General features: G+C 32.4%; 1 protein-coding gene across 1 annotated transcript; it reads right to left on the bottom strand.

Annotated features, from left to right (window-relative positions):
* Positions 1-22,722: 22,722 nt before the first annotated feature.
* Positions 22,723-71,567, bottom strand: LOC129228367 (TRAF3-interacting protein 1-like). Its single transcript, XM_054863045.1, has 14 exons — positions 71,433-71,567; positions 71,292-71,360; positions 67,849-67,897; positions 54,041-54,153; positions 53,481-53,579; positions 52,039-52,398; positions 47,331-47,412; positions 44,180-44,276; positions 36,928-37,026; positions 35,631-35,754; positions 34,482-34,521; positions 31,371-31,453; positions 31,033-31,256; positions 22,723-22,966 (listed from the first exon to the last, which is right to left on the bottom strand). Exons 1-14 carry the CDS (start codon positions 71,565-71,567, stop codon positions 22,807-22,809), a joined length of 1,734 nt encoding a protein of 577 aa, XP_054719020.1. The 3' UTR covers positions 22,723-22,806.
* Between the last annotated feature and the right edge of the window lie 522 nt (positions 71,568-72,089).

Raw genomic sequence — 72,089 nt, 5'->3', positions numbered from 1 at the left:
AAATTTTAATTTTATCTTCTTTCCATTGTTGAAACTCATTGTTGGAAGCGTGAAACATTAAGTTTTAAATTGGTTTTTTAAACAGCTCTTTCTACTTGAAAAATGCATTTTAGCATATAGTTGGAAAGCTCGTACAAAATACTATAAACCACGTTCTACCCGGTTTACCGTTCGAAAATGCCAATCCTCTAAAATGGCTAGAAAACGCGCTAAAAGCAAGTAAAAGTTAGTGAACATTCATTTTTATTTGCTTTTTCACGCGACATAGCGTGAAGAAATTGCTGGATAATATTGTAGTGTTGCCAATTCTCGCTTGAGCATAAAGAAATGAAGTACTTGCATTTGTTTTTATTATTGAGGCTTTTTGGGTAACTACGAGCATTTAAAATATTTTCATTTTGATTATGTTTTCGCAATTTCAATATTTAAATAAATCATTTTACGGAGTGAGGGATGACTTTCAGTTCCAGCTCCCAATAATACCTGCATTTGCTATCACCACAAACAGATCTCAAGGTGAAACTTTTGATAAAATTGGCGTATTATTACGACGGCCAGTGCTTTCGCGTAGACAATGGAGTTGTTTCCTTCAGTCAAAAGTAGTACTTTTTGTCACTGAAATTGATAGAATAAACCAAAAAAAAAAAAAAAAAAAAGGACCCGGAAAATACTTTTATTTTCCCAACATTTATTTTTTTAATTAGTTTTTTAAAATGTCCGATTTTTCAAACAAGGCGTGGTCTTGATGACGTCACAAATGATGCTCTTTGGCACATCTTTCTACCAGGTTTCCACGTTATAATAATCAAGAAGCGAATTAAAATTGCGCTGTACGCTTGCTATCAACCATATCGTTGCCAATACATATGAGTAAAGATACGAATTAAATATTTTGCTCTGTGAATGGCAACACTGAATGGCATTTCATCATTTGTGATGTCATCGGCAGAAGCGTAAATAATGAAAGCACACCGATTTAAGTAATTTTTTAAAAATATTAAACATAAACAAATTATTTAAAAAATGGTTAGATCCTATGTTTTTAATCATGCTCTTTCAGAAAAAAAAACTACTATTAAAATTTTGGAAACGACTCCATTGTGAAATAGGCGAACTTTATCCATTTTGGCACCAATGCCAGGGCGAGAAATATTTTTCTTTTGCATTCTTAAAAAAGGAGTACAGAAATGTCTATTTGAAAGGAATTGACTACGAATGAAGTCCTTCTTTAAGGTGAGGTTCATTAAATTGTAACCGTTCGTGACAAGGCGGGGGAAATAAATGAAAAGAGAAACGTACAATGGGGGTAATGAGACATCAAGCTTTTTTTTTTATCAGAACGTCTATGAAAAACAGTATGAAATGTGGCAAAGGGAAGATGGTTTATGGTAAGTGAAAAACTTTGCGACAAAGGGTAGAGGGATCAAAAATTTTGAAAAGTGCATTAGTCAGTTTTTCCTAATATAAACCGTAAACAAATCTCAAACACGATTTTTTTTAAAAAAATAGCACTTTTATTGCGACGTCCAGTGTTTTTGAATGGACAATTTTTAATGTAGCAAGTAGGATTCGTTTGTTTGATTGTTTGGAACTTAATAATTCTAACGACAGAGGTCAAGGCAACTTACTCAATAATATTAAACTTATCAAAAGAAGCATTGTTCATGCAGAAGTTTTACGTATAATCTGAGTTTTGCAGGATCATTTCATTCGGGAAGATTTCGATAATTGTTAAATTGGCAGGCGCTCTTCATCTATTGGCGTCAAATGTTTGGCACCAATTGCAGCTCGAGAAATGTTTTTACTTTGCGTACGAAAACAAAGAGTAGGGAAATGTATATTTGCATACGGTTGCCACAAAATAGGGGCTGTCCACAAATGAAGACCCGCTTTAAGGTGGGGTTCACGAAATAGTAACAGTTTGTGACAAGGGAGAGGAAAGACATGACAAGAGGGGCATACAATGGGAAGAATGTGACAACAAGCTTTTTTTAAATAGGGACGTTTATGGAAAACAGCGTGACATGTGACTAAGGGAAGAGGGAGTATGGTGAAGTGCAAAATTTGTGACAAAAGGGGGAGAGGGTCGAAAGTGTTGAAAGGTGTGACATCAGTTATGCACCGCCCTTAACCATAATCAAATCTCAAAGACGACCTTTTCTTTGAATAGTACTTTTTTTGCGACGTCCAGTGTTTTCGAATGGACAGTTATATGTTGCCACGAGTCGAGTTCGTTCCTTTCATACTTGGAAATTTATATTTCTAATGACTCAATAATAGTAGAAGTTTTATAAGTAAATAACTGCGTTGCCCGGCTTTGCCCGGTCCTACTTTGAAAATAAAAATTGTGTCAAGTAACGTATATTCAACAATCAGGCTTAAATAAAAGAAAAAAAAAACATCATGCAAAATTTCTCCTCCAAACAATGACGACAGATATTAAAATACTTTTAAGAAATTAAAATAAAATGAGAAAGAAGGATTTAAAAAGCGTAACCATGGAAACACAAAATAAAATAAGCTTAAGAATTGAAAGTGGGAAAGATTGAAATGAACAATGGATTCAATAAGCGTTACGGTGGAACCGCAAGATAAAATGGTTAAACACTTGAATACAGAAGAGATTTTTGAACTTAATTGAATTTGCTTGTAACTTTTTTTCTAATGGAGATAGAGGGTTAAACTTTCGGTCATAGGTCGAATTATAGATCTGGAGTAAAAAAAGCAGCTCATTCGAATGGTGTCAAAAAGAAAACTGTAGGACAATTCCTTCGCTTTTTAATAATAGATTTAATGAAGAAAGTAGTGCTTAAATTTCAGCTAAGCCTAAACACATTCGATCTAAAAAAGCAAATAACTCCTGCCGTAAGTAATTTAGAGCATTGGAACAAACTGCGTAGAACGCGGGAAATTCTACTCTTTCCAACGATATGTAATATTGATATATGCAAGTAATTTTTCACTCCCATACTCGGGAATTTACGTGAAAATTGGGTCGAAATTGGAATAAAAAAAAGAACTATTCATCGAATTTTTTTCGAACTGGCCTGCAAACCTTCTCAGAGCTTAAAGGAACAAACTGAAAATTTCAGCGAAATCGGCCGGGTAGTTCTCGACTTTTGCGAGTTCAAACACACAGACGCTTTTTGGAGACTTCATTTTATACTATGTAGATATATTGTTCACGCAGAAGTTTTACGTATAAACTGAGTTTTGCTGCTTCATTCCATTCTAAAATTGGATAATTGGTGATTTTTATCCATTGGCGTGAAATTTTTTGTTTCCATTGCCAGCGCGAAAATGTTTTTCTTTTGCATACGTAAACAAAGAGGAGGGAAAGGTCTATTTGCATAGGGTAAGCACAAAACATCATGGCATCCAAAATAAAATTATTCAAGCCAGAAATTTGACGACCACGCCAATTTCTTGATGGGATTGTTTTCTTCAGTTAAAAGTACTACTTTTAGCCAATGAAATTGATTGAATAAGCAAAAGAAATAACGTGGAACCAGAAAAACTTTTATTTTCCCGACAGTTAGTTTTTATTATTATTTTTTTTAAATGTTTGATTTTGGAAATAAAGCGTGGTCTTTATGACGTTACAAGTGACGTACTTTGGCACGCTACTCCATAGCCGAGCAAAATTTATACGCTTTGCTGCCAACCATGATTCCAGGTTATGATAATTTGCGTTATGCGCTAATGACATCAGTGAATGGCATTTCATTGCTTTTGATGCCATGTGCAGAAGCGTAAAAAATGAATTTCAATCTGCGCATCGATTAAAATAATAGTTAAAAAATATTAAATGTTTTCAAATAATTTAAAAAATGGTTAAAACCTTTATTTTTTCCTGAAAGAGCATTCTTAAAAACACTTTTAAAATTTCGGAAACGACCCCATTACCGAAATATCCCCTTTCATCCATTTATTTTGAGATTAACAGATAAAATGCAAAATTGAAATAAATTATTACTGTTTGTTATTTTGTGTACATATAAAAATTGCATGCTTCCAGATATGCAGTAAAAATGAGTAAGAGTAGAAATAAAAATGTTAGAATTAGTTAAATTCATACAAGTTTTCTCAGATATTCATTTATGAATATGGTCGAATTTCGACCACTGGGCGAACACTAGTTAAAACAAATACATCATATATATATAAAAAAATCGTTTGTTTTTCCCCCGTTGCCAAAATTTTTTTTAAAAGAATGAATTAATGTACTTTCAAAAATAAATAAAAACAATAAAATGTCAACTTAAAGAAATAATTTTGACTGTCGAAAAAAAATCGTCTGCGCATATCTTTATGTAGAAACATAAAAGACTCCGAATTTCTCCGCCAAAAACTGAATACATAACTTAAAACTTTAGCTTGAAAATAAAATCAAAACATATTAAAAACAATTATTTCACAGTAAAAACCATGACTGCGGAGTCAGAGTCGGAGTCCATCTGATTTTGGGACAAAAGTGGTAGATTCGAGAGCCGAAAGTTTTAAATTCAAAGATTCGGAGTTGTAATCTGTCATTTCCCCAAAAAGTCTGCAAGTCTACCAATATGTGCAGACACGGAGTCGGACTCATTATTTGATACAAGAGTCGGAGTCAGAGTCGAATTTCTAAGAGTCGGAGTCAGTCATTTTTCCTCTGTGCATAAATTTTTGCCAAAGCTACGAAATCAGATTCAGTCGGAGTCTGAGTAATTTTCGGGCACAGGAATGGGAGTCGGAGTCAGGAGCCCCAAAATTGTCGGAGTCGGAGTCGGGAGTAGGTCGTCAAGAGCTATTTCCAACAAAGTTTGTTTGAAGTAAATCCGCCTTTAAGTTCGGAATCTATATTGACTTTCAGTTTAACCGAGGTGCTAATTTTAAGAGATTTGAACTGTTCCAAATTGAACAAAAACTTGTTCAAATCAAGATATTTTCGATACATGTTTTTCATCAAAAGCTTTTCCCTACAAAGTTTGTTTGGAGCCACTTTGTCTCGAAGTTCAAGATTTATTTTTGCTTTGAATTTCCCCGTAGGCGCTAATGTTGTTTTTTTGAACTGTTGAAAATTGATCGCAAAATTGTTCAAATCAAAAAATGAATAATGGGAATGAGATGTCCTCGCCAAGATCTTTCTAACAAGAAAAAAAATGTTCAAATCAGACTATTCATTCAAAAGTTATTAAGGGGGGACAGACCGACAGACATTTTTCTTTCATCTCAATACCCTACTTTCCAATTTTTAGCCTACTTTCCAAGTAAAAGTCAGAAAAAGAAGAAAAACAAGAAGTTCTGTCTAGAACTAGACGAGCCTACTTTCCCGTACACCCATACTACTTTCTAGTACCTGATCAATATTCTCAAAAATAGCTAAAATCGCAAATTTTTTCGAACATAATTTTTTAAATATTTTAAGCTAATTTCTAGAAATAAAATATTCCTTACTTTTCTTTAAAAAAAAGAACAAATAAAATAGCAGCACCTTTTAAACAAAGCAGCTAATACACTTCTTTCAATTAAAAAAACTAATCTTTAACAGCTTTCAAAACGGAAAAAAAAATAATAATAAGTTCATTAAAATAAATACATCATATAAAAAAATCGTTTCTTTTCCCCCTGTTGCCAAAAATAATTTTTTAAACGATTTAATGCACTTACCAAAATAAATAAAAACAATAAAATGTCAACTTAAAAAATAATTTTCATTGACAAAAAAAAAAAAAAAAAATCGTCTGCGCATATCTTTGACATAAATGACTTTGAGTTTATTCGCCGAAATCTGAATACCTAAATTAAAACTTTAGCGTGAAAATAAAAACAAGTCATATCAACAATAATTATTTCACAGTTAAAACCACAGCAGCGGAGTCGGAGTCAATCTCATTTTGGGATAAAAGAGTCGGAATCGAATATCCAAGAATCGGAGTCAGTCATTTGCCCTCCATGTATAAATGTTTGCCAAAGCTACGAAGTCAGAGTCGAAGTCGGGGAGTCGGAGTCCGATTAATTGTCGGGCACAGGAGTCAGAGTCGGAGTCAGGTGCCCCTAAATTCTAGGAGTCGGAGTCGGGAGTAGGTCGTCAAGAGCTATTTCCAACAAAGTTTGTTTGAAGTAAATCCGCCTTTAAGTTCGGAATCTATATTGACTTTCAGTTTCCCCTTAGGCACTAATGTTAATAGATTTGAACTGTTCAAAATCGAACGAAAACTTGTTCAAATCAAAAAGATATTTTCGATACATGTTTTTCATCAAAAGCTTTTTCCTACAAAGTTTGTTTGAAGCAAATTCGCCTCACAGTTCGGAATTGCCTTGAATTTCCCCGTAGGCGCTAATGTTAAGTTTTTTTGAACTGTTCAAAATTGAACAAAAAATGGTTCAAATCAAAAAGTGAAATATGGGAATAAGGTGTCCTCGCCGAGATCTTTCGAACAAAAAAAAGTTTGTTCGAATCGGACTATTCATTCGAAAGTTATTAGGGGGGGACAGACAGACAGACCGACAGACAGACAGACCGACAGACATTTTTCCCCATCTCAATACCCTACTTTCCAATTTTTAATTTTTCAATATTTATCTAACTATTTTATTTATTTTTGACTTTTTTTGTTTTTCGGGATATTTTTAAGATGTATTAAGCCTTCTTTCATGCTTTTTTCTTCTTTCTCTGATTTTTACTGGGAAAGTAGGCTAAAAAGCATGAAAGAAGGCTTAATGCATCTTAAAAATATCGCAAAAAACAAAAAAAAAGTCAAAAATAAATAAAATAATTAAATAAATATTGATAAATTAAAAATTGGAAAGTAGGGTATTGAGATGAGGAAAAATGTCTGTCTGTCTGTCTGTCCCCCCCTAATAACTTTTGAATGAATAGTCCGATTCGAACAAACTTTTTTTTGTTCGAAAGATCTCGGCGAAGACACCTCATTCCCATATTTCACTTTTTGATTTGAACTATTTTTTGTTCAATTTTGAACAGTTCAAAAAAAATTAACATTAGCGTATACGGGGAAATTCAAGGCAATTCCGAACTGTGAGGCGAATTTGCTTCAAACAAACTTTGTAGGAAAAAGCTTTTGATGAAAAACTTGTATATAAAATATCTTTTTGATTTGAACAATTTTCCGTTCAATTTTGAATAATTCAAATCCTTTAACATTAGCGCCTACGGGGAAACTGAAAGTCAATGTAGATTCCGTATTTGAAGGCGGATTTTTTTCAAACAAATTTTGTTGGAAATAGCTCTTGACGCCAAACTACATACTTCGACTCCGAGAACTTAGGGGAACTTGACTCCGACTCCTATGCCCGACAATTAATCGGACTCCGACTCCCCGACTTCGACTCTGACTTCGTAACTTTGGCAAAAATTTATACACGGAGGACAAATGACTGACTCCGATTCTTAAATATTCGACTCCGACTCCTTTACCCCGAAATGAGATTGACTCTGACTCTGACTCCGCAGCTATGGTTCTGACTGTGAAATAATTATTGTTGATCTGACTTGTTTTTATTTTTACGCTAAAATTTTGATTTAGGTATTCAGTTTTCGGCGAATTAACTCGAAGTCATTTATGTTTCTACATAAAAATATGCGCAGACGATTTTTTTTTTTTGACAATGAAAATATTTTCTTTAAGTGGACATCTTATTGTTTTTATTTATTTTGGTAAGTGCATTAATTCATTTAAAAAATTGCTTTTGGCAACAGGGGAAAAAAGAAACGATTTTTTTTTCTTTTTTGATATGATGTATTTATTTTAATGAGCTTATTAATTTTAATTATTATTTTTTCGTTTTGAAAGCTGTTAAAGAATTTTTTTAATGGAAAAAAGTGTATTAGCTGCTTTGTTTAAAAGTTGCTGCTATTTTTTTACGCATTTAATTTTTTTAGATGAGTGAGGAATATTTTATTCCTAGAAATCATCTTAAAGTATTTTAAAAATATGTTTGAAAAAAATTGCGATTTTAGCTATTTTTGAGAATAATATTGATCAGGTTCTTGAAAGTAGTATACGTATACGGGAAAGTAGGCTCGTCTAGTTCTAGACAGAACTTCTTGTTAATTTTTCAATATTTATCTAACTATTTTTGACTTTTTTTTTTTTTTTTTTGTTTTTCGAGATATTTTTAAGATGCATTAAGCCTTCTTTCATGCTTTTTCTTCTTTCGCTGTCTTTTACTGGGAAAGTAGGCTGAAAAGTAGGTGGAGGAACATTTGCTACCAGTTTTTATTTTATGCAACGTTTTTTAAATATAAAAAAAAGTTTTCATTCGTGGATAAAAAAGAACTGTACTGTTTCCAAATCAAGTGAAATTTCGGTGAATCAACCTGAAAGTATTAATAGTAGGCTTGTCAGACGTCCCGGTTTGACAGTTGCTGTCTCGGCCGGTTAATTCAGGTCCCGGAGAAAGACAAATTTGATTAAATGACCCAAAAAGTCTAAAAATAATTAAGTGTAAAGGAATTTCTTTGATAATTACTTTGCCATTTGAAACATAGACTTGTAAAATCAATATCGAATCTGCTTGTGAAGATTTTTACAACAACATTAAAACCAAAAGATACTTTCTAAAAAAAAGTCCTAGCTAGTGAAAAATACGTGCAAATATCATTCAAGTTTTTATTCCACATTAAAAGATTAAAAGTATTTCTTCAAACTGAAGTAACTAATAAATATTAACATAAAAAAAATAAAAAAATAAGCAGTTTAAATTTATCTGCTTGTGTCACTTATTATTACCGCAGGTTTAGGCTCATAATTTCTTTTTCTTCCTAGCACTGAGAATGAACTACCATCTAAAACACGCTAAAAACTAGCCAGGGGTGTTTGTAATCCGAAATTTCGAAAAAAAGGCTTAAAAAAAAAGAAAAAAAGAAAACTTTAAAAATGTTTCTTTTCAACAATTTTTGTTTGCATATGTCTATTTTTTTACGAGGGGGGGGGGAGTTGAGTTTCTCATAGTTTCTGAAAATTTCACTGTGATAAAAAAATTTACTCGAGTCCCTATCATCCGTGGTTCCTTTTTGAATACTCGCGAAAGCTTGCCAGACGTCCCGGTTTGACCGGGACAGTCCCGGTTTTCAGGCAAAATTCCGGTGTCCTGGTCGGATTGCTTCACGTCCCGGAAAAAGATAAATTGGTTACAGATAACCAAACAAATCTAAAAATAAGTAATTGTGAAGGATTACACAGGTCAACATGATTTTTGTTTCTGGCTGCTGAGTATTAAATTGTGGTTTGTTTTATGTTTCTAATAAAGGGAAAAATAATTATTTTGATCAAAATTTGTTTTTGTAGAAACTAGAGGAATGTTTTGAATTCTTAAGTGAAATACAGGATTTTTTTTAAAAGACTCAAATAGAAATTTTTTTGCTGAACTTTAGTTCTTTTAATTTAAAAATAATATAATAAATTATAGCACATAAACGTAAAATAATAAAATTCGAGCTCAAAAATGAATAGTTTTGGTATGTTTTTATGGATTGTCTCGTATTAAACCGTAAATATAATATCCCATCATAATCTCATTATTCTGCTCTTGGTGACATTTTTCAAAATACAACATATCTTGGTGAAACCACTCACGTGGCTCCTCTGAGTAGGCACCCATATTGTCTTCAAATTGGTTTTGGTGAGCGTGTAGCATATTAAGTTTATGAGACACTACTATAGTTTCAAAATTTAAAGCTTTCAAGCATGTTTTCAATCAATTCTTAATAGTTGTTAGCTGTGTTGTTTCCGAGAAAAACAAGACTTTCCTTCCAAGCTTGTTTTCCATTAGTATTGAGCAATTGTGTGAACTCATCACTGGTCATTTTTATATTTTTATTCGTGGTTCAACGAAAACACTCGATTTTACTTTAGCTTCAGGTAATTTGGGAAAAAAATTTCTTTAAATATTCAAAAGCTTTAGAATTTTGATCCAGAGTTTCCACAAATTTCTTCATTACGCCAGATTTTATATGCAATGGTGGCATACTTGGTCCCGATTCGACATTATGTTTCTCTACCTGAAATTCGACTCGATCAGGCCATATACGCTGTTGGTAATGTACTGAATTTGCTCTGCAATGGTGGCAAAGGGATACTTAGTATACCCGCCCTGGATTCTCACCAGAAAACTAACCATCTTGAAAGCTCCTACTACTGGCCAATCATATTCTGTATATTTTAGTTTCTCCAGTATCGTTTTAACCATATCGTAAATTTCCTTGCACATCACAGAATGTGCTAAGGGAAGAGTGGGTAATTGGTTTCTGTTGTGAAGAAGGACTGATTTTAAGCTTTTTGCCGAGCTTATCAATGAAAAGTCGCCAGTCAGAATATATGCATGGTATTCCAATGTCCTCGAACAAACCCATCACGTTATTACAGTAACAAAGTCCATCTTTGGTAAAAACACAAAAAAAATTCATGACAATCCCTTTGATCAGTTACTTTCACATTATTTTCAAGCAAGTTCCACTGTTTTAGTCGGTAACCCAGAGTCTGCTTTATTCTTGGGCAGGTCTAAATCATTGAACTCTGTCGAGCTGATGAGTATGGTCCTAGTGCTATCAAATTTCTCCAAGACTTTTCTTTTATTTTAAGAGGGGGGATGGGGGCGCGAAAACGAGGTCGTGCCTCTGTTCGGAAATGGCCTAGTTATGTTCCTGAGCAGACGATAAATTTGTAAGAAGTAGATTCAAAAATCAATTCATTTTTTTTTTCCTTATGCTAATCAGTTAAAATTCCAAATCATACTTTTAGACGTAAACCAGACAAAAAACAAACTTTGAAAGTTTTGGAGGGATATTTTAGTCTTTTTCGATGCATAGCATCAGAATTCATGCATTAAAACAGAAACAGAGAAAAAAAGGTTTTTTTTGTTGACCTGTGTTATTTAGAGTACCTACTTTGTTATTTGAAACATTGACTTAACAAAATAATATCGGATTAACTTGGATTTACATCAAGATTAAAAGCAAAATATTGTTCAAATGTTTATTCTTCATTCAAAGTGTTTTTTTTTTACTAAAGAATAACGCATAAATTTTTGCATGTAAGAAATAAAATGTTCAAATTTATCCGCTTGTGTCATTTATTATTACCCCTGATTTAGGCTCGAAATTAGTAACCATAGGGATGTGTACTTTTTTGAATATTAGCGACTCGGGAGGGGGGGGGGGGAGGGAGCATTCCGGTGTCCCGGTTGAGCGTTTCAGAAATCTGGCAAGCCTAAATGTAACTTCCTTTGTCCAAAGACCAACTTTGAAAGATAAATTCTAAGATGGTTAGCTTAAACGTATCTAAGCAAGTACAGAAAAATAGTTTCAAAAATTCAAACGTTTTCTTTTTGAGTAAATTAGTGACTCTTGTAAGAGCGACACTAAAATCATATTTTTCGATACAGTAAAAATAATTAAAAATAGGTTCTTCCGGATGTGAATGCAAGTAATTTTTCAGAAAATGCTAATTTCATTTGACTGTTAACAAACTATGAAAAATCAGTCAATGAATACCATGACCCATATATATTTTTTAAAAGTACTTTTATCTACTAATAAGAACATTAATTTGTTCTCTAATCGACACATTTTATTTACCTTTTCTGTAAACGTTGTTTACTACAGTGGCTTTAGTACCTTTTCACTTATGAGGACCACTTGGTATCCTTCCGAATCCTAAGCGAGTCACATAGGACAGAAATAGTATTTTCACAACAATTATATCAGATGAAATGAGATAGGTGCACACCTCCATGCTACAACTAATTTTGTGTCAAATTTCAGGAAAATTGGTTGAACGGTCTAGGCGCCATGCGTGTCACAGAAATCCAGACATCCAGGAAGACTTTGAACTTTTATTAGTAGTCAAGATTGACATATTTTCCCAAACAGTAAAGCATAACCTACATTCGTAAAGTTTCAAATCGCATATGAACTTTTGTGACGATTTTTTCTGTTCTGCAAGAAACTAAACTTGAGATTTGAGAGTATAATTCTGCAGGTCAAACTTTTCCTCAATTTATAATGATGAAGTTCTAATAAACACCATTGTTCAATAATGAAAACCTTGCCTTCAGTTAAAAAATTTTGACTTCAAATAGTAACTTTTAAGGAAAATTTGCTGGGATATTAATTTGATTCTTATTAAATTAAAGTACTAGAGCGGCTTCTGGCTTTTTTCGTTTTTTACTTATGCTTTAAACTCAAATAACATTAATAACAAATTTAAGTTGCTCTTCATGAAGCTTGTGAAACACCAAGGCTTGTTTTGCAAAGTTTCATGCTCTACAGCTGTTTTTCGCAAAAAAAAAAAAAAAAAAAAAAAAAAAAAAAAACAGGTATAGGGCAGGAACTTGCTGAACTGGTTACTTTCATACTTAAAAAACTGATAGATAGGGTAAGGGCACCAGTAACAGGCATGCTTAAGGCATCGCTCTCAAGTTAACTCAATTTTCAGAGCCTTTTAATGTATTTAGACTTTTTAAACTATTTTTCTCTCATGCAACTACATCTCATCTGATGTTTGGCTGCTTCTGGATCTTCTGAATTTGTTAATTATATTTTTATTTGCTCAATTTCCAAAGAAGGTCCGATCCCCAGTAACGGACATCGAAAAATCTGATGACATCCAGTAACAGATAGGATGAGGAAAGGATGGGTAATGGATAAAATTCCCCTTCAAAACGTGCAAAAGTTCTTTATTTTTAGAACTAAAGCCTCGTTAAATACAAATTAACATGAAACACGAGCTGACTTCGTGGTGTCTGTTCATAGCCTTCCAGCACTGTCTTGTAAATACCAACTGGCTCATAAAATTCACTTAATAAACACTAGATTGTTGAACCGTATTCATGGGCCACAGTAACATTAGTTTCACCTGCCTAAAATTCTTTTTATTTAAATCCAAACTTATGACTGTTTCTTACTGAACCCGTGTCTGTTACTGGTGCCGTTACCCTAACAGCTTTTTTACTGTTCACATCATGTTATCAGATTAAACATAACACTGTATTTTGAAGAACAATGCCAAATTGCAATGTTTTCTGAAATTTTCGAGTGTTAGAATATAAAAATTTACGTTTTGGCTGTAACACTTTCTATGTATCTCAAACAGGCAGGATCATTACTATTACCAGCGTCAATGGTTCCATCGCATATCCTGGACTAAGTGTCTACAGTGCAACAAAGTTCGCCTTAGAAGGTTTCAGCAATGCCCTCAGACTCGAGTTACATCGTATGCATGGGATACGAGTCATACTCATCCAACCAGGAGATTTTGCAAGGTTGACTTCCATCATGTCTCAGCATCGGCAGAACGCATTGGAAATGTGGGAAGCCATGTCGGAAGAAGACAGAAATGAATTCGGAAGCTTTTTCCGTCTGTACCACAGCATTACCATGAAGACGTACGGACTTACCAGCCCGGCAAGATTCGAAGATTCTCCGTTATTGCAAAATGTGGACGATGCTGTGCGGAATGTGAATCCAGAGGTAAAGTACACTGCAGCTGCGATCCAGTACAGGATCTTTTACCAATTGATGACAATTATGCCTGTTTCCTGGTCAGATGCTATCTTAAACAAAATAACGAAAATATTATATGCTTCGTACAATGAAAATGATTTGGATCCTTCTATGGCTTCTCTAAAATAATGCTGGTAATTATTGAAAGCTCATTATTGCATTAATGAATTGTGCAGGATTATTCGAGAACTCTATAATTTTAACATTTGAATTCTGAATGATTGCTCAAATGATTGGTTTTGAGTGATTCTTGCAAGTGATCTGTAATTGAATAACTGATCAAGTGAAATAATCAGTTATTTAGAGCTTCACTTTGAATGGGTGTCTCCCCAGTTTTACCAAGACGAAATGTTCGTCCCCCCCTGTTTAGGTTTAAATCTTAGCTTTTGATATATGTAGGGGAGGGGTTGAAATTTTAAAATTCGGCAGTTATTAGATTATCATATCTAATAACTATAAAATAGCTCTCTGAATTTTGTTGAAAAATATTTCAAATCAATGATTGGTTACTGAATGGTTACCAAATAGCTTTCAAATAATCAGTTATCAAGTGTTTCTAATACTCCAATGGTTTTGGGACTTAAAGTAATTCCTTTAACTGACGTAGTGAGGAATGACAATGACGCACTGAAATTAAATTACGAATAGGTTACGAGATTCTGTCAACATACCGGTCATTCTTCTATTAATTAGTCCAAATAATTACTGGAAAACCAATCGCTTGATTATTTGCAATTCAAATTAATTATGGGAGGCGTTGCAGTCTCTGGCTAATAGCTGATGGTCAACAAAGACCACTTGCCAAATCAGATGTCTACCTTATCTGTGCTAAACTGCAAGGTTGTACTTCTTTAGTTAATTTCTTAAGTCACCACCAGGTGGCGTAGTTAAGTTCCAGAATTTGATTAAGTCGTTCAACAAAATCACTCACTCTGTTCTTCAGCGTTCATTCAATTACGAAACAATTAAGAGAAATCACTGTATTACTGATAGTTTATTAAAATCAAGCAATAGCCAATCACTCAGTAGGGTCTGGTGGGGTAAAGTGGTCATAAAATCGTAGGTTTTCAACTTAGGTGGATAATAAAAACAATAAAGTCTTTAAACACTTCAACTTTTTTTGTTGTTATTTTACATTGCATTATTAAAGAACATGGTACATTGCATTTCAGGAAAAAAGTATTAAATTTAAGTAGTTTTATAACACTTTCATTTCCCTTTGTATTTATGACCACTTTACCCCATGGGATGGGGGAAAGTGGTCATAGCATGGGGTAAAGTGGTCATAGTTTAAAAAAACTGCAAAACCGTTACAAATAACCATAATTTTTGTATATTTCGATTATTTTTATAGTTACAAGTATATGTACGAATATATACGGGTATACACTAGGTCTACTATACGTGTCGTGTAGACATGAGTAAACATGTTCATATATGAATAGATACATGTATACATCAGATGCATGCACATGCCTACTCAAGTATATACGTGTACACGTATATACTCACGCATGTATACGTGATTACCTATAGGAGTGTATACGTGTCTACACGAGTATATACGTATCACGTGTATATGCGAGGTAAAGCATAGAAAAGAACATCATATGTGTGTTTTGCGCTTGTATCTCGAGTATATGCTTGCATACCTAAGTATATACGTGTACATTCGACGTATATACGCATATAATAAGTGTACATACATACTTATACGAGTATACACGAGTTAATTCGTGGATATATCCAGTGCGTGTTTGTACGTGTCTACTCATGTAAATATATATGAAAGCACGAGTATATTCGTATGTTTACGTGGAAACACGATTATATACCTGTTAGACGTATATATGTGCATTTACGTGCACCAGTACATGTATCAACGTATATCCACGAGTATATCCGCTAATATACATGTATGCTTACAGAATGAATCCAAGATTTTTTGCAAAATCTAAGTGGTGTGAAAGGGGAGGATAAGAAGCAAAGAATCATAAGGAACTTATGGTCGCTGACGCGCTACATGCACAAAAGGTCAGAAACTGACGTTAGCAAAACAGGTCACAAATTTGTTACACAAAGATGATTTTACTCAACATTTTAGTTTTTAAGACATATTTAGAGTAGTTGTTAAAAGTTACGGCCTGTAGTAGTTCTAATACACGCATCGCAATGCAGGTGCAGCGACTGATGAAAGTTTTTCAAAAGTCTCGTAATTGCAACAGAGTGATTGCGATGCATATATTACAGCTGCCGGCCGCAAGTTTCATCAATAACTTTAAAGTTTTCTTGAAATCTAAAATGTTGTGTAAAATTGTCTTTGTGTAATAAATTTGTGACATGTTTTGCATCCATCAGTTTCTCGCTTTGCGTGCATGTAGCGCGTCAGCCTTGAGTTTGATTCTGGATGTTTCTTACGATTCTTGCTTCTTGTCCTCCCGTCTAACACCTTTTAATAATTTGACCAAGAGTTTAGACTCACCCTGTATACATGTATATCATATGCTTGTATGCAAGTGTCTACTCGAGTACGTACGCGTATATACATGTCTCCCTGAGTATATAATTGTTCGTATAAATACGAGTATATAAACGGGAATATACGTGTATAGTCGAATGTATATCTGTATAGATAACAAATACTTGCAGGTACCCAAATACGTGTTTATTGGTGTATTTATGTGAATACGTATATATACGTGCCTGCACGTGTATATGCATATACATACGCATATACTCGTATATTTAACCCTGTTTATTATAAAAACAATACATATTAAGGGAAATTAATATTTAATTTATATCTGCCTTATACTTAAAGATTTAGTGACTTTAGAAGAACAATATTTGTTAAGCCTAATATTATGACCACTTTACCCCATCTTGCTTAAATTGTTCTAACAAATTATTCAAAATAGATTCAGCTAACTGCTAATGAGTAAGAGTTCTTGAGACATGTAGGAAGCTTCCTGTGCAGTCAAGCTGTTCATAATTCTAACAAACAAAATTTCCCAAGGAAGTTAAAAAAGGTGTTTAGATTTTAAGAATTTTCATATTTACACAAAATATTTTTTTTTACCAAATTAAATTTTGCTAGTTGTAAAATTTTGTATTCAAAATATAGTTTATAAATGCACTACTCTAAAATAAAATTTTCACATTTATTCGAACATTAATTTCCAAGCTATAGCCATTTATTTGAATTATGACCACTTTACCCCATTGACCACTTTCCCCCACCAGACCCTACTCATTGTTTCTGTAAAATAGTGAAAATGCTTGTATTTTATGTAGTTTTTTTAGAGTTTCTCCAGAGCTTCATTTAAATAATATGTTTTAAAATAATTTGTTCATGGACTTAATGATTTGAATTCCTACTTTTTATTGGTTGATTCATTTTACTTCAGGAATAGTACAAGAGCTAATAATTTCAATTTTTAGATTTTTTAGAGTAATTTTCAGTGAATGAAATAAAAAGATCTTTCAAATATATTTTTTACACATGAAATAAAAAAATGAGGTGTTTTTTTTTCTTCTTTTCTTCATTTATTGCACACCATTTACTCAACCAACTATCCCCTTATTGCAATACACAATATTACTTTTCCATTACTCATATATAATACAATAAAATTTATAGAAATTAAGTTTTTATGCAATCTTTATTTATAAAAATTAATTGGTTTTACAATATCAATTACAGAAAAGCTAAAATTTGAAGCATTCTTGTTCCTTACATTGGAAATAAGTAAATAGGACATATATTGCACAGATTTAGCAGTTATTTGGTATGTTTTGAATTGTATCACAGGCGAAAAGGTATTAAAAAAGTAAAAACAAATAAAAATCCTTAGTCGAAACACAACACACACAGAAGATATGAAATAAATAAATCATGTACCATTACTTTCTTATGAAAAAAGAATGAATGAAATGAATTTTTAAAAACAAAATACATAAAAACAGATTATGTTACTTCAAAATCCATAGTAAAATACTAATAAATTATTACTTAAGCAGAAGAGGTTTTAAATATATCACATTGTCTTTCTAGCCTGCTGTTGTTGCAGCAACGAAAATGTAATCAATTCTCTTTGAACATCAAATCTCAACCCCTGCTCAGTTTTTTAAAAATAATTTTCTTCTTTTTTACTCTAAAAAGAACCGTATTGTAAGACCAAAAATGATTCAATATTTTTTCAAAAATAAGTCTTTCGGTTGAAACTATTCTTTAGTCAATTACTGGTAGTTACTAAAAATAGTAAGCATATTAACAAATAATTTCAATGATTTAAATATGTCTTTCTCAGAAACTAATACAATTATGTTCATTGTTCAATATTTTTCTACCTTTGCAAATTTTTATGGAATGGATAATAGTTATTAAATCATCACAGAAAAGTAAATACTTTTCTGGTGAAATTAAGAAACCAAAAATTTCAAAAGTTGTTTCCTTTAAAAAAAAATACTGAAATATTGGCTTTTCTGAGAGACTCGTGTATATAACTAAGAACTGTTTTAGTAAGAAAAACTATTTTTTAAAACTAAATAAGATAAGACATTTTTGAAGTACATAATTCACTTGATTTATGATTGTTATAATCAGCGAAAATTGTATCACCTCTTTTCTTTTCTAAAATAAAGGCCTCAAAAAAAAAAAAAAAAAAAAAAAAAAAAAAAAAAAAAAAAAAAAAAAAAAAAAAACAGGGCCCTATAAGAACTAGGGCATATACTGGGTAAGAATAACATCAAATGAATGGCAACAAGGTTTTTTAGATATAAATTAAATAAAACTAATACAAATATACAAATATTAAATAGGAGAAAAAAGAACTTCAATATTTCATTTTAAAATCTTAATTCTTTTTCCCACCTACATTCATCTTAAGCATGATGTTTACAATGTACACATTGATTTCTTACCATTTCAAAGTAATAATGTTATTAGTCAAATTTGGCATAGCTAAAGCTTTTACTAAATATTCTCTATGATACGAAGATTTACTCTGAGGGAGCTGTATCATTCCTATAGATCACCTGCACAGCCAGAATTATCTACTAGAGGTGGTGTTTTGATCAAAACAATATATACATATGTGCATAAACTACTGTATTTGGATTGGCAGTCATGTTAAAATCAAAACCTGAGAGTCTCCCTAACCACAGTGCCACTACTTCAGATAAAAACTTGCTTTAGCTCAGTCATTAATGCATTCATTACCTCATTCGAGGGTCTATTTGGTATTTTATTATCTTAAAATTTAAATCTAAATTTAGGAATAGAACCAAATGGCTATTTCCAACAAAACACTGCTGGCATTAGAGTAAGCATTCTCATGCTCCGTGGCACTTGATTGCAGGAGGCAGGATAAAACAGCTTTCTCCCACTTCTTGGTGGGTCAGTGGGCATAGATGCCCACTGACCATTGACTGAGGGTTCTAAGTGCTTTGAAACTTGCACCAAACGTTCTTTAGATACTCCTGACCATATTCTTACATGTTTGGAGCTCTCCAAGCAAGACCTCCTCGGTAATCTATTGTTGGTTTTGGACTAGTGCAAAATGTGCAACGTCATCAACCTGACATAACCCTGTTAGTTTTTGGGGATGAACAACAACAACAACAGTTTGTGGCTGTAGCCATAGGATTGTTTTAATAGTCTAACTCAGTGGTTCCCAATGTTTTCACTCACTTGTTAGCCTTTTGAATCCTAAACGTACCACATATGATATAAATAATATTTTCACAACAATTACATTACGAATCTAGAAGTTTCCTTAAATAGATTTAATTACAACTATAAAATAATATAGATTAAGCTCACTAGCTGTTTGCAGACCACATGAAAATAGTTTGAGGGACACTAGTTTTTAGCAGACTACAGGTTGAGAATTACTGATCTAACTGACCTCACTGAACCGTTTGTGGAATGATAGAACTTCAAAACTAGATGAGAAAAAATAATTTTGAAAAAAAAAAAAAAAGAAGAATATTTGAGGAAAATTAAAGCTATGAATGCAGTAAATATTTTTAAAAATTCACCTAAACTTTATACAAAATTTTTTCTTTAATTTGGGGGGAAAAACAAAACACCACCAAAGGAAAACTTAACTTACAAGTCTTTCTGCATTTGTTCTAGACACACTTAGCAAACAAATACTTGAAATTGATATAATACAAATGCAAATTAAATAAAAATGGTTCCTCATTGCATAATGCAACAACAATCATTGAATTTTAGGTTCATGTTGCTAATGGTATGCTTCCTTAAAAGTCCCATTACAAATAGATATCTTTGATACATTTCATGTATTAGCACAATTAGAACTAAATAAGTTTGTAAAACAAATAACGTAATTTTCAAAATTATAAAAACTTTTAACAATTCTTTTAGCAATGATACACAACATTAGCTAACAAATAAAGTGAGCAATGACTAGATATGCTTCTTCAGTACACTATATATATATATATATATATATATATATATATATATATATATATATATATATATATATATATATATATATATATATATATATATATATCATTGTGGATGGATAGACTAGCACACACATTTCTTTATTAGGCACAAAGTTCCAGACCACAATGTGGAAGAAGCAATTTAGAAAGGGTGGAATACATTTCCTAGAGTGATTTTACAGAAATGCTAGAAAAATATTGCTTCTATGAACCATCATCTACAAATTATGTCACTTTTCTGATAAATAAAATGTTTGGGACACAAAGAGATGCTCAAATGAAAGCATGAAAGTTAATATTAACCACCTAGTAGTAAGCATAGGCATGCGCAGGACTTCAGAAATGAGGTTACCACTGTACCAGGAGGTTGAAGTTGCACTTTAAAAGGCTCTCTACTTGCTCGTTTAAGGAAAATTGTCAAATATTGTGAGTAAAAAAGCAGTTTTAAAGTGTATGAGGTAAGAAATTCATGAACGTAAAAATGTAAAATTTTAGCCACTTATTAAATTTCATTTATGTGTGCTAATGAGGATACCACGGTACCCCTGGTGACCCCCCTGCGCACGCCTATGGCAGTAAGGCAGTCCCTGAAACATGTTGGATGGAAAAGATTTCTAGACATGATTTCCAAGGTGTTTAAAAGACTATCAACTATAAATTAAAACATACTCTCTAAATGCGATATTGATATTGAAACACAGTTAACTGGTCAACTTTATTATTCGAAGTAACATTATAACTTTATAGCTGACAGGGGAAAAAATTAGCCTACTGAATAATAATTTTTTAAAAAATACTGCAAAGTAAATAATTGTGACAACACATCGGAGCAACTTTCACAAAAAAATAAATAAATAAATAAATAAAAATAAAAAATAAAATAAATAAATAAAATAACTTCTGACTTGATTTTCCAACCAATTTTTGATCTTAAAAAAGCAATTGGAAAATATATTCAGTAAATTACTGCCATTAGCCAGGGCTAAAGCAGAAATACGTGAAATACACCGCCAGCTCAGTCATTTCCAGCTGAGGACTGCGGTTTCGTGCTTATTAGCACTCATCAGCCCGGCTTAGGAAAGTGACTATTCTATATTAGCTACCAGTTTGTTTCGCACTCTTGGCTTCCTTATGAGGTTTTCCATCTCCAGCTCAGTCACTTTCCTAAGCCGGGCTGATGAGTGCTAATAAGCACGAAACTGCAGTCCTCGGTTGGAAATGACTGAGCTGGCGGTGTATTTCACGCAATTGGAAAATGTTTCTTTTGATGTTTTACAATGAGGACCTTATTGTAGTACAGAAGTAAATCACATTTTTGATTGGTGCACTAAGTACTTGTCCCTATGATTTACTGTTAATTTTTTATGACTTTTGTTTCATTGGTTTTTCGAATGTACCACATTAATTATCAATATATCTAGATACATACTATCTGCTTAGTCCAATGAAAAGTATAGTGGAATCCAATTCCAAGGAAAATAAAATTATGAGCACCAAAATTTGAATTATGAAATTTGCAAGGAGTCAATTAGTTTGGTCAATAATACACACATACACATATTTTAAAACAACAACACTCAATGTAAAAAATATCAGTTTTCTGAAAAGTGATTATAAAATTTCTTAATTATTTTCCAGCTCTAACTTTTACGCCCGAACCAAGCAAAATTTTGTACGCTTCAAGAGTTTATTATTCCATGCATGCTACATTAGGAATGTACAATTTTAAATTAATATTGATTAATTCTTTATAAATTTTAGACAACTAAGGTATAAGGTGGTACATTGAGCTAACCATAAAAAAAATTTCGAGCATCAGTAAACATTAGTACTATAGTCACTGCATCATTTTTGTTGCTGTTGTACCAAAAAGATTACTACTTCCTGAACATATTTCTATCATAAGTTAAATTTTGTCAAAATCTGCCATTGGCCAGTGCTGTTTCAAGGCACAGATATTTATCAGTGTCAGTGTTTAAACAACTGACTAAAATTTGGAAGATATTTTTCTTTCTCAGATTAGTTCTGCCGTGAACAGGTAAAGGCAGTAATAGCAAATTTTTCATTTTTGTCATCTATTGTACATTAGCTTTATTGTACAAGCTTACTTATTTGGTTTCTGTTGAAAAAAAGTCTAGTTCCAACATTTCTCTTTTGTTAGTGTTGAATCCAAAAAGTTATACTGGAAAGCATTTCTTCAAATACCTTGAAAACTCAATTCTACAGATACTACCGTTTACCTGTCACGGCAAAGTTGTAGACTTACTTTTAAGCTACTTAAGGATTGAATAATTCAGTAAGGTACAATTATTAGCAAACCTTTCAAAAACTCACATAGAAAATTTTCTCATTACCTTTCATTAAATGTTTTCAAATCTTTTTTAAAAAAAATCTTTAACAGTTTTTTTTTACATTTAAAGTATGTACAACCACACAAAACTAACTAGTATAAATAAAATATGCAAACAGTTTGTTTTCTCAATAATTACATTTATTGCATATTTTGTACATGCAATCTGGTAAAATATGAAATAATTTGTAGATGGCTCTGTATGAAGGGGGAAAAAAGAACAAAAATAAAATTGTCAATAGACTTTCAAATGTGTAAGTAGATCATTAATATAATATCACATTTTTTCTTGTGTTAATGATTTAAAAAAATAAAGTACAATACAAATGAAAAGAAGAAACACAAACATATATATACTGTATGCACAATGCCTATATACAAGACTAGAGCTATGTGATTCGTCAGTGAAAAGAGGCATTTATAGATTTACATCTAAACACAAAATTGAAACTCAAGTTTATTTTGGTCAGGATTTGTGATTCACGGAGGATACCATTCGTTGGATTCTTTCATCATTTCGGGCTATTGTTGCCTTTAAAGCACTATTAGCATCAAGCTGATTTTGAACTACTTGGTCAAGATCATCTAGTTGCGCTCTTAAGGGCTCCAATAATGATTCTGTAGCACTAAGCAAAAGAAGAGAGTAAAATAAAGAACAGAAAAGTAATGCAACGAACACAAGTATTTGCAATAATCTATGAAATAAGCAGAATAAAAATAAAGAAACATGACAAATATGTCTTCATAATACATACAGTATATACATTAAAAAGCTATTTGTGATCTGACGTGTTTTATGCTTTACATCACACATCTTGTCTTAAAGACAAACTTAAAGAATGAAAAAAAAAGGAGGTGGGGTTTATCAAAATCGTTTTTTCTTGAGAATGATTTATTCTACAAGATTTTGAAGAGCTAATTACATAAATTTAGAAACTTACACCTTTAGAAACTGAAATAATTAAAAATAACAAAATAAAACTAAACATCATTATTACATCTTGTAAATCACGGGTGATTATGAGTTTATGATAAAATAGCTGAAAGTTTTTAAGAATGATTGGAGAAGGGGGGGGGGAGGGTGTAATGTTAAAAACTTGGATGCTTACAATTTAAATATACCATACATACATGATATGCTTTCAAAAATTTGGGAGTAAGAAAAAAAACGGATGTAGGGAGATAAAACATAACGAACAATACTGGATTTCTGGAAACAACTGATGAACAAATACCAGAATTCCAGCGTATAATCGGAGCCCCACAGGTAAAAGCACATAAGTTTCAACAAAAATTTAATTTCTAAACTGGCAAAACGTCAATGGAGGTTCCTCACTTTTTATACTGCTCTCTAAGCAAGGAAGGCATAGCTCAAAAAGTTAACTCTTGGCTATTCATATCTTTCTAAATTTTTCTTTCCCAACTCCTTAATGTTTACACAATTTTATCCTAATAATCAATATTTCCAATATTTATTCGTATTTAGCTATGATGTGTTACGCTAAAACTGTACTATAAGTTCAAAAAATCTTTGTTACATGAAAAAGAAAGATTTTTTGAAAGAAAATTGAGATACAGTAGAGTACTGGTTATACACCATTAATGGGCCGGCATAAAGGCAGATAAGCTAAATTGGCAGATAATAGGGATGGTTATTAATGAAGAAATAAAGGATACAAAAATAAAGTCTTGCATTAATTTGATAATCGTACATTTTCCACTTTCAATTTAATGCCATTGGGTGAATTGGCCCAGTCAGAGACATATCTACCTCAAAGCAAGACAAGCTTAAGTCCAAAAACAGTGATTTTTTGTTTATTACAGCATTGTATGTACAATCCCATTCCACATCGAGCCATGTGAACGTCATTCTAAAAAAATCCTTTCTAATATTTTACCAGTGTTAAAAGAGAGCGCCATCCTTTGCATGTGCCACAAAAATGTTTTCCCTCTCCCCTGTAAAGTAGGGTATACACCCAAAATGTCGTCGGTCCAAAATGTCGCCGTCCCAAAATGTCGTCGGTGCAAAATGTTGACGGTACAAAATGTCGCCGGTCCACAATGTCGCCGGTCCAAAATGTCGCCGGCCCAAAATGTCGGCAGTCCAAAATGTCACCGGCCCAAAACTCGCTAGTTCAATTGGTACGAAAAATTTAAACGTACGTCGATGCTTTTCAGCATAAAAGTTGCGAAAGAATATTAATTGTCTTTCAAAGTAAGTACCTTCAAAAATTCCAAACGTTTTCTCCTGTCTTAATTCGAAAACATCAGATTAATTCCAGAAAATTAATCGTTTTCAGAAAAACATACGTTTTTCTATATACTATTACAAACGTAAACATGCGAAAGGCAGCTGCAACGGAATTCTTTTTCTCGTTTAATCTGATTAATAATAATACTCAAGATGTAACGTAAAGGATCAAGATGTAACGCAAGGATTCAGACAAAAAATTGGTATGGAAGTAAAATTAAACTGTTCTAAACGCGAATGAAAGAATAGTAAGGCGCAATGTGAATATGGCAAGAGAATAGGCGGTTTGTATTTTTTGGTGTAATGAAATAAAAACAAATAACTCCTTCACTCTAGCATATAAATTACGGTAACGACAGGCCAGTCATTTAGGGGATCAGGCGGAATGCCCCCCCGACTTTGATTTTTTTTTAATACAAGTGGAAGTGGTTTTTATAGCAATCCTATGAAATTTGCATTGGTTTTACGCCCGTTATCCTCCATCTCCCCTTTCACTGGAAAAATTCGAAATCACGGGCCAGGGTGGAAATAAAGTAGAAAAGTATCTTAATGAAATTTAATTTTCTCATAGATTTATTAACATCACATTAAGAACTGTTAAAAAAAAAAAAAACTGTACGTTTTCAGTGAGATATACGTTGGTTAAAGTAAGATCAAAACTGTTCTGAGGCTTTTTCTGGAAATGAAACTGAAGGAGTTTAACAAGACTGCTCGAGACCTTCCTCTGAGAGGATATTTATATGTCCTTTGCGACCGGGATTTTGGGACAGCAAAACAAATGTTTAACAGAGATGAGATTATTGCCGTGGGAACTCCCATCTCTTATGAGTAAAATTCTGAAATTACGTCAAAATGTTCACCGTCAAATCTTTTGAAATCAATGAAACCCGTAACAGCTAAAACAGGTGCCTTTCACTCAGATTTTTGAAAAACGACTCTATGCGATGAAATATTTTCAACTCTCAACATTCATGAAATTTATATATTCGATAGAACATCAAGGGACAATTTCAGAACAGCTATTTTATTAGAGGTTTTCAAGAGGATACTTCTTCCTCTCAAATTTCATAATGTAGGGTGAAATAACTGATATCAATGAGATTATTCAGATCAATTTTGACCTAGACTTATTTTTAAAATGAGTTTCAAAAAGTAATAGTTCCAGCTCAATATAGCTTGGTAATTCAGAAAGAAAAGAATATTGATAATAATAATAACTAGTCGACCCGTGCGGAACTCCGCACTGTGCTTCAAATTGTTTCATAAGGCATTTCGCTCTTTAAGAATTTCAAAGGAAGAACATTATGACGAAGAACCGAAAAAAAAGTAAGCGCAGAAGAGAAGGCATGTAATTTAAAGACATCAGTAACAAAACCTCGTTAAATACAACGTTGTGATAATTTGATCATAGCTCCCCTTTTAATCGTACATATTTTCAATGCAAACATAAATGTCATTAAAAGTGTGGCTGAGTGGTGACTCGTGAAAAAGCAATAATTGTGCATGTGAAAAAACAGGTTGGGGCAAATACAGTCCTGCACATGTCAGCATCTGACGGGAAAAAAAGAAACATTAAAGAGATATTTATTGGCACGTATTCGAATTGGCGCCATTCTGACTAACAGCCCGACATCCCAACAAACCTAGCAATTGCGCCTTCCTTTTCGAAAGCTATTCATTGAAGGAATGCGTAGTAAAAATCAGCAAAAAAGCTTTTTGCCAAAATAATGATAATAATAATAATAATAAGATCATGCATCTGTGTTTTGTCATTAACCAGCATGATACGATTTAAAATTATTCGCAAAGCATGGAATTTGATTAAAGAATGACGAAGATCTCACGTAGCGATTGAAACAAACATTCTAGAGAAGTAATAAATTTGATTGAAAATAAGTGTTTTTATCTTTGAATATTGAACTATTTCACATAGAAGGTTGCTTTAACCGTTACGGCTTAAATGCCCTCACATGTTTCTCTTTTAATCGAACACTTAAAATTCAAATCCAAAACCAGTTGAACTGAGTCCGTTCTTAAGTGTAATTTTTCGAACGTAGACAAAATGTATTTTTTTTTTCAGCAGAAAGCAGAGGAGTAGAAAATAATTTCTTGCTAATGAAGTTGATAATACTTTTAATGCTTTATATCGTATTCGCGCGAATAAAAAATTAAAGGTTTACTGAGTGAAACTCGTAGTTTTAATCGGGCGTAGTATTTTTTCATTCGTACAAAAGGTCGAACACTGCTGTTAGAAACATCTACATTTTAGCATACAATAAAAATGTTTTTCTGCACAAAAAGGATTTCTTTAGGTAAATCTAATACTTTTTTATGCTTACATTATGTTGAGTGGTCTGGATGTAGTCAAAGAACACAGTTCGATTAACAATCAACTTATCCGAATGATAACTGTAGCCTGCATAAAGGAGTCGAAACACCAAGTAGCATTCCCACTGCATTTATTTTATTAGGTGTGTATGTTATGAGCACATGTAATGCATAATACTAATATAAATTTGATATTATGTCAGACAGCCCAAGCTTGCCCGAAGTTCAGATAGTTTATAGCCGAACGCTCTACCGAAAAAAACTTATCAATTAAACCGAACAACTAAGTCCAGTGCTGTTAAGCTTTATTAAAATATGAACACACACACATTCTATTTTTTTTTTTTTTTTTTTTGCCGAAAGCGACGTAAAAAATGGAAAACTGCATTAGAACTTTGCTTTAAAAAATGCATAAGAACTACAGGCAGCATCAAGGTTTTGAAACAGCAAGAGGCGATTTCGAAAACTTGAATTTTCGACCGTAAGTCTTTTTTTCGTCATTGGCCAGCCTGATAAGTTTTAAAATGAGAGGGGATTAATATATAAGATAAGATATTGAAGAAAAATGTTTTTATTTTTGAAAATTTTTACAATTTGTTATCGCAGGCTGCTTAAACCGTTATAACTTAGATGGCAGCACGTGTTCATCATTTAACAGCACGGTTAAAATACAAAATAAATTGAACTATGCATTCGAATGTAGTAAAAATGTGATAAGCTATTTGTTTTTTAGCAAAAAGAAGAAAAAATATATATTTTACCCTTCAAATTGAGGTAGTATTTTATTTATTTGTACAAAGAGTCAAAAACTCATTAAAAGAATATATATTTCAATATATGATTTATTATTTTTTTTCTGAACAAAAAACAATTCTATTTTAGTCTGAAATCTTAAACCTGTTACTTATATTTTCGCTTACATTATGCTTTAATTTTCTTTCCAGAGCCAAAGCTTCAAAAAAAAAAAAAAAAAAAAAAACACGTGCAATTTCGAAGTCATTTAGCACAAAATCACTGAATGTTTTCATATCAGCAAGGAGCATTTCCTTCTCATTTAATCCATTCCCACATAGTTGTTTTTCATTTAATTCAGTGTTCATGTAATGCGCGATATTTCTCTAATTTTTTTGTTGCAGATTGTTCGGACGTGGGCCCGAACACGTAATCTCCTGGTTACGAAGACAACGCTCTGCCGATCAAGCTACTCAGCTCTGTCGTTCATAGCGCAAATTAAAGTTATAAGTTTGACCGAAAACCTTATTCTGGTTCTTTAAAACAGGTTTTTCGGCTAAAAGAAACAATTTTCAGACCTTGGGTCTATTTTTCGTCAGTAGCCAGCACCATAAGCTATAAAATAAGCCGTAAATCAAAGAAATCGACCAAGAATTGAGGGAAATTTGGCGTAGAAACCAAAAACAGGCTACAGAAATAATATATAAGGATAAACAAATAAGTTTTTCCCTCTCAGAAAAAATTGCTGTTTTAATTAGTGAATTTTTACTACGCAAATTGTATAAGAATGCAAACTCAGTTTTTATTTAACACCCACGCTAGTTAAAGGGCTACAAAAATGAGAGGAATACATGGCTAATTTAGATTTTATTGATATCTTGCTCAACCTCTCATATTTAAATTCAGTATATTTTTCATTGTTTATTTAATTACACTGACTCACGCAAACGATTACGAAACTCAACTTAGAACAAAAATAAGGCTTGTTTTCATTTAATTTCACTTGTATACTACATTTTTGTATGAATCCTTGCATTACTTCTTGAGATATAGCAGTCACATAAAACGATAAAAATTATTCGGTGATCCATCCTTTTGGAATGACTGAAGCAAAAAATAAATGAGCAACTCGCCCTTTAAGATATACCTGTAGACCAAATTTTGTCTTAACCCTTGTACAGTAGACCGTCGTTTTACGCGAGGGCTATGTTCCACGGAAATGCTGCGTAAATTGAAACCGCGTAAATTGAGACCTAATATTAGTGTCAATAGGGATTAGGTTCCGTAGATAAAAAAATACTTCATTCTAGTGATGACTAATTGTATAATAAGTTTAATGTGTACTTATATTGATTTTTATGCATAATATGCATAAAGAAAACAAACTAATTTCGTGTTCTGTTTATGAAGAAGAGCTGGCTATGATAGTCTTTTGGTAGTCATTAAGAATTTTTCTCTAATTCTTTGCGGAGCATTACCGCATCCATGATCACTTGCGTCATTTCCTTGATAGAATCTTCCTTCACTAACAAATCAGAAAGATCATTTCTATTGTCTATGAATGGTTCAAAATTTTCAATGTCAGCGTTTTTGGTTGTGTGTCACCGGAGTCTGTATCCTCGTTGGTTTTGATCTCCTTTGTCACTCCTAAAAGCTCTTCTTCCAGTGAGTTCTGAACTGTGTGAGTTTAATCACTAAACTTCTGATGGAAAAAGCTCTGGAACCAATCGCATAAAATGTCTCCAAGGATCCAAGTTTGATTATTAGCACGCCAAAATGCAGTTAGTCTGCAATCTTTAGGAGCTTGGGTTTTGAAAGAGAGGAAAATGTTACCTGTTTGCATTGCCGCATCTGCGAAAAACCGAAACTCATCTGCGTAAATTAAAATAAAGGTGTCAAATCTTCAACCACGTATAATCGAAACCGCGTAAAATAAACCCGCTTAAAACGAGGGTCTACTGTATTACTTTTTGAGATATATCAGTCACAGATAATAAAAAAGGAAAGGAAAAAAAAACATTTGATTGCTCCACCCTTTGGTGTTATTGGCCCCAAAATCTGTCCCCCTACTGCTTCCTAACATTTTACTTGATTCTGTTCATCATTTTTTAAGCAATGACAGTCACGCAAATCGATGAAAACGTTCAGTTACTCCACTATCTTGAACGAATTGACGCAAAAAACCACGCAGCCGTAAATCATATATGGGTACTTGCGGGTATCGTTCGAATTCTTACTACAGGTTTTGACGTAGAATGGCCCCAAAAAATCGGTCACATACAAACGCACAATATTCTTGAAGAAAAGTTAAAAATAATTCAGCGAACGTCAGAACTGAACGTCCTCAGAACGTTTTACAGTTGGTAGATAGCGAATCACAAGAAATAAGATAACGTAACGCTTGTATTCTATTTGTTTGCTGAAAAAAAGCCAAGAGTTACGAATCAAAACAGAATAATCTTTTTAGAATTTATCAAGAAACTCAGTTAGTCCAGTCCCATTTTTAACGGAGACATTCATTAAAGGCAGTAATAATTTATTCTGCAAATTTGGTGTTAAACAGCATTTTTGTACATTTGCATTTTTCTTACCAACTGAATGAGCGAATTTTGGATCTACGACATTTTGGATCGGCGACATTTTGAACAGGCGACATTTTGGACAGTCGACGTTTTAGCCCGGCGACATTTTGGACCGGCGACATTTTGGCCCAGCGACATTTTGGATCGGCGACATTTTGGGCCGGCGACATTTTGGTCCGGCGACGTTTTGGACAAGCGACATTTTGTCCCGCGACATTTCGGTGGCGACATTTTGACCCCAAACCGTAAAGTAGCGATACTGTGACTTACATTGTTCTGGCTCTGAAGCACAGTTATTAGTAAGAAATAACATACACTCACTAACATGTGCAAGCTATTTGCAGACACATGCACTCACAGCTGCCTACACCCTATTGGCAGACTATTTTTCTACAGTTTTTGTTGCATTAATTAATTAAACAAAAAATGCAAGTGCCGCTGGTACAGCAAATACTACAGAATATTACAGCAGGTAATCGAAGGGTGGATAACCGGGACTCTAATGTATGCCCATCTTGCATAGGATGGCAAAATAGGATTTAGATTACTTAGAAATCCTTAAACAATGATCTTAGTTTTCTATTGTATTTTTAACAAATATATTAATGATCAAAATCATTTTATACCACTATTAAATTAGAAGATTTGAAGCAAGAGCAAAAAGAAAACTAGTCATATAAATTACTCATAAACGGAGTAAAAAACGAAAGGGGAGGAAAAAAAGTTAAATAAAGAATATCTAGAAGAAAAGAATTTATGCACCATATAGTAAACTTCGCATTTCCAAAAAGCTTGTTACCTTTGTTCTTTATGAAGAGCAGTTAAATTTTGCTCATGCTCTTCCTTCCACATTTTAAGCTCCATTTTCATGGCATCGAGATCTTCTTGAAGAAAATCCAACATTCTGCCCAACGGCACAGCAGTTTTGCTTAAAGACTGAACAAAAGATCGTAGCTGCCCAAGTTCTTTGGATGCAGAGTCTCTCTCTCGAGTTCTGGAAGCTTCAGACATTTGAGATTTGTCCTGGAGTTAAGTGTAAGTGAGAATCATTTGGGCAGACAATTTTAAGTTTCAAAATGTATAAGTAAATTCGGTACAAACAGCACTGTACTTTTACAGTAGCAAAACAAAACTTACTATTTCTACTTTTTTGGTTGGAGTCTGCTGACTACCTGCTTCCAAGTCTTTCTTTGTTTCCAGCAATTTTTTCACAAGGCTTCCTGTTAACATTATTACAGTAAAATTATACAGAACTGTGAAATATTTTAATATAATTATAAATAATTAGTATAAAAACTGTTTAAAAAACATGCTTTAAAACCAAAGAAAAAGTAATGCAAATAGTACACTACATGTCCAGAAAAAAAAGTCGCATGCCTTAATATTTGGTTAGACCACCTTTTGCGCATATTACAGCTTTTATACACCATGGCATTGCTTCAGTGAGCTTTTGTAGAGTATCCATTTTTATTTTCGCCCACAATTCCATCAAGAGGTTTTCTAAACGTTCGATAGATGAAGGAAGTGTGGTGTGTGATCTTAAATCCTTTTCGAGTACATCCCACAGATTCTCGATTGGATTGAGATCTGGACTTTATGTTGGTCAAATCATGTGCTGAAATGATGCATCGTGCTCATCGAACCAAGATTTAACAATTGTAGCCCGGTGTACCCTGGCGTTATCGTCTTGGAATACACCACTACCGTCAGGAAAATAAAAGTCTGTAGATGGCACAACATGATCATTCAAGATGTTAAGGTACTGTGCAGACTTCATTTGGTTGGTGCAGAATGCAGCCGAGCCTAGTCCAGATGAACAGAAACAACCCTAGATCATTACACTGCCTCCAAAAGAGTGCACAGTGGGAACGAGACATGCAGGGTCCATTGCTTCGTGTGGCTCTCTTCGTACCCTGACGCGTCCGTCATTTTGAAAGAGCGTAAATCTTGATTCATCGGACCACATGACCTTTCCCCAATCATTAACAGTCCAATTTTTATGATCTTTTGAAAATTGCAGTCTCTTTCTTCGATTAATGTCACTCAGAAGTGGCTTCCGTATTGCAACACAGCTTCTTAGTCCCGATTTTTGAAGTTCTCGTCGCATTGTGTGCTTGGAAATTGTTTTACTTCCCTTGTTGCAGAGTGCTGTGACTTGAATGGTCGATTTCTTGCGATTTTCCTTCCCTAATTGCTTCAGAGAATGCTAGTCACGTTCGTCCAGAATGGATTTACGACCACAAAGATGACGCGAACAGGTAGCTTCTCCAACATCTTCCCACCTTTTAATAATGCGCTGAACAGTTCGTAATCCTATACCACTAATTTCAACTATGTCTTTGCATTTTGTCCCACTTTGGTACAGGCCAACAATTTGCCCCTTTTTGAACTCTGTTACATCACTTCCTCGAACACAACTACCAATTCAACCATGCTTACATCGAACTAAACAGTCGTCTAGTGCAACACCCGCATTTTAAGCTTGCATCGAGCAAAGATTTATGCAAATATCTGTAATACTCATCAAATCACCTTCTTCGAAAACTGAAACGTTTCAAATTCGACCGCGACTTTTTTTTGGACACTTAGTGTATTCTGCAATATCCCATTCAAATTTTAAAAACAGGCTCAGTTTGGAAAGTGGTTTCAATAGAAGGATAGAGGATTGCATGGTTCTTTAGCTTCATGTAGGTTTAGTATGTTATGCGATGTGAAGTGGCATTTTTTCCATTGGAGATTTGGCCATTATTGTTACTATTTTAATAACTAGGGGCTATACCTCTTGTTGCTGATGCTCATCAACTCCCCAAGATTGAATTATAGTATTATTTGCTTCACAAAGATTCAATTTGTCTATTACAAAGAATCAAATAAAAATATGCCTTATAATTAAAAAAAATATATCATCTCCCATTCTTATAAAAAATATAATTTAATTAAATTGCTCCTTTTTATAAGAACAATGAAAAAAAAAATACGCATAACAAAACAATTTTAAAGAAAAACGTTTCGAAGAGAGTCTTCTCCCAGGGTCTAAAATTTTACCAAATTTCATGGCTATTGATGGTAAGGAGCTTCTGAGCAATGGGCATTTTGTACGTTTGAAAAGTCGCTTTCAAATTAGACGTCACTAATATTTTGCTCTTCAGCTCCATGCTTGAATTGAGTTCAGCCTTGGATTTGTGCTAAATCCGATACCCTTATATTTCCTACTTTTGAAAAATGAGAATACTGGAACAGAATTAATTATGCACAGACAAAAAAAGCTGTTTCAAATGACATAGAATGTTAAGAGCTGCAGGCAGAAAAACTAATTCAAAATTTAAAATAAAAAAAAATATGAGGTGCAGACCTTTTTTTTTATAAAAAATATAAACTGACAAATGTAAAGAGATAACTAAAAAACAAACAAAATAATAACTATAGCTGGGGCAAACCTAGCCAGACAGCATTATGATTGCTATGCAGATCCTAATCAGAGCATTAAGACGTTGCCAGGTGTAAATTTTGTTCAAATTTTTATTCCTCATTCAAAGCTTTTCTTTTTACTAAAGTAACTTAAAAAAATTTACGTGTAGGAAATAAAGTGTTTAAATGTATCTGCTTATGTCATATAATATTTATTACTTTCATAATTAGTAACTATTTATTCATAACATTGAGATTGAACTACCCTCTAAAACTCTAGAAACCAACAAGGGGTGTGTACACCCTTCTGAATACTCGCTACGCTGGCGAGGGGGGAGGGGATAGTCTGGTGTTCCCGGTTGAGTATTTCAAAAACCTGGTACATCTAGGCATGTCCCAACAACAGTTGTACGTTTTGTGAAACTTATTATTTGTTCCCAGCTGATAACGTTGCTGAAAACAAAACAATAAAACTGCAAAAACTTCATTATCAATTATCAAAATGTTGTACCCCTGTGATTAAATAAACATAATTACATGTTGAATTTGCAACATGAATTATTTCTTCCTCCAACATTAATGATGAAAGGGAAGCATAAAGAATTGCTTAAATCATCTTTTGGTTTAAAAAAAAAAAGACATGCATCACAGGAAAATCAGAAGATAAACATGTGGCATTATTTGCAGGAAAATGTTAAAAATAGAAAAACATAATATATGAAACGATGTAGCATTAGCAGCACTGACAAAGATTAAGATGTGGGAGCAATCAGAAAAAACGCTCAATGCGGGTGATGTTAAATTGGGGTTTTACTGAATAAAAGCATCATGAAAACTTACCTTTGTCTTCATCTGGGGTTTTAGCTGTTGTACTTGAGTTCTAAAAAATGACAAATTTATAGGCACAAGTAAGAAACACAACACATTAAAACAAGAACGCACACTAAATTTGAGAAAAAAAAAAAAAAAAAAACACAAAATATTTTTAAAAATTCTTATTCACATGGTCTAATAATGTAAGCAATATATGATCCAATGATACAGAATACAAATCATTTGTAACAAGTATTTAAATTCTCAAAATCTTATAAAACATTCTTGAGCAGGGTTTCTAAAATCCACGAAGTATGCGGATTGCAATAGTGCCTAGACTTAAATTCGTATTTCTAAGATATTAAGCTACATGGATTTTATACATAATTACTGCAAAAGGTTATTCAAAGAAATATAATCAAGAAGATTTAGGATAAGTAACTTACTTGTTGAATAGATCTTAAATTCAGTTGTTGTCAACATCATGAACTGGAAGAATAATTCTAAAAGCTGCTTTTTAAATATTTATCAATAATCTGTACATTTCATGGGGGAGATATTTGAATAAGAGGGAAAATTGGAGGACATAAAATTAATCTCAAAATTGTTTTGTGAAACTCCAGTAAGGGCCACAGTGACCCCCAAAATTCTACGGACTGCAGTTTAAGACTATGTTGTAGAAGAGTATCATTGATATGAAATTTAAGCACATTTTATTGAACTTTCAAGATTTTATTTGATACAAGCAAAAAATCAAGCCTAAATAATGTGCAGTATGATAAAACAATGAAAATTATCTCCCAGCAAGCTTCAAATGCAAAGGTAGCTTAACCAAAATAATTCTTAAAAAGATTTTTGAAGTTGAAAAAACTACTTTTTATAATTATTTCATTCCAATCATACAAATTTTTAAGCTCCCTTTAAGTTGTTTTATTGTATTTTTTCAAATAATAGTAATATACTTAATTGAAATTGAATCATCAACAGCAAAAACTTTATACACTCATTCTAGATATAGAACAATATTTTTTATCAAGATCATCGTAATTATCTTCACTAACAGTTAGACAGATGAAGTAATCAAAATTACTTTTCATAACTTTTGTACAAGGAAGGAGAGTTAAAAAAAACTTTTAACGCTCGAAAATGATGATTATTATGTCAAAATAAAATTACCTGGACATCTAAATTTTCCGTCTGCTCCGTTTCCACTAAAATGAAATTTTCATCTTCTTCATCTGACTGATGACCTTGATCCAATATCACATTTTCAACAGGTTTAGCAGTAGCTGGTCTAAAACTAAGCATAGATTACGTAAGGACAATATCTTATTATATTTTCATAAAAGATATAAAAATTAAATATTTATAATACCGCCTAAACTGCTTATCAGCAATGTTGAAACGATTATGTTATGATCAATGCTATAATGATAACCCAAGTAACTTGGCATGATGCAGTTTTAGATCAAATTTGTTTGTAATGAATAAAGTTCTAGTCAGGGATTTAGTGATGAGGGACACGTCTGAGATAATGACCACAATAGCATTATGTTACGGACTAAATCTGAAGTTTACAAAAGCAAAAATTTCAGATTGGTGCCCAATTTCAGGAAGACTGATTTTATAGCTCTTATGCAAAGGGAAAGAAGGTTTTTTTCTTTGGGCTTTGAAAATGATGATATTGATCTTAAGTGTACGGAGCTAAAAGGAAAATTATGGAAAAAATTGCTACGGACCATGTCAGGGCATGCAGAGGGTGGGGGGGGGGGGACACACCTGTTGGCCCAGGCCCGAGCCTGAAGGAGACCCGAAATTTTTAAAATGAGGGGTGAAATACGTAGGGGTGTAGGAGTAAACAATATAGAGGGTGCCCGCAAAAGTTATTTGCGACAGGCCATAAAACTTCTGTGCACGCCCCTGGACCATGTTCTTTTAAGGAAAAAAGAAGCTTCTGCAAGAATGTGGCCTATCAAAGGGCAAAAGGTGTTCTTAATTATAAGTAGGTCACTTCTCAACAGTTCGAAGTAACTTATAGTCTTACTAATAGGATTTTGTATGGTGAGGCTCGCCATGATTTTTAGTATCTATCTTGTTAAGGTAAAAGAAAAAAAATTACAACAACAGCTATATGAAAGAATGTGTAGCACATATTCTATTTCATGAAGAACTAATCACACAAATCAATTGTACTTACTCATGATTGATTCTTCAATGATCAATCTTACAATCCTCATTTTTGTCATTTGGGATTGATTAAACAGCATAGGATATTAAAAAGGAGTTTAGTCACAAAAGAATAGCTATCCAAGGAAACATTATTTAAAATGAATAACTCATACAAAGTTGATTTACTGTTAACCTTAAACCTGTTTTAATTCAAATTGTACCTGAATTTATTTTAATATGTTAAATTACAATGAAATAATTAGAGTTTTACTTATATGTAACAATAAAATAAAGGTGTTCATACCTTGGTTCTTCATTTTCAACAACATGCCTTATTCGAATTCTTGGAGGAGCAGGTCTGGAGCTAGAAGGTCTTGCAGAAGGTGGTCTTGCTGATGGAGGCCTATAAAGAAAAATGAATGTTCTGAAATATCTCAATTTTTTCTAACTTGATGCATGAAAATTGGCATTTAGATTGAAGATAAACAAAAATGCGTTAAAAATAAAACAAGTAGAGAAAAAAGAAAGAAAAGTGTGATAAATTAACAATGCACATAACAAATAAATTTTATTACCAATTATAAATCTACATTTTATGTTTAAAGGGCAAACATAAGTTTTTTTTTCTTCTTTCTTTTGTAGTTTTGAAAGGAAAAAAAACAACAACCTGTAAATTAGAAAGGAAAAAAAAACGACCTTACCTACTATTTGTCTATTGAAATAAATTACACTAAATACAGAGAAAAGGGGAAAGAGACACCAACCAAACTAAAAACAAAACTTGCTTAAATAAGTCATTTCTAAACTGTGCACTGCTCATCTTTTCAAAGAGCCATTAAAGGGGATATCACACGAGAGAAATTACGGGACATCGCAACCGCAATAGGAACCGTCAACGCTATCTGGAACTGGTTTTTCGGGCGGGAAGTTGCCTACAGGGTTACTGCCGGTTGCTCGGACGGTTGCTCGATTTGCTCACAACGGGGGCTACCATTTTTTAGCGTACATCCATGTGCTTGCGCTTGTTCATCGCTTTTCGTCAATTCCGCATTTGGTTATCACGCTGCGTCGCGTTAATTCGACACTTATGGATGAAATTAGTAATCGAATACTTAACCCATTAAGCGCCGCTATATGAACCACATTGAAAATACTTAAGTTTTCATGTGTTTTGATATTCAATATACATCTCTAATCATATGTAGCTGAAATTTCGCAAAAATATTTATTAGGTTACGAGATATGGTATGGTCCCAAAATGGGAGACTTGGCGTTTAATGGGGACAACATACATATCCCTGCCACTATGTTGATACTTGAATAATTTCTGGCTAAATCCAATTAGAAAGCCCTAAAATCGTTTTTATGTAATTAATATGGCTAGGCATTGGTACTTTATGTACATATTTAACATATTCAAGCTTTAAAATGTAGAATTTTAAGTTTTCGTGACACCCAAAGCTATACATTTTGGGCCCCCTTTCAACAAAAGCTGTGGAGGCCAGCCCCAGAGGCTAGCAGTGTATATTTGCAACATTAATAAGTATTAGTATGCTAGTTATTTTCAATTTCTTGAGCCGTTGGGGCCCTTAAGAACGTCTTCCCCCCTCCCTCTGCCCGTACATCATTCCGTGTCTGGTTTTCATTTTTGTTGCATTCCTTCTTCTTATACATTTTTGTACAAAACGGAACTTTTCCCACACATTTTACTACCTTTTAGCAAAAAGACGGTGTAATTGTGTTATTATAGGCAAGTGTTTTTTTGCAGTCAACATTTCGGTTGCTTCACAACATGTTTGATGTCATGATTTATTCATCATCATAATGTTTTTAGAGATAAATGTCTAGCATGCTTCGCATTGAAGAATTATCAACGATCATAGTTTCTCCGATTTCATCCAACAAATTACGATAAATAGTAAAAATGTAGAGTGAGACAGTTATCGTATTATCTGTGATCTAAACGATTTCGATTAGTTTTTTTCTCAACCATCTGAAAGGAATTTGGCGATTCACAAGCAAGTGATACTGCACTCATCTTATTTTAAGCTAAAATATATTATTTTAATAGTGTTTGAAGCAAAGTCAAAAGTTCTTACTACATTTTTGATTTCAAAAAAAAAAAAAAAAAAAAAGGTGAGGAAATTTCTCTATTGAAATTCAACCTCCCTAATTGAAAGGGGAGTGCCCTCAAGGGGGAGGGGAAAATGGAGCTGACTGAGCTACAAAATATTTTTATGGAGGGCTGAGGAATAGTTTTAAAGGGAATTTGAACTCCTTTTACGGAAATCTCTTTCGTGATCTGTAGAAATTCAGAGAGATGCGTCATCCTCCTTAGGGAGGATTGGCACCCCTGTTTTTTCAGAACTTTCTTCTAAACGAATGGAATGTTACTTGTTTTGATAAAAGCACCTACTCTTGACCTTGAACAACAAAAGTGTTTACAATGAGAAACTACAAAGGGGGCTGTGGGAAAAAAGGGAAGAGTTCATTCATGCAAAATGGGTGAAGACGATTTCTACTGGGCATAACTTGCTCTGCTAATCAGAACACGCCAAGTCTCCCATTTTGGGACTTCAGTAAATAATGTCCTCTAAAACTCCTTTAAATTGTTCTTGTTGGCCCCTGTTTGTTGTGATTTGAAAAAAGGTCTGTTGAGCTTCATATTCCATGTTCCTAATTTCCTGCATTTGCATTTATTATTTTTAGGGAATTTTTTCCCCGTGTAATGCAAAAACAAGAAATTTTCGCAAAATTTAAAATTTTTTTAAAAAAGAATTTACATTCCAAACGTTTTTGAAAAAATTACCAGTAAAGTTTGGTTCTCTACCATTCATTTTAAAAAATTTCAAAATGATATCTTAATTACTAGATGAAGAAAAAAATCTTAACTGAAGGTTCCCAAAATGGGAGACTTGGCGCTTAATGGGTTAATACAGCTCTTGCAGCTTTAATTGTATGTGGATTTGTGAAAAGATGGCCAAAAAAAAAAAAAAAAAAAAAAGGGGGAAATGATCAAGGCAATGATTTCAGAGCTAGAGAATCAATTATTATTTCATGCAGTCACCAAAGCTCCTCCTGTTAAATTCATATTTGAGTTTTAACATTAATTTGTAGAACTTATGGTGAAAATTTCAGAAAAACAGAAAACTTTTATTACTATTAATTGAATGTTTGATTTAAAGTGATACTCTTGTTACATTTAAAGAAGACATACAGAATATATGACTTCTCTAGGCTTATTTTTTCCCATAACTACTAAATTAAATCTTAATTTTAGATAGGAATTATTAGTCACTTATTGACAGGTAAGAAGAAATTTTAATTCTAACAAATTATACCTTAATTCATAGCTAAAAACAAACATGACAAATAATAATAAAAAAAAAAAAAGCCAGCAAACTCTGATCAATAGGCCTTTCATAATTATTTTTTTAAACTTTGAGTTCATAAATATATAATATCATATATTTATAATACAAATAAGCCTAATACTGAGCAAATTAACACTGCATTGAATATTAGTACGTCTCAATCAATGTTTCAAATGTTAATAAAAATAACTTTATCATTTAATAATGCCAAACATAATTTTTGACATCTCAACAAAATATTACAATGTGCGTATCATTTTAAAAAAATTCTTTGTATTATCATATTCTTTGATTTTCAGAGGGATTATTTTTCTTGACTGGAATAGAGTACATGTGTTACTACACAGTCAAAATATTACTAAATAGGTGGAGCTAAAAGTAGAGTAAATATTTCACCATTTCACTTTGCCTCACATTCTCCTACATTTTAAGTATTTTCAAATGGTACATACTCTGTATGTACCCATCAGTTTGAATTAAAAAAGAAAAGTACAGCTTCAATGCTATGATTTTTAAAAAGGAATTTTCACGTAACTTTTTCAAGGAAAAAATTTACTGTAATTGTTCAAGTATCAGAATGGGGTGGTTTCCCTCCAGTCAAAAGTAGTACTTTTATCACTGAAATTGATAGAATAAGCAAAAAAAAAAAAATAAATAAAAAATAACTTGGACCCAAAAATACTTTCATTTTTCCAACCGTTATTTTTTAATTAATTTTTTTAAATGTCCTATTTTTCAAACAAAGCGTGGTCTTGATGACGTTACAAATACACGTGAGTAAAGATGCGAATTAAATATTTTGCTCTGTGAATGTCAACACGAATGGCATTTCATCATTCGTGACGTCACACGACAGAAATGTAAACAATGAAAGCGCCACGATTTAAGTAATTTTTTAAAAATATTAAACAAAAACAAATTATTTAAAAAATGGTCAGATCCTATGTTTTTAAACATGCTCTTTCAGAAAAAAATACGTTTAAAATTTTAGAAACGACCCCATTGTAACATTTGTGCAAAACAATTTTCAAAAACCTAATGAAACGAAAAATACCAATATAAATTAAGAAATGCATAAAATTCGCACTGATGTTAACTAACATATAAGTAGCAATTTAAATTCAAAATCAGATGCAAAACCAAAGATTAAATGTCGCTCATCCGTTTTTTAAAGTGTAACTGAAAATATTTGAAACATAAAATAAATAGAACAATAAAAAGGAATCCCCACATTTCTGTCGCCACGATTGCAAATGTATTTTACAGTGACGCCGCCTGACGTCACGAAATCCCAGCGCCCTGATTGGTTCCTTCGTAACTTGCCCAGAATTAAAGGCAATTTTTTTCTAGCGGAGGAAAAAGTTTGCCCCTATACGAGCAACTGCAAATTTCCATAGCACACGAGAATTTTGGAGCAATCGTTTGTGGAAGTGAGTAGAAAAACCAGTTCTGGATAGCGTTACGGTTGCTATTGCGGTTGCGATGTCTTGTAATTTCTCTCGTGTGATATCCCCTTAAGTCTTTGGGATGCTCCTAAATTTTACAATAACTTCCCAAATAATTAGACTTACTAATTATGAAACATTTACATTATTTCATAGTGCCCTGTAGTATAAAAAAGAGTCACATATGCAGGTACATAAGTTTTATTTACTTCTGCTTGTAAATTACATTTCCTCACACTTTCACTTCAAGAAGAGCACTACGGGAATATCTTAATTCCAAAAAGACATCTTGAATCAAAAAGTTTGAGAACCACCATCTTTAATGAAATACTGGCACAAAAGAAAGGAGTAGAAATTTATTCATTAAACACTAGGTTTTTCCAAGAAGTTACAGTTCCATGAAAATTAAGCTCCATGTCATGTATTTATGTTTTAAGTTTTAGCAGATTGGCAACATCGAGAGAACAAAGCACGTAACTTGATATTGGAAAAGATTAATTTTAAAATTGTACTGACCAGAATGGTTGGTAATAAAATCATGATACAATACATAACATGGTGTCAGAAAGCACAAAATAAATATGCAAACATACATGGAAAAGAGTTGCCAATTCTTCATAATCAGGCAAAGGTATGGTTTCGTAAAATGCCGAACGAGCCGTGGAAGCAAGGAACTGTCATTCAATCCAATCATAATTCTCGGTCTTACGTTATTAAAGGGAAGGATGGTGGAGTTTATCGCAGAAATAGATTTTACATTCGTCCAGACAAATCAAAACACTATAGTTCTTCACAAACAAGATCAGTGGAAGATTTTTATCCTTCGACTTTGGCTAAGGGATCAAATCGAGAAATAAATAAAGAACATTCAAGCATGCCAGAACAAATAGATCACAAAACAAATGTCTAGCAAGCATCCGCGGAAAACCCAGTAAGAAGATCGTCAAGAACTATTGTCAAGCCTCAGCGATATGGATACACTTGAACTGAATTCAATTATTTATTTATTACTGTAGAAAATATTTTAATCCTTTTTATTTCCTTTAAAAAGGGCATGTCATGTATTTATGTTTTAAGTTTTAGCAGATTGGCAACATCGAGAGAACAAAGCACGTAACTTGATATTGGAAAAGATTAATTTTAAAATTGTACTGATCAGAATGGTTGGTAATAAAATCATGATACAATACATAACACTCCAAAGAAGATGAAACTCTCTACTTAATTTAACAAGATTTAAAATTATACAAACAGCTCGAGCACTAGAGATGAACTTAACTTCAAATTAGTTCAATATAGGCATTTGATCTAAAGAAATGTAGTATGAATGCTAAAAATGTGTGTGGAACACATTAATTTTGCAAGCAATATGAAACTGTAATTTTATGACTGTAATAATAATAATAATAATAAAAAAACAGTAAGTCGAAATCCAATTGTGTCCAAGTGTGCTTACTCTGTTCACCTAGAGCTTTCAAATTAACAAAGTTTTTCTTTATCAAATTCAAAATATTTTTGGTTTATTACTTACTAAATTAATCAGAAATTTATTAATTGTACACTATTAAAAAATGTAAAGCAAATAAAAAAATCTATTTATAGATTAGATTTTGAATGTGTGATATTTGATGGTGGTCTTAATTTCATTTAATAGTAATGGATATGACTTTGCAATGTATACAGATTATTTCTTGATTAATTTAGTGCTGAATGACACTAAATGAATATGTATGAGTATTTTCTATTTTCTAATATTATGCACATTAAATAATAATAATAAAATGCTTTTATTTATAAGCACTATATGCAAAAATTGCTCTATTCTGGAGTTATACAATGTAATTACAGCAACACCTCATTATATTGCGCTTGTCAACAAAAAAGTGATATAACCAAGAGCATAAAAAGTAACAACTCAAATAATGCACAAACTAATGACATTTGCAATTACAAAAAGATTAGTTGATTATCATATCAGGATGATTTTCTTCTTAAGAAATTAGGCTACAAATTTTTCCTTTAAAATAAATATCTTGTTTTATAGAAAGCTGCAGCTTAAACTGCAACAAATTAATGGTTTGGTTAACATGCAAGTTTTGTTTATTGGTTAAAAAAATAAAAAAATACTTTTTTCAAGAAATTCAAACTTTTTTTTGTTGATGTCAAATATAAAGTAACTTTTTATTTTCAAATGTAATTTTTTGGGAGACAGAAAAAGTGCAATATATGAAGATGAATGATATAATGAGGAGTTATTGTATTTCTCTTTGATATCATTTTTCTTTCTGATATAAGTTATTTATAGCACAAAACATCCATCATAAAGCATTGAGTGAATGAGAATTGCGATTTACATGATTTTCGCATTCTCACTGCTTACTACAAGACTTAAAAAGGAAATGAATAAATGAAAGAAAAACTTTCTTGCATAAAAATAAATAAATAAATGAGTTAATAAAATAAATAAATGCATATCCTGAAAGTATTTCTTCCTTGTGATCTTTTTGAACAGATCATGAATTGTAACTATTTGAGTAACATATTTCGACAGTAGAAAGCACGCTGGTATAGCATAAAAAGCAATCTTCACAATATAAATATTATTTTTCAAAAAATATATACTGAAACTATTCACAACTTTATTACTACAGATTAGTTTTACGAATTCTATTTGGAACCTAGCAACACTCACAAAGAAAAACTGAAATATAATATTACTAATAATTGCTAAAATTACCTTGGCAAAAGCATGTTTTCATTATTTAATTCAGACATTAACGGGCCATTTCGAGAAATAACTGGCATTGATGGCGTTAAACTTTCCTTTGGAATTCCTTCAAAACATAACAAAAACAGAAGGGTTAGTTTTAAACCGAAAGTACTTTAGGATATTTTTAGCAACAATGATAAAACTGACACATAGAGATACATTATATATGAATAGAGGAATACCTTACATAATGAGGCTTCCCTCAGTAATAGCCCCCCCTCCCTTCCCACATTAATATGGTTAGTAACTTAAGAAATGCATTTCAATTAATGCTGATTGATTCACTCAAAACAGAACAATTTTGACCCAGCGCATTCAAATTATTTGCAAATGTTTCTGTCAAAATACTCATCTAAAATGAACAGTGCTGATTGGCCAGGCATGATGATCAGTGTTTGCATAAAGCACATGTACAAATTCAAAAGCCAAGAGAAGGTAACACACAAGCAGCCTCTCTCAAGGAACCTCTCATGAGCATAAAAGGAGGACAAGCTGACAAAGAATAAGATAAAATTGAAGAAAAGTTTAAAAAAAAAAGAAGAAGAAGAAAGCATAGCAAGATAGTATGGGCATGTGCGTATGCACATGCTCATGCCATGAGTGGATACATTTACTACTGTGCAGACACATTTGCTACAGATACCTGCATTGATTGATAATAATAATAGGATTAAACTTTGGTTATCTTAAAAATTTGCAGATAAATTAATGAAAAAAGTTTAATTCCTGCATTCTTGGATACATCTTGGGCAGCAAAAAAGGCATTATCTTATTTAAAAATTTATCTACCCACTGTATACTGGTTTTCATACCTGCAGATAGTTATGCGTTTTGTGTGCAGACACTTTAAATTTTTATTTCACCATGAAAGAAAGAAAAACTTCATGCTGAATGATGTTGAATTTTTTAATTTTATTTTCTAAACAAGGAGTAAAAAAAAATGCTTTATTATGTTTTTTTTTCAGTAGTTTTCAATGATTTTAGATAAGTAAAATATTTTTGTGAAAACAAAATTTTATGAGAATGAATTATTTATTTTGCTACAGAAATAATGGTAGACTCAGTGTGGACTGCATAATGTAAAATGCGGGTAGCACGACCTTTCTTGGAAAGCAAGCCAGAAAAACTGGAATGTTTTATATTAAGGGTCACTCTGAGTACTTTAATGCTAAAATCACAAAATGCAAAGCATATTTTGCACTGTATTTAGAAAAAATTTGCATAACCTATAACAGAGTAATTAATTTCTTCACTTGGGTACACAATGGTAGAACACTTTAATAAAATATTAGATGCAAAAGTTTGAAAATAATGCTTATGACTTCTACACAGATCTGCTATTATTAAATTATTTAATTAGGCATGGCGAACTTTAAAGAACAAAAACATTTAATGCAACTTTAGACAAAAAAAGTCAAAGTAATTTATTCATTATAAGACTAAAAAATTAAAGCTATATAAAAGTAAATAATTCTTAAAAAATTAATTTTTAATTTTGACAGAACAAAGTTTAGCAAAAAGACATTTTTAATGCGATGGGAATGGAACCGAAAGTATATTATGTATTTTTATCAAGCTTAAAATCAGTAATAGTAACAGAAGAGAAAAAAATCTTCAAACATACTGCTCGTAGAATTTGACCCAATTAAATTTATGAGGAAAAAAATTGTTCTAAAATGTTCTACACTTCAAAGCACATGCCAGTATTTGCGTCATCCCCACAGATTTCAACTTGTTTCCGCATTTGTAGCTTCTGTTTCCAATAGATGCACTAATCAATGCAAAAACAAAACAGTGAAGCCAATAACAAGCAAAATTCATCAATAGATAGTAAATATTTTAATAAGTTATAATTATCATAATCATCAGTAATAATAATTAAAAATAATCTTTTAACAAACTAGCTAGGTAAAAGATTAAAAGGCTTCAAGGGCCACCTTTGGCTTGTTAGCAAATATAAAAATATAAATATAGTAAAATTCTGATAATCAATTCATTATATTAAGGGGAGGGGGGGTTAGCGTCCAAAAAATTCATTTTTTTACGATTTTTTTTAAAGAAAAGAGTTAGATTAAATTTATTAAAACCTTTTGTGCATTATTATGTATAGTTTTAAGAATATTCTGTAAAATTTTGATCTAAAATATCTACAGACAAGCCGGTGACAGAGCTTTTCCCAGAGCACTTTTGGAAAAGATGATTTGCGGCGTTCACTGCATCTCAACTAATATGTCTGAAATCGACTTCTATTTGAATTTAGTCAAAGCATTAATTAGTCCAACCCCCTACATTCTCAGTTTTTTTTTTTTTTTTTTTTTGTTTGACTTTAAATTTTTTGGCAGCCATTTGAAGTCAAAAATGCTATTTTTCACAAAAATTTTCGCTATTTTGTTAGTAAAAAACACATTAAAAAAAAAAAAACTCAACGTAGGGGGGAGGTTTTTTTATGCAGAATGTGTGTACAAAATTTGAAATGGATTGGTCAATTGGTTTTAAAATGGGGGTGAACACCGACTTTGAAAAAATGGTTTTGAGAAAAACCCGTTTAAAGGTTTAGAAGCTAAAAGACATCAATTCCAGCTCCATAGAAGACAGTCCTTGTAGTAGCTTGGATTTTCTTAGCCTTTTTGTTTTTCATTATTTATTTATATTATATTTAACTAACTCTAAGCAAGCAGCACTGACATTCTGAGTGTACACAGCTGTCAGAATAGCTGCATTCTTTGGAAGTCGTTGGAGCTACACTTTGATGGATCAGCGACTGAATACTGGACAACTTTGAGAATTCTGCTCGAAACGACTTGAAATTTTGGGAATATGTTTTTGAAATGTTTAACTACAAGACGAAATAAAAAAGAAAAAAAAAAACACTTTTTTGAAACTGAAACCCCCCTCCCTAAACAATTTTATTACTGATTAATGAGATTATTCATAACATGTTAAAATATAAAACAGGACTAAAATATTATTAAAAGATTACCATCAACACTGTAACTGTTATTTTCACCTTCTGGAAAAAAAAAATATTTTAAAAGATTATAAATTGAGTAGTTAACAAAATGTAACCAAAATTCTATTATGACATAATTTTAGAAACAGAAAGTACAAATGTACTAACCTGGTTTTGTTCTTTTGCTCCTAGCTGATGGAGGTCTGGCACTGCGACTTGAATGTGACCTATGGGACTTCTCTCGATTGTGCTAAAATTTAACCATCATTTTAAAAATTAGAAATCCTGATAAAATTTATATGTTTGATTTATTGCTTTAAAAACCACAAATAAATGATTGCAATAACAACCAACTAGCACAATATTCAGAATGAAGTGAAAAGTAGAATGAAGAAATGTGCAGAATATTTCATTTTCAATTATTTTATCTTCTCAAAAAATTTCTAAGCAGTCTTTTTTAATAATTCAAGTCTTCAATATGTGTAACTTAGAAAAAAAAAAAAAAAAACACTTATCTCTCTTGACTTTCAAGACAAAGCAAATTTTGTGCATCAGTGCTAAGTGAATGAAGATTTTTCTTTGTTTTCAGAATTACTTTTGTTTAGTACACAAAACTAATTTATCATTACCAGGCACGGGAGCTCAGTGTGATCTCAGTTCCAGGGCTTTTCTTTTTTGGTAATTTTTTACAGAGCAGACGGCATACAACAGTTGAACTTGGTTATAGTTACAGCTCTGTTATAAAGTCAAAACATTACAGCCCTTTCATTTTCCCACAAACAGGAATGATGACTGCCTATAACCTCATTTGGATTTAGTGTTTTAAATATTCTGGGTGCTTGAAATATGTTATAATCGAGTTTCAGGCTTTATGAACAAACTAACGGTACATGGCTTTGCCTGTACATTTAATAAATATCTATTATGCATTAAGTTTTTTTTCGTTTTTTTCAAGATCTCTTCATAGTTTTGGCAGATTTAAAAACTTAGCATGTAGCTTAACAGAAACCAGTCTTAGAAATATTTTAAAAGGGGGAAGGAATTTCCCTTCCTTGCTTAAAATGCAAAATAAGACATTTTTCCAAAATTAAACACTATTGAAAGAGTGTTGTAATAGCAATATTTTAATATTTTACTGAACATAATTACACAAAAAGTAAGAAAATAAAAGCAGAAAGACTTTTTCTTAACAGTTAAAATATTTCAATTTAATTTTTTTCAATAAAAAAAAGGATTTGGGTTGCAAAAACAAGTACATTTTTGAAAATGTTAAAAAAAAAAGAAACAATCAAAGTGAATAAAAGACATAACCATGGTAACAAACACAAGTTGAATGGAATTTACTTTCAAAACAGAAAACGTCTTCAAATTTTGATTTTATTTTCGAGCTCAATCATTTAGAATTGTTTGGCTTGCGTAAGGTAAGCCTTGGAATTTGGTTTTCTTAAACAATTCCTGTAGCACTTTCCGAATGCTCGTAGTCACTTCGAACAAATTTTATCTTATGCAAAAAATATCAAGCTTTTGAACAACCTAAAACTTAAAAATGTGAATGAAATATTTCTTCCACATTCAAATCAATGTGAAAAATGGACTTAAAATTTGAATAAAAAAGGAACAAAATCGAATTTTTGAAGAATTGCTTTGAGGAGCACACCCCCATGCTGCCAACTAATTTTGTGCGAAATTTCATGAATCGGCTGAATGGTCCAGGTGCTATGCACCTCACAGAGCTCCCGACTTTCCGCTTTATTATTACTACTAGCAAAAATAACAGACGTAGCCTAGGTCAGTAATAATAATGAGAAACAATCGCTACTTTCATTCGTTATCTGTTTTAACTGAAAGAACTCAAAACACACCGCTTAGAAGTGATTAAAAATCAAGCTTCTTCTTTACTCACAAAAGTAAAATATTTGCTAATCTCATGCGAAAACGTTTCTTTAAGATTTAATTTGAGAAAAGACTTGGAACAGTCAGCTGAAAAGCAAAAATATTCAACAATACAACAATTGTAGCTATCACCAGGGAGTTGAGATGATACACTAAACTGTATTGGGTTGAGGAAAGCCTTTGAACATGGAACTAAAAATCTTATGATTTTTTTATTTTACTTAGAAATTTCGAACAGGTGCCATCTTTAACCGAAAAATCAGAGCTTTCCGTGGACATAATGGGCAAGTATTTTTTCACCCCCATATTAGAGAATTTATATGAAAATTGCTCCCTATGGGGGGTTTTCCCCTATTACTGGATAAAAAGTACCCTATTTGTTATTCTGCTGCATAAGCTATATTATTGTAAAGTTTCATTAAAATCTCTTCTGTAGTTTTTGTGTGAAAGCATAACAGATGCCTTAACAAACTTGCGCATTTATAATAGCATTAAGATAAAAGATAACCGTTCTAAAGATTATAGAGCTCCTGCACTTCTTAAGAATTAAGTCCTCTTTTTTTCAATATCAAATTAAACCATTGTAGGTAGCAAAAAAGGATAAATTAATTTTAATAACACTCAGAAATTTTATTGAAGTTCGATTTATGATTATCAGATAGTTAAACAATGAAGCTAGACCTTGAACTTTTATTTATTTATATTTTCTATGTTGAACATATTTCAAAAAAAAAAAAAAAAAATCTATTTTGTAGGAATTGGCAATGTTACACAATTTGAGTTTTTTACATTAAAAATGACAATGACTAACCTTTTCAGCGCTAGGATCTGCATTGTCTGTTTCTGTAAAATCCTAAATGCACAAAACATATCGGCATTAGAACTAATGCAACAGAACATAATAGTAATAATAATCACAAAAAAAGGTAAGATTAAGTACCATACATACAGACCTGCACACAGGGGTGATCAGGTAACTCATAAAAACATATGCGGATATGAAAATGGCTTTACATTTTAAATTTACCAATTTCATACCATAGACAACTTAAAAATGCTTCTTTATGATCAATTTTTCAGAATTGTTTATGGGGAAGCATTCTGAACTCATTCTCTGGGCATAACCTAAATTCCTAGACTCCAGTACAGCATGATATGCCCGATTCTAAAGCTCCGTGCACACACCAATTCATTAAAATGTTTAGTACGAAAGTGAAATACAGTAAAACTCCTCCTAACAGACACCCCTCTTTTGCGGACAATTTTTAATTCTTCGATTCCAAGGCAAATAACATTTTCAAACCCCTGTCCAGCGGACACTCCTCTATTACGGACAAAAAAAAGTGTCCTGTTAGTGTCCACATTAGAGGGATTTTACTGTAATTACTACATTTACTAGAAGGGAGTGCCAAAAATAAGTTTCTTTTCTAGATTTTCCCAAGAAATCGTACAGCAAACAACAAGTAGGAGAGAGGTTGAATGCAAAAATACACAGAAATTATTGAGTACAGTTGATGCAAAGCTAACCTGGCAGCATTGTAAAGGCAATGCCTCATCACAACAATACGATACTGCCAGGTTAGGTTTGCCCCAACTATAGTGTTCAACAGCAAAGAATCTTGTGGTAAGAGGCTTGGAACAGAGTTCACAAATGCATATCAGTCGATATACATGACATATTTATTTTGAAAATATCAAAATATCGTATATCTATTTTTGTAATTATATGAAACTGTAAACAGCATGCTTAAAATATAATAGAAATATTTGATTTTTTGATTTAAAAAAAATACTTTGCTTTATATTGCGAAAGCAGGATATATAAATTATTGAGCTTTAATTTTTCAGAAAAAGTCTGATTAATACAAAGGCATTAAAGTTGAAAGTAAATTCAGTTAATATATTAATTCCAAAACACATATAAGCATTACATATTGCAATAATTAATAAATAATCATTCCTATATATTATATTTTAAATAACTGTTTCATATTTTAATTTTAGATGACAATTTATATTTATATATATGATACTGTGATGTTTGTGTATGATTTTCACAGGATACGTGTCCATGTAATCAGTTTTACAACATGTGTCAAAAAAGTAGTCGTGAACATAATGAAAAACAATATTTTGGCTGCTTTAGAATTAACCTAAATATAAAGACATTCAGATTAACTGTGATTTTTGAGTGTTATAATCAAGGAAATCATATTTTTATTTCATACTTCTTAATGCAAACCAAGCTTATAGAAATAGTCTTTGAATTTAAAGAAACGTTTTTTACATTTTATTGATGTTTTGCTTGACTCTGCTTTGAAAGCAATGTTGAAGTAACAAAAGCTATTAAATACTTCTTAAACGTATAGAGCCTGATTTTGTCTTGGATGGCACTTTGAAGCCAATAAAACAGTATGGCAAGTGCCTCAACATACTTGTTACTCATGTAGAAAAATAAATTTATATTTTATCTTTAATGTGTCATCATATCTTTTGTCTCCCATACACAAAACTCCTCACAGTCCCCAGGGATAACTTATTTTCAGACTCAACCACATGCATTTCAAGCCCATAAAGAATGAGTTACTCAACTCTTTATTCCTTTTAATAATGATCATAGGATGCCTTGAAAAACATTCTGTTTAAATAATTCAGCTAGTCTGCCCACGGATGATATACATGTAAAATTGGCAAACCGCCAGTTAAGACGAGTCTCTCTGAATAAGGAGGAAAAGTAATGTATAAATATATCGATATGCATGCTCCATTAATTTGAAAGTGGTTCAGCTTAATGTAGAGGCTAACATACATCTGCAAAAGCTGGTATCCCTGAAAACTAATAGATGCGTCCATATCCGCCTGTAAACTGAATGTTTGCCTTTCTATCTCATAGCAGTCAGACTGTAACAATGTCGAAAATATTAATTTAAGAAATTTCAGATTGAAAGACAAAATACAAGAGTAACACAAACTCCAGACTTACTCCTGCATGCAAATCCCCATTCATCAAACTAGTTGATGGTTCAGCAATTAAAAGTTCTTCAGAATTGAAAATCTGATCTTCATTGTGATTGGCATCATTTAGTTGTAGCCCTTCATCTTGAGCTTTAGTTTCATTTTCTTCAACTTCAACCTCTTTCTGTTTTCGTTCTCGCTTTTTGGGTTCATCAGTTTTATGTTTCGCCCTATCTTTAGATTTATCTCTATCTTTCTTAGTGTCTTTGTGTTTCTCTTTTGATTTTTCATTTTTTGGAGTCTCTTTACTTTGGTTAGATGTACTCTTTTTCACAGGATCAAGAGTTTTGGTTAAGGAACGTGAATGTGCCTTTTCAGACGATCCTTTCTGCAAAAACAAAAAGTTTATTGAGGTATTTGAGACATTTTTACTAATATTATAAATGCAAAAAAAAGTTATATTGTTCGTTTGTAATGTTTTCACGCCTTAACAACTCAACTGACTTTTATAAAATTTTGTGTACATGTTGTCAGGGGTGCTGGGGTGAACATAGAATACTTTTTGTTTAGAAAAAAATGTATTCCATGATTTTAATTCCAATCTTTAAGAAAATCAATAATTTGTGAGTATCTCATCAAAAAAGTCATATTTGTTTGGTTCTTGCAGCAAATTAAAGCCCTTTAAAAGCTACACAATAAACTTTACCCGACATTCGAGGGATAGTGAGAACATTACAAAATTCTTTATTTTAAGTTGATTCCATATTCTAAAACAAGTCTCACCTTTATGTTTGAAGTATATGTGGTTTCTGGTCAGTGAAATGAAATGAAATAAAATTGAATTTTTGATTTTTAGCAGACAATATTTTCGTGAAGAAAAGTAAAGAATAACAAGCATCAATAATTTTAAAAAAGGAGTGAAAGTCATTTCTCATAAAAAAATATCGTCTGTTTTTTAATTACAGTTATTTGTGGAACAATTAGTGAAAACTTTTAAAATATATTCAAAAATAATCATGGGATTAGTTTTCATGTTTTCTAAAAACATCCTCTGCGCTTTCTGAGACTTTTAATAGCTTTCACAGAACGCAATAGATTGACAAAATTTTGATAAGTTGATGCACTTTGCTTTTAGAATTACTCAATTCCAAGTCTTTTTATTTTTTCCTGAAATTTTTAATATTTAATTTATTAATACATGACACTATCAATGTGGAAAGATTATGCTATGATTCTTATGCTGATTAATACATAAAGATGACTAGAGTTTTAGGTTTTTAAGAAAATCTAAAGAGATCTAAATTTAAATTAGTAATAAAATTGCTCTTTTCGACATTGATTAGAAATTTTAGGCATTTCCTTTTGCCTGATTGCTGTAAGCTGAACATGTGTCACTTGACACATAAAGTGAACACGAAATATTCATGTGTACATTGACTTATAAACTACTAAAACAGAAAAAATTCTTACTTTTTTATCCACAGATGCTCTTCGTTCTTTTGGCGCTTTTACAGGAGAGCTTTGCAATTTTTGATTTAAAACCTTTTCCACAGCTTCTTTACTATCAAGCTATATTAAATAAAGATAGATAAATATATTTTACAAAAGGAATGGCAATGAAGTTTTGCCCATACATTCTTTAAAAATAACTTTAACAAAAATAAACGAGTTCCAAATTATTTTGGCAGAATAAATTTACCATTAAGCACAGAACTATCCCCCCTCCCTTTTTTGTAACTGACTGAAATACTTTTTTATAAACAGAATATGGTCTGTAATTAATTGGTAAGCTTGGAATTTTAACAACAATGTATTTTATTAAGCATAGTAAATTTTATAGCACACAAACCTATATTTTTTTTAATACAGTTTTTTAAATGCTGATTTACAATAAATAGTTTCTTTTAGTATGTTTTTAAAGTTTTTAGTTTAGTACTTTTAAAACTCTTCAAGTTCAGTGGAAAATAAAATTGATGAATAAAGGTATTAACTGTTGTTTATAATAGGTAGAGGAGACATTTATACCATACCTTATTTTTTACAGCTGTTCCTAAAATTTGTAAGAACTGATTTGTTTTCTGAGGATCATGACCAGCAACAACTTTTGAAGGCTTTAAATTCACAGGCTCATTGGTCACAAGAGCTAAGAAATAGTGCAAATTGCTCTTAACAAGATTCTTATAAAAGCAATGTACATCAATAAACAAAGCAATACAACATCAATAAACAAGTAATAAGCAAAATATACATGAAACTTTTAAGATACATACAAAATATATTAACTATGAAAAAATGATTTGAGAAAACCTCCTAAAACAAAGATCAAAATTAATAGTTGTCTTAAACCCAAATTGTGAGCCTAAAGCAATTGGTGAAGAAACTGCCCTAGCTCCTGAGACCTGGAGAAGTGTTAAAATTAAGAGGGCACAGGGCTATACATAAAAAGAGTCAATAAAGTTATTGTTCCACTTATAGAAAATAATGGAGGTTTTTAATATTATTATTTCAGTCACAATCTGAAATTTCAGAAGAAAAAATTTTCTTAAAACTTTCTTGAAAAAGAAACATTTTGAATAGCTGGAATGATAAGTGTGAACACCACCTTCTACGCAGCATTATTAAAGTACTTAATTTGATTATCCATAATGAACACTTTGGATATACATAAAGAAAACTATAAGAGTTTTCCCTTCATCAAATTCAGTTATGAATATATGTATATTCAGTTCTTCAAATATAATTTAAAGAAAAATCATCCCTACAAAATTATTTTAAAAAAAAGAAAGAAAGAAAATTTAGCTAAAAACTTCTCCACAGATGGTGATTAGCCACGCCTGTACTGCCATTCCTCACCGTTTCTCAAATTTCGAGGATTAAAATTTTTATTTTAAAAATAGTAAATTAGTTCAATAAATAAAATTTTGGATTGAGAATGTATTTAAAATAATGGATTCAAAATAAAAACTATATTACAAACTTAAATGGTTTTGTAATAATAATTAAAAAAAAAAAAAAAAGCCCGTATACAGAGTAGTAGGTTATGTCTGTGGACAGAAATAAATGTAGCAACAAATTCAACCAGAAGCAGCTCATACATTGAGCTCATACATTGTTATGGTTCATGAATTTTATCTCTAGGAGCCATCTTGCTAGGAGCTACAATTACAAGCACAGAATTTGTATTTTATCATATTGACTTTTAAGCTTTTGACAATTTCTTGTCTTGTACAGAGGTCAACATACATAATAGAATTCATACAAGGTCAGATTATGATTAAATAAATCAAAATATCTATAGTTCAAAGCATAGAAAACTTTTAAAACATAGAAAACTATGTTTTCTTAATGTCTATGGAAACCATAATGTCTACAGACATGTGTCTACAGATGCCTAGACAAAGGAAAAATAACTGAAATAAGAAATATAGCTAAAATTTAAGTACCCTCCTCACTTAGAAATTTGGAACGAAAAGTTAAAGTAATAATTTTACATATTGAAAATTAACTACTGCCATATTCAGAGTTCAAACTGCATGACTACTCACAGCTTTGCTGTCAAAGGTCATTTTCAATTGTATCTCCTGATTGATAAAAGTAAAATACTTGCAACTGCAGTTAGTGCAATAATTTTGGCATGCTGTTTTTTTTTTTTTTTTCCATTTTTTAAAGAACTGATGCTAGATTTTAACTAATGTAGATTTGTCTACTCAACTATGTTAAGATTTTACATGTGAAAACAATTTGATGTTAAATGTCTAGAAACAACTTGTTGGAACTGTGAGCATTGAGATGAATAAATTTATAGATGAAGACAGTGTAAGGTATGAACAACGGATGAGCAAAAAGTAGTTCCTGAACCTGAAGACGGGATTAAACTGGTACAGGTAACTATAACCAGAGCTGCCAACTGCTACGAAAAAAATCTGCCACTAAAAGATGAATAATTTATAGATGAAGACAGTGTAAGGTATGAACGATGGAAAAGCAAAAAGTAGTTCCTGAACCTGAAGACGGAATTAAACTGGTACAGGCAACTATAACCAGAGCTGCCAGCTGCTATGAAAAAATCATAGTTTCTATGAACTACAGCCTTGAACTACGGCGCTACCAAACCACGTCCAAAAATTACAATTTTCTTCTTTTTTTATAACCCTAAAAAAATTTTAATCAATACAGATACTATCCATATTATCAATCATTTAGATAATAATATTTTTGTGCTAACTAATGTTCTAAATCTTTGTTTAAAAATAAACAAAAAGAATTTATCATACTAAATGATAAAAAATTAAATACTTTTTCAAATGGATTTTTCTTATGCTAATTTATAAGATGCAACTTTGAATGGGGGAAGTTTACGGTTTCTATCAGTCTTGATTTTTGAGGCCACGTTCCATACTATTAGAGATATTTTAATCAGTAAAGGAATGCTAACATCTAAAAATATAGCCTAATTTTACAAAAAAAAAAAAAAAAAAAAAAAAAAATCAGCTATGGGGTGCCTCTCCCCCTAACACCCGTCACTTTTGACCAACCTTTTTTTTGGTGCCCCACTTGCCTATGATGAAAAGTGTCAAATTTTGGGATACTCGATTTTCTGTTTTTCTAAATAAATTTGACATATGATGCAGGGGTGCCTCCCCCCTAAGATCAAGGGTGCACCCCCTCAAAGCATTGCAAAAGACCTCCCCCCCCAAAAAAAATGAGAAAAATACCCCTCAAAACAAACCTTCCTCAAAATTTTAATGGAGCAAACTGCTCCATGACCCCCCCCCCCCCCACCCTTGGTGGCACCTGTGCATGATGTTTTTTCTAATAAACTTACCTTATCTTGTGCTTTACATAGGGGAATGTGGGGCAAAGTGAAATGGTGAAGATGATTAAGCTTTTTCAAAATGAACAAATTAGAAATTTTTTTGAAAATTACACACATAGAGAAAGACCATTGTCCTTAAAATAAAACTTGCATTGAAATAGTATTTTTTTTATTTTTGGAGGTAAATTTTTGCTTTAAAAAAAATTGGAAAATTTTAACTTTATTTTTTATGGGGCAAAGTGAAAAATGAAATATTTATATTATGAAATGTTTTCTATTTGGTTATAATTTTCTTTGTTTTTTTTTTTTGATCAAATGAATCGGTGAATGAAAGGTTGAATGACTAAATGAAAAGATGCAGAAAAAAAAGAATTATTTTATAAATTAATTAGTACATGAGGACAAATAAACGAGTGGGGAAAAAAATTAATGAATGAATAAGTAAGCGAATTATCATTAAATTAAGGAATGTTAAAAAAAATTAATAAAAAATATACAAGGGATTTAATAAATGATTGAATAATTAAACAAAATTAACCATTTCACTTTGCCCCGCATGTATTTGTCTAATTATACAAAATATTTAAAATACAAATTGGCTTAATATTAACATAATAAATGTTGCACCGAATATTAGGTCTCAATTAATATTTCAAATGGTAATTACAAAAACTTTATTATTCAATAATACTAAAAATATGTTTTCGACTTACAACAGAATATTATAATATGAGTATCATTTTTTGAAAATTGCTTGCATTATCATATTCAATAATTTTCAGAGTTAATTTTTCCTTGACTGGAATAGGCTACATGTCTTATTACGTAGTTGAAATATTACTAGATAGGTGGCGCTAAAAGCAGTTAACATTTCACCATTTCACATTCCCCTACTATTTATTATTAGCATACAAATATGAAATTTCATATCCTAACATTCACATTTTTACTGTGAATTGTATTTTATGTTTGTGTCTAAATTTTTGGGACAGGGTATAAGTTCACGGATACTGCAAGAACTTATGGTGAAAGTTAAAGAAACAAATTAAAATAAGTATTTAAACATAACAAATTTTTACTCATCTTGATATTGTGCACAAATGTAGCTGTCATGTATACCTTATTGCTCGAAAAAATCTTCATCTTAATTTGTACTTTTGGCAAAAAAAAAGAGTATACCCAATATCAAAGGGTGGGAGGAAGGGGGATCTAGGTTTTAAATAAAAAAACTAAATCATCCCAATCCAATAAAAGAAAAGCAAAGTTTTTTATCAAATGAAACAGACTACCAGGTTGGCGAAATTGAGCTGCTATATTAGCAATTGATTGCTTTTTTGGCATTTTTATAAGTTTATCAGAAAATGAAAACAAAATTGACAGCGAATATTATCTTAAAATTAATTATTTAGCAAATTTGCAAAAAAAAAAAAAAAAAAAAACTGACTTCACTGACTAAATTCCGTAAATTTTTACTAATACTGACCAATTTTTGAAATACTGACTTTAACTGACCAGTCTTATTCCCTGGGGGGTGCTTTCTGGATTTTACTAACGTAACTTAATCATTACGTCTATTACATTCATTATGAAACGCGTCGTTTTACCCTCCCCTACGAATTGAGATTTTCAAAAGTTGGCAGCTTTGACTATAACAAAGAGGAAATTATTTTCTCTAAACGTAAGTTTTGAAATTTACCAAGCAACTTCCACAGGGGGTTAGTTCCAATAGACAACATTGACATGTAACCGAAATTAAATTACCTACAAACCTACAATGTCACAAGCAGTACCACGTCGGTGAACATCCATTTATGCTAAAGTAACTTTAATTTGTGTTCAAAATATGAATCACTATTTAATAGTGCTACTGCTATATCATTCGGCATATTTTTCTTCTTGGGTAATTTTAATTCATTTTTCCCAATTCTAACTAAAAATTTCGTGATTTGTGATTCAACAGCTTCATTTTCTAAATTCTAGGGTTTCCATGGACCTGTAGATTAGGGTGGGCCGAAATAAGCCGAAAAAAATTTATTTTCAAAATCAATTTTTGGATAGAACGCAAAAGTTGCGTGGTGAGCTAGTTAGCACTCACAAAAAATTTCTTGGATATTAAAAAATATCTAGCCGGCGCTATTTGACACTAAAAAACCGAAAAAAATGAGAAAAATGAATTTTTGTCGAAATTTTTTTTAAAAAACTAAATTTCAAATATTTTGCTGGAATACACTAAAAATGTTATATAATGAGTCAGTTCAAGCCCATAAAATGTTTCAGATTTTAATGAACATTTAACTGCTCTTTTCCAACATCAAAAATTGGAGAAAAATGAAAACATATTGAATTTCTTTAAAAACCATTGTGAGAATTATTTTTCAAAATTAAATCATAGACTAATCAATTAAATAGCACTATTAATCATAGTAATTATTATCACGCAATAGTATCGTACATTTTCTAGAATTACTTTTAAAGATAATAAAATTTTGAAAAAGAAATCTTCAAATTTGATTTATAATACCTCATGCATAATGAATATTATCTTTTGGAATAATATTGTCCCTTGTTATGAAATGATGGAAGTTCTTTCCTAGCTTGAAGTCTGGCACGAACGTATCCATCTTGTGCAGTTTCACCACGAACTTATATAGCAGCTTCGGTTATTAGTTTCACACAACGTTTCACAGCTTCCGTGTGACAGGGAAATTTCTCGAAAGTGAACTCTGTATTAGGCTGTTCTTCGCACATTTCTTTCAATTGTTGGTCTTTTAGATGCATTGTAAGAGGTGGCTCTAGGTTGTTCTTTGCACATTTCTTTCAATTGTTGGTCTTTTAGATGCATTGTAAGAGGTGGCTCTGTTGCAACACAGTTTACCCAATCAACTAAATCAACATAATCAACGGCTTCAAAATTGAGTTTAGGATGCTTAAAAAATCGTACACCATCCGAGCTCTTAGTCTTCTTATTTCTAGAGTTCAGAATGCACCTAACAACTAATTCCCGAATGTATTTTCTTGAGTCAAACAACATTGTCAACAGTAGCTGCTCAGGATGAGCGAAATATGCATTATTTGTTACCTTATCCACTTTTCCAATAGCCATTTTTCTCACTGTCCTTTGATCAATTAGAAATTGTTTTTCTCTATCAGGGACTTTTGGCTTTTTTTCTGCAATTACACGAATATAAATCTGCAGGCACAAACATCAAACAAAGTTGTAGCTTCTGCTTTAAATTTGCCTAGCTTTGATTGTAAAAGTTGAGTCTTTATATTCTTAGCATTTTTTGTTGCGCTATTATATTTAGAATAATAAGATAAAATCATAGCAATAACTCTTCTTATGGAAACAAGGGGAAGGGAAGCACGCCCCCAAACATCAATAACTTTTTTTGCAACTACAGCGGCCACACTTGCAGAAGATGGTTGCTTACTTCCTTCTCCCTTTATTTGCATCTTAGTGATTTGATAACATCTGATAATGTCCTCATATAGGGCAGTTCACTTATCGGCCATCCGTTCCGTCCATACCGTGTTTTGACGTGACGGACTGCCGACGAAAACGGAGTAGCATTCACATACGAGTCATTCCATTTCAAATCAGGCAGGCAGGTATGAAAAGTGTCATATGACCATCACCGATTTTTTTGAAAAAAATACAGTAGTTACAACTAAGAGACATATGAAATATCCCAAAAGGATTTTACAAGAAAAATTTTTTTTTCTTCAGTTACAGCCTATTAAAATTCTGCACTAAATCCGCCATTTTGGAAAAAACCGGCAAAACACTCCATTTCAAATGGACATTATTTCAAAAGTATTCAACCTATTTGAATAATTCTTTTTTCTAAAAATAAATAAGGACCCATATATCCTATAGACATCGTTTTTGAAAGTTTAGTTAGGTTTTTTGATAAAGAAAAAAAATCATTTTTGTCGCGAAAAAACTGCATTTTTACCGATTTTATGCTTTTTTTTCTCCATGAAAAAAAAGTTTTTTTTACTAAACGGAGATGGCAGTCTAAAGCCCTTATATGATAGTTTCATAACATATTTTATTATAATCCTTGGATGCATACAGCCTCGGGAATAAAATTTGAAATTTCGAAAATTTTCAAAAATTAGCAATTTTTGAAGTGATTTTACTCAAAAAACCCATTTTTTAAAAATCTAAAAATTGGCTCACTTGAACCCCATATAATGCTTAACGAGTGGGTAGACACCGCACCCCGTATTTTTTCCCATAAAATGTTTTATGATTTTTTGAAAGTGACCTTATCGCCCATGGCATGCAAGTAAAATAAAAATGTCTAATAATTTCAGTAACTAAAATTCTGGTTATATTAATGCCTAATAACTACAATAAAGGTGCCCTTTATCAGGAACAACTAAAATCTTACTAACTTTTAATAATATATCAGTAACAAACCGCTGTTGATGACCTAGTCAATTTGTCTTTTTGTAAGACTCTGTGTGTAGCCTTTAGATAGAAGAGCCTTTGGTGATTATATTAATGACTAATAGCTACGATAATGATGTACTTTATCAGTAACAGTAAAAATCTATTTTTTTTAAAATAAATATTACTTTATTTTGTCTCCAAAGCTATGCATTCACCGTTACTTTCATATGCAGCAACGAATCATATTTTTTCTCTTTCAATTATCTTTCTCTTCAACTCAATTACGCGACAGGGGAAACCATCAAAGGGAAGAACAATACAATGCATTTAAAACGATTAATTTTAATTTCCTGCTTTGGTTTGACATTGGCGAACGTTGTCACATAATTTTTGGATCCTACCTAGTATGATTACTTTTATACGTAAGAATATGTATACTAAATTCATACCGCAAAACTCACTTGTAGTTTAAGAATTTAAAAAGCCCACTGTTTTATGAGAGAAATAATTAATTGAACATGGTTGTAGGTTGAGGTAACCAAACAGATCTCACCAAAGGTAGCTATTATAGCCAGGGATCCAATTTCTAACAAAAGAAGGTCAGGATCCCTATAGTCTTCAGAACTTATTTTAATGCTTAAGTGGCCTGAATTCGGTCAAAAATACAAAAATTTGAATGAAACAAATAAGTAAATATGGGATCTCAGCTCCCATAACAATTAGGCGCTGATCAGCAGAAAAATATATTCATATAACGAAGTACAAAGAGACGAATTGACTGGGTCATCAGAAGCGGTTTGATACTGCTACATTATTAAAAGTCAGTAAAATTTTATTTGTTGCTGATAAAGTGCACCATTATTGTAGCTATTAGGCATTAATTTCATCAGATTTTCAGTGACTGAAATTATTAGAAATTTTTATTTTACATGCATGCCATGGACGATAAGGTCACTTTCAAAAAATCATGAAAAATTTTATGGGAAAAAATATGGGATGCGGTGTCTACCCACTTGTTAAGCATTATATGGGGTTCAAATGAGCCAATTTTTAGATTTTTAAAAAATGGGTTTTTTGAGTAAAATCACTTCAAAAATCGCTAATTTTTGAAATTTTTTAAAATTTCAAATTTTATTTCCGAGGCTGTATGCATCCAAGGATTATAATAAAATATGTTATGAAACTATCATATAAGGGCTTTAGACTGCCATCTCCGTTTAGTAAAAAAAACTTTTTTTTCCAGAGAAAAAAAATCATAAAATCGGTAAAAATGCAGTTTTTTCGCCGCAAAAATGAATTTTTTTCTTTATCAAAAAACCTAACTAAACTTTCAAAAACGATGTCTGGAGGATATATGGGTCCTTATTTATTTTTAGAAAAAAGAATTATTCAAATAGGTTAAATACTTTTGAAATAGTGTCCATTTCAAATGAAGTGTTTTGCCGGTTTTTTCCAAAATGGCGGATTTTGTGCAGAATTTTAATAGGCTATAACTGAAGAAAAAAAAAATTTTCTTGCAAAATCCTTTTGGGATATTTCATATGTCCCTTAGTTGTAACTACTGTAATTTTTTCAAAAAAATCGGTGATGGTCATGTGACAGACCATGCCTGATCTGAAATGGAATGGCTCATACGGTCACCGCACATCAATCACATGGCTGAACTCACCCACCAGACACCAGAGAAAAGATCGCGCTGCTTGGCGGGAACCAATGAAATGCTGTCCTACTTTTGATGGCCGTCAGATATCAAGGTTCTTCTGATCGAAACCGGTCCCGTCAAGACGGCTTGCTGTCATGGCAACCAGCAAAGTAAACCTGTTTCGGGAGGAAAGAAACGTGATGGACGGAACGGATGGCAGATATGTGAACAGGCCCTATGTTGGAAGAAATAAAGCATCAGGAGGAGACAAATCTTTTCCAGGTCTAAATAGAAGACAACATGTGCTTGCTCGTGTTGCTTTCTTTTTCGCGCGTTTCTACATAACAGTCGTGTTGTATACCAAAACAAAGATAATAATGCAATGACATTCGAAATGTCCGGCTCCTGTTTAAAAGACTTTGGAGGATTCACATTTTTTTTAATACTCAAGGGCTCTATTTGTCAAACATATATAAAATAGTTACAAAATAATCTTAGGAGTAATAGAAGCAGTTGAGCGCTGTTTATTATCCAGGAGAAACAATTGGAACCGAAGATTAAAAAATTAGCATCTTATGTAACTATTTTTTTATTTGAGTGTGTGCATTTTTAAAAATTGGCGTACAAATGTCGCATAAAATTGATTGATTTTCAGTCTTTCTAAGTAACGTATTGCGTAACATTTCAGTATTTACTTATTTTGAAACTACTTTTATTTTTACTTTATTTATTTATTTTTTTTTCATTTTTTCCATGTATCATTCTTAAAGGAGCATAGGTAAATATTCTACGAAATGTATAAAAGTCTTCGTGGATTTCAACTAATTCCAGGGGCGTAGCTAAGGGGGGGGGGACAACCCCCCCCCCCCCCGAAACGTTAGTCTCAAAAAGAAAGAGAGAGAGAGAGAAAAAGAAGAGAGAAGAGAAAGAAAAAAATCAAAACGATTTTTTTCCGAGAAACAAAGGTCAAAAATTCACTTTGTTTCCCTCCCCCCCACCCAATGCCATTGAAAATATGCTCCATGTCTGACCCTCTAGCATAAAGACGCCTCCCTCTGCTGCGACAATTTTTTGATAATTGAGTGAAATTTGACACTTTGCTTTAGAAATGAGATTGATTTGTTAAATCCACGTATATGCAGCCTTTCTTTGTTATAGATTTTGCAAATTGTTAAATATGTTTAATTTTATGAGCCGCACAGTGGGAATATTGCATACAGTCGAATCTGTATATTTCGAATTTCACATTAAAGAAAAAATCGAGATAAAGAAGTTTTGAGATACGGGGCTTTAAGAAACTTTTTATAGAAATTTGAAATATGATGGTGAAAATTTGAAATCGATACTAAAGACAATATGGGCTCTTGATTAAAATTCCTCTTTATTAGTTTTGTTAGGTATTTATTCTATTATTACATTATTAAGTGCTTTATTGCGAGTTTAAGGAATCATTTTGACGGTAAAAGTAACTTTAAGCATATCTTTTTCAAGAAAACGTCTTTTATTGTATTTGGTCGCTGATTTTTTTTTGGATTCATTATTTATCCACTTGAGGTAGGTTAGCAATTGCTGCAAATCTAACTTGGCCAGTATTCTACGGTTTTCCTTTTTTCATCACTTGAAAAAAACTTATACTTTCTTTTCACTCCTATCGTTTCGGTTTTCTAAGGAATCACAATTTTAAGAAAGAGAGCAACCAAAGAACAGTACTAATCCAGATAACAGAGTGAAATGGCTTTTAACTTGAATGACCTTTAACCATGAACTTGAAATGTTCATCTTACATGTCAAACCTGTGAATATTATCCATTTACTCTTCCTCCAAGAAAGTGCGCGAAACGACTGTCCTTTGGTTAATCTTCCTGGAAAGCTTATTCGTGGAACGGATTTCTCCCTTTTTTCCACTGCCTCCTCGGCTCTTGAAGACAATTCCTCTGTTTCTGAGTTGAAGGAAATGTTTTTGTTTGCTTCTTTAAAGATCATTGGGCTTCGAAACCGAAAGTGATAGCATAACCGGAATTCGAGACGATAGAGGTTTTTGTTGGTCTGATCTCGTGTGTGTCATAGATCATAGTCAAAACGACCTTTGCTAACCAGAGTATCCATTGCAATCACATTGATTTTTCAGCCAGTATTTACTACGTATTCCTTTGGAAACGTACAGTCTGTTTAAAATAGTACATTCTAAGTGAAAGTTGTTGCATAATGAAGCGAGCAAAACCGATAACAAGCTTTTTTAAACCCAAACAAAAAAATTAAAATGACGAAAAGGATTACTCTAAAAAGAAAGTTAACGTCGTCTGAAGAAAACGAAGTACAGTCTGCAAAGCAGCATTAGACCCATCGGACCCTTCTGAAGGTAATTTTATTTTAATTCAAAAGAAAAACTGCGTAGCATTACACGAATAAAATGTTTAAAAACGAAATGAATCTAGATTATTTCTGTTGTAGTATGAAGTGAAAAGGGGGGCCCTTGAAACCAGCGCGAGCACCGAGACCACAGGTCTATTGTACTATCCTCGCTTAGGCTACTAAAGGAGCCCAGTAACAGAAATAATAGAGATTATTTATAAGTAACAGAGATTATTTCTGCTACCTTGGTGCGCATTAAAAAATAGAAAATAAAAAAGACTTCTGTTTATAATACTCGAAAATTGCTGTTGCTCTCTCAAATAGATATTTATGTAAATTTTAAAGCAGCTAATAAAATTAAAAATAAAGACTTGAATGGAGAACAGATGGTATGCATTTGAGCGAATAACTTTCTACTGCCTATATTTCTTCCCTAACTTTTTTTATTCAAATTTTATTAACTGCTTTAGAATTAGCATAAATGTAAATACATAAAAAGCAACATATAAATATAACGATATGAAAAGCAATTTCATTTTTTGCTGGTTATAATTCAAGAAGTCTTTTTTTTATTTTATTTCATACTTTTAGTGCAAACCAAGTTAGGTAAAAATAGTCTTTATAGTCTGACCACCAATGAGATTGAAAGTCAAACATCCAGTTTACAGGCGGAAATGGAAGTATCTATTAGCTTTCAGGGATGCCAGCTTTTGTAGATGTGTGTTAGCCTCCAACTTAAGCAGTCATATTGAAATGAACGGCACGCGCTCATCAGATATGTGATTTAACCTTGATTTGGATAGACTGGTTTTGACAAGACGTTGCTAGAAAATTTACTTTAAATTAAATGGAGGGAAAAGAAAAAAAATGGTGAATTTTCCAGAACATTAAAAAAAAAAGAAAAAAATCTTTGCTTTTGTTTTGTTTGATATATATATATATATATATATATATATATATATATATATATATATATATAAATAAAGAAGTAACCCCCCCCCCCCCCCGAAAGTCGGGTCTAGCTACGCCTCTGACTAATTCACTGACAGATACTTCTAATGTTTGCTGAAACTAGCTTCAAACTTTTATTTTTGACCCCCCCCCCCCATTTTCTTTTTTTTTGAAAAAAGTGCATTTTTGTCCTTGTTTTCAGTTTTTCAAGGTCAAGTAGCTCCGGCTAAATATTAAACAAATTTAGCAAAATTTTTTATGGGTAATAACGGGCCCATATAGCAACTTTTCTGCACTAACCAAAAACAGATTTCCAAAAAAAGTTTTTTCGGCCCACCCTAGTGTAGATATCACCAATTGCATCAAAAATCCACCTTTAACCCCTTGAGGACCAGCGCTCGGAAAACGAAGCGCAGCTACGGGACCGAATGTTCTGAAATGGAACGCCGCCATCGGCCCGAGCATTTACAGCAGTTAAGCCTAACTGAACAAAAATATTCATATAAAATCAGCATCTCAAAATAATGGCTTGAAATTTTAATGTTGTTTAAACAATGTACTACTGATTACTAATTACTAATATAAAGACTATTACATTATTAGAAGGAACGAAATAAGCAGAATACTAAAACTTTAACCATGTGCACAAAATTAAATGATATGTGCACAGAAACAAAGTTAGAGTTTGACATCGTGAGTGTGGAATCAAAGAAAAAGAAATGTAGCAAAATAATATGCTCCTTATGTAATTTTGATTAAAACAACTTAGGTCAACGAATTTAAAGTAGTTATATTTCCCACGCGACAAGTTTCAAAACTGCTTCATAATTCACTCGAAAACATTCCCTTTCACTCACTTCGCTAATCATTTTTATTGCAGTTTCCCATCCCCAAATGAAAAAGAATAAATACAGAAGAACAATATCAGAAAGGATTCAAAAGTAATCATAAACTTCAGGCCTCTTGAACTCATTCCTGTACTCTCATTGAACGGGGAATCCCAAAAGTCTGGAACACATACGCGAAAATATTTTAACCTTCCTTCCCTCCCCCATAATTTATTCAGCTAGATGTATATCTCTTTCAATTACTCGTAAAAAAAAGAGAAGCAAAGATATAAGCAAGAGCAATTGAGACCTCATAAATCATATGCGCAGAGCAGTGATTCACTGTTGTTTACATAAAAAAAAAATCTATCCCATTGAGAGGCCCAAATAAGAAACTAAAGCGTGTACATGAAGGTCAAATACCATGTGACTCAAATATGATCAAAGTTATAGCCATTTAGCGCCATCTAGTATCATTTAAATATTCAATTCAATCGTTCCATTTCGAGAAAGCATATACGTGACGCTGGGACTACAGCGTCGATCAGAGCGCGTAGCGGATAAGTGACGCTGGGCTGATAGGAGAGGAATCGTTGCGTAGCGTCCGCGTGACGCTGGGTGCGAACGGGTTAACGAAAAAAGCACCATAAATACCTAATTGATTGAAAAAATATTTTTTTAAAACTTCATAACATTACTTTTTTTTTTGGAAAGTGACCCATGTTAAACTTGGAATAGATATCATAATTGTTAAAAAGGAACAACACAACACTGTTCAAAAATGTTTTCTTTCTTTGCTCAAATTTTAATAAGGAAAAAAAAACATAACATATGTGGAAAAAAAATCTTACCCAGTACATCAATTGCTTTTTGAAGAAATGCGATTTTACTATCTTTGTCCTGAAAGAAAATTAAATAAGGAATCTATAATAATCTTCTACATAAGCATCTTTTAAATGCCATATATTTCTGAGTCATATATCAGTCCTTTCTTGCATTTATTTTCTGTTGCTCTTTTCAGAGCATCTGTTTATTAAATATAATCAGTGGGATTCAAGGGAAAAACTATAACTTTCTACTTAAAAAAAGCTAATCTAAAGTAGTCTGCCATAAAATAACTTCCGATTGTCAAAACATTGAAATGTTGCAATACAATTGAAATATTAAGCACAAGATGCAATTCTCTGCGAAGTACAACTTCAAAGTTAGCATAATGTCAAAAGAAAAATAAATTTATTAAAATTAAATAAAAAACAAGCTAGTCTAAAGTAGCATATGTCAAAACAACTTTTGCTAGTCAGAAATATCAAAATATGTACAAGATGCATAAGGATTGAAATCACAAGCACAAGATGGAATTCCCTGCTAAATACAATTATAAATAAAGCATGGGTTCAAAAATAGATCCGTTCCTTAAAATTAAACATAAAATAAGCTAATCTAAGGTACCCTGTGTTAAAATAACTTCCGATTATCAAAAATATCAAAATATTTACAAGATGCAAAAGGATTGAAATCTCTATCAAGAGATGCTACAGGGTCCATTATGAAAGTAATGAGCATAATGTTATAGTGACACGACGATAGATGGCAGCACGGTAAAACCGGCTGGGAAATGTGGTGCGGGATATGCCCTTTCGATGCATCCAATCGTCAGTTGCTTTCGAGCAGTGTGAGCGGAGATAAGTGCCTCCGCTTGAAGTATGTTTTCAACTTTTGTAACATAACGCAACGGAGTGTTCGCTTGAACAATGATACGCCATAAAGTTTTGCGTGAGGTTTGGAAAAAATGCAACCGAAACATTCCAGATGCTGCAAGAAGCCTTCAAGGACGATTGCATTTCAAGATCACAGTCTGGGAAGTGGCACAAGGCATTCAAAGAGAGCCAGGAGGAGGTCGCCGACGAACCCCGTCATGGATGTCCCCCCCCCCTGGTGATCCCTCACTACCTTACAGTCCCTACTTAGCTTCATGTGACTTCTTTTTGTTTCCGCGACTCAAGAGAGAGAGAGAGAAGAAAGGAAAACATTGGGGAACCTTGGGAAACATCCAACACCATGTTACAACGTTCCTGAGAGGCATTCCCTTGGAAGAGTTTCAAGGTGCCTTTCAGGCGTAGCAAACACGTCTCCGCAAGTGTATTGATGTAGGAGGAATGTATTTTGAAGAATATTGAACATTTGTACAAATTACGATCAATAAATATATTTTGCCAGTAAATGCTCATTACTTTCATAATGGACCCTGTATTTTTTGCACGAATTACGATTTCAAAGCTTCCATGGCTTCAAGAGCAAATTCATGTAATAAAATTAAAATATAAAACAAGCTCTTCTAAAGTTTTTCAAAATTATCAAAATATGTACAAGATGCAAAAGGATTGAACTGCATCTCAAACATGAGGTGCAGTTCCCCGTGATGTACGATTGCAAAGGAAGTATGGGTCCAAAAATGAATCTATTCATTGAAATTAAACATAAAATAAGCTAATTTAATGTTGTTTTGGAGGTTTTTTTTTTTTTTTTTTGGTCACAAAGTGGCAATCGGCACTGAAATTTTTGATTGCCATTGAAAATTTTTGGTCACCATTTGGCGAGTGGTGACCGCTAATCTACACCTTTTGGGGGGGGGGGGTCATAAGTCCTTACATGTTTAAAAAATAACATCCTACTACTGGTAATATGGCTTCAAAACCAAGGATTGTGTGGGGATTGACTAGGGAAACCCTTCATAGCTGCTCCCTACCAGGGCCGGATTAACCTCTATGTACCCCTAGGTCATACTTGAAAATTACCCCCCACCTCACATAACCAAACTCTATCGAAATCGGATCGCCCCCCCCCCCCCAGCCATTCCCAGAGGCATAGTAATGTCCAGTAACAAGAGAAGATTCCGCACTCCCCTCTGGTTGACAAAATGAGTGATGGTTTTCTTTCTTTTCCTTCGATCACGTTCAAAAGAGAAGACTTTAGAGGTGCTCCCCCGGGAATTTTTTGAAATTGAAGCGTTAGCAATGCAATGGCATCTAATGTGATTTAACGGGAAGTAATGACATTCGAATTTGCCCCCAAAAGTTTTCGAAACTGAAGTCCTACATACATAATGTTATGTTTTCATTGATGATGTTAGAGAAAGGGAGGTGTTCAGAGACGCTCAAACCCTCCCTCACCCTCCGTCGAAATTACAATATTAAAAACAAAATTTTCGATGATTTTTACTAATGATGATGGGTAACGGTGGGAGTCGGAACAGCTCTCCGGGATTTTTTTGGAAATTAAGTTTTGAAAGCATAACTTTAAACTACCTTTTTTGCTTTTTTGATGTGGGGGTGATTGGTGACTCTAGCGAGGAAAGTTTTTGAAATTGAAGACCAAAAAATTAGAAATCTTTTATGACGGCCGGGAAATGGAAGAGGTTTAGCCATTTTTCCCCACAATGATTTCGATATTAAAGACTTAAATATGCAATTGGAAACCATCTCTGATCACATTACTAGAAGGGATAGGATTTGATAACTCTCTTCTGTAGGTGTTTTGAAATTGAAGTCTTAATTTAAAAAAGAAAAAAAATTGAATGATTTTGATAATGTTGAAGAAGGGCTGAAATCAGGGGTGCTCTCAAGAAAAAAATTCTAAGTTGAGGACCTAAAAACAAAATCTTAAACAATTTTTAATGAGTAGGGAGCAGGGATGAATTTTGTTTCTCCATAATAGCACGCCATATTTCTTTTCACCGCGACGTGTGTCCTTTCCAGCTTGTCCCCCTAGGCCAGGGCCTAGGGTGGCCTATTGGGTAATCTGGGTCTGCTCCCTAGATTGTGGCCATTGGTCAAAAATTAAAAGAACATTCAAACTTTTTTCGTCCACGATATAACTTGGGAGCCCCTTTTCCATGTTCTTCAGCAGAGAGTCGGTTTTTCTTCCCTTCCTCTCCACAGAACCCGACCTTTCAAAAAGCCGATGTTTTGAAATGAATGAAAGAAAAATACAATTCAAAAATTTTGCCTGTGCATAACTGAGGCAGGTACCCTGAATCAATGATGAATAAATGCAAGTTAAGCTTCAATACTATGGTAAAGACTTTAATAAACTGAGGGAGATGTATATAAAAAGTGACCATAACACTAATCCCTTTATTAATCGTCAGTTCAGTGTTCCGGTATACGTTATAAAACTTTTTTAAATTTTGCACTTTAAATGATAAAAATATATTTTATTTTTAAAAATCTCATTTTAAATATTACACAGAATAGTGTCAGAGCAGATCTGAAACAAATATAAATATATAAAATACCTTCACATTTTCAGATTGTAATTCAGTTGAGGAATAAAGCCCTTTGAAAAATCCAGAAGTTTTTATGATCTGAAAGAACAATTAAATTAATACACAATCGAAAGAGTAAACATTAAAAATTAATGGTTGATCGCAACTTACATTAGAGATGATGTCGTGAAGAAACCTAAACGGAGGCTTCTTTAATGATTTATCAGTTAAAGCTGGCTTTTTAATAATACTACCTAATATTTCTTGAGTTTTTTTAATAATTGCAGGGTCAATTTCTTCAGCCATGACTTATAATAAAGTTCAAACTATCACTCGCGACGTAAGCATTTCTAATAGGCTGTGGCTATTGCGCCGGTAACTGGCTCAATAGCTCCCCAGCTATTGCGCCGGCATAGCCTCAGGCAATCATGTTCCCGGCATCTATTACCGGCGTAATAGCAGCAGGGCTATTGAGCCAGGAATTTTTTAAGGCGTAATAGCCACTGGGCTATTGAGCCAGCAATTTTTAAGGCGTAATAGCCACTGGGCTATCGAGCCAGCAATTTTTAAGGCGTAATAGCCAGCAAGCTATTGAGCCTTAATTTCGGATTATTATATCCCAGGAGTGTCCACCTATTGGGAATCATGGCGCAGATTGCGCCATTGAAATTTTTAGGGGAGGAGGATGAGGGGTATTTTTCTCATTTTAAGGGGGCTCTTGCATTCCGGGGAGGGGGAAATTTAGGGGGATGCGCCCTTGTCCTTGTGGCTGGTTTTGGGGTTAAGTCAGGGGTGCCCATCTAAACAGGCGGGGGGGGGGGGGGGGGG

This window comes from Uloborus diversus, chromosome 8 (assembly GCF_026930045.1).
Source record: "Uloborus diversus isolate 005 chromosome 8, Udiv.v.3.1, whole genome shotgun sequence".
Classification (NCBI taxonomy): domain Eukaryota; kingdom Metazoa; phylum Arthropoda; class Arachnida; order Araneae; family Uloboridae; genus Uloborus; species Uloborus diversus.
Note: the sequence above shows the minus strand (reverse complement) of the source record. Positions and strands in the feature narration are given on the sequence as shown.

Bases quoted from the DNA above. Each gene is read 5' to 3' on its own strand.
- LOC129228367 (XM_054863045.1), bottom strand. From the start codon at position 71,567: ATGGCTGAAGAAATTGACCCTGCAATTATTAAAAAAACTCAAGAAATA. The intron at 71,361-71,432 runs GTAAGTTGCGAT...TTGTTCTTTCAG, and splicing joins TTCACGACATCATCTCTAAT to ATCATAAAAACTTCTGGATT. The intron at 34,522-35,630 runs GTAATTTTATTT...GTCATTTTTTAG, and splicing joins CGGAAAATTTAGATGTCCAG to AACTCAAGTACAACAGCTAA.